A 72,089-nucleotide genomic window follows, 5' to 3' on the forward strand; every position below is an offset into this window, starting at 1 on the left:
CAGCCTCAAATAATTCCCCAGTGTTCCTTTGACAAGGACACCAGAGGCTAGCACAGCATTACTGTAAAAATCTCCCCAATGCCACATGTAGAAAGAAAATAATGTCTCTTCCTACTTGCCACATCCCTGGTTATATAGTCAAGGATTCCATTATTTGCTTACACAATAGAATTAGACTGGAAATTAATTTTTGCTGTCCAGGCCACTGTTGACTCTTAATTTCTTTTCAGTCACTGCTTTCTACAACACAACCCCCCATCTCTGCAGATGCGACCTGCTCACTGTAACTCTACTAATGCCTGTATTAAAACACACTGTAGCTGAATGGGATGAATTTACCAAATAACATAAGTCTTATGACAACCCCAGCCTGAAGCTAATTCCTCATTTAGCCACTCTTTCTCTCTTTATAGCGCATAAGTTTTGCTTTTTCATTGCTGAAAATACTAATACATCTGTTTGTTTTTTCCTCTATATTAGGATCCTTTACCCTCTCCTGCCAGCTTTCCTGAGCAACTTCACCCTTCAGAGCTGCCATTCAGTGGATCCCACCTACAGGTTTCCTGAATAAACTGGTCTGTTCCCCTAAAGCCCGGGTCTGTAGCCTGCTGCTCTCCTTCCTCAGCCCCCACAGGATCACAAACTCCACTCCTCAGTCGCTACAGGCCAGGTTTTGGTAACCAAGCCATGGATTACTATATCCCCCAGTTCTTCCTTGTTAGTGAAAAACAGATCCAGCTGCGAATCACCCCAGTTGGCCCAGCCAGTATCAAGAAGTTATCCTTGATACCTTCCAGAAATCTCCTTGACTGCTTGCATTCTGATGTGCTGTGCTTGTAGCAGACATCAGGCAGGCTGAAATTCCCCCAAAACTCAGGGTCTGTGATCAAGAGACTTCCTTGTTCCTAGTAAAAATTCTCAGCAGCAGGTTGGCTGGCCAGTTGGCAAAGACACTCTTGTTGCACCTTGTCAGGTGAATCTTGTCTCTCCCCAGAGAGATACAAGATATGACTAGTATCTTTTCTTAGACAGGGCTAGTTACCATACTGATCTATAAGTATGCATTACAGTCAAGCTGTAAGTGTTTTCAGAGCTCTGTCTCCTCAAATGTACACAAACACACACACAATCCTGTTCTACCCACCCTGTTTTTCCTTAGCTGGTCAAATACCTGGCATACTTAATTTGTAAATAATTCCAATTACAATCACCCCAAGGGGCTTCATGATGGCAATTAAGTGTTAATTTCCAATTCTCTTACTCATTTCCTCATAATGTACCTCATTTTAATGGTCAATAGTATAGAAAGTGTTTCTGTATTTCCCCTCATTCTATGCAGCATGAGCTCAGTTTGCTCATGACACAGCACCTCAGTTTACATGGCAGATCAGTCCCTCTATATGTTACTAATTTAGCATCTTCCCAGCTGCTCTGCTTAGTCTCCACCATGATTAGCTCACATCTGTCAGATACAGGCCAGCATAGCCATACACCCCCCACACCTTTTGAAATGTGGTCCAATACTCCGCAGTATCTATTTTTCCTTTGGAACTACAGACTGAAAGAGCGCTTCACACCAAGTTTCCTTTGCCTTCTTTCTCTAATTTATGGACAGGAAGAAAGTTCCAAGGCAATCTCTGTCTTTCCATTTGAGTGCTTTTCAAGATTCCTGCAGTTTTCTATGGCCTGTACAGTTCCACTTGATGCCACATTAATTGGTTACAAACTGAATTGTCTCCCAGATAACCTTATAAGCTTCTGCAATAGTGCAAATGCTTTTTGGTTTTGCTTTGGGGAGACAGGATGCTGTCGTATTTTCCTCACATTGTTTTTTGAAGACTTTGTCCACTCTGGATTACACAGGAGTATCTCTGTGGCATGTCTGATTAATCCTGTAAGGAATTGCATTGCAGATGTATCTTGCAGCGGTTGTATTTCAGTAGATGAACTGCTGGATATCTGAAGGTTTGACACTTCTAGCCAGCCAAGTACCCATTCCTGCTTTTTTGTGCACAAATGGCCAATCCACTTCTTTTTTTTCTGTTCTTTCTATGCTGTCCTCCCCCATGGTTTCTGTGGCAACATTTTCTGAATGTAGATATCCAAGAGGCATTCATTTTCTCCAATACTATACTTCTGAAATATACACTTTAAGACCACAGAGATTACATTAAAAAATTGCTTGAGGATTTTTCAGGTTGCAATAGGGATCAGTTATAAGACTTTCTAAAGTCATGCTCTTTATGTTTCAGCTGAAGGCAAATTTACTATGTTTATTAATTTAGTTGCTAAAGAATGTTTACTTCTTAAGATCATAGAAAGTATCATCATTTAGTGTTATAGATATTAAAGTATCTTTTTTACAGTGAAAGGATGCATTTATGGTCAAGGCTTTATGTGCAGTGACATTATTCTTAATGCATCTTGATGTGCTAGCCGTTTCCCATATATGAAGAAAAGACAAGGTGGGACGTAAGTTAGCTTTATGCTTGTTAAGTTTTTTTTTGCTTGTTTAAAAAATTTTATTTTTTTAAACAAGCATAAAAACAATAAACCCCTGAGTGCCGCAGACTCGGCAAAACCATCTGTAGTCAGAGGTAGGTGATACAGACACTAACATACCTGTAACCCTGCCTACTCTTCAATTTCTAAAGACAACCTCTTTGGTTTTATGCTTGTTTAAAAAAATAAAAAGGTACCAGGACCCTGAGTGAGTCCTCCAGATTTCTGATACACATGCAGATGCACAAGCACATCTGGATGATTCACCTAATTCCCAAGCAAACACCTCAAGTAGTTGATACCAACAGCTACTGTACAGATCAGCTTTATTTTCCAAGATGCCTAAGGCTGGGGCATGCAAATCCCAGGCGCACAGAAACCGAGGAGTTGGGTCACCCAGTGACAAAGCAAGAAAAAGAGGAATTCACAGGCGGCCGCCTCTCCACGCACCCCACTTCCCAGGAGGGACCCCGAGGAACAGCTTTGGCACAACGGCCGCTCCGCCGTGAGCAGTCACACTGACGCTAGGCTGGCATTACAGCGATTCAGTTGATAGGAGGTTAAAGTTTTCTTGGTTGCGTTCTGTAACTTGCTTTTACTGTTTAGCTGTGAGCCAGGCCTGCTCACCCTCCGCCCGGCTCCAGGCCGCGAGGGCGCGCCTCCCCTGGGAGCGGCTCAGCACTTGCACTGAAGAAACAGCCGCCACCCCCCCCGCGCCCCGCCCGTCAGATTGCGGCTCTAGGACCACGCAGAGAAGAAAAAAACCAGGCTGCCCCAGCGGCCAGGCGCAGCCCCCGCCATCCCGGGGCGCGACGGCCCGGCGGAAGGGGGAGAAGCCCCGCCCCCTCCAACGGCCCTGCGCGCGCTCCCGGCCCGCCCCCGCGCGCCGCGCATGCCCGTTTGGCGGCCGCCGGCGCCGCGCGAGAGGGCGGGGGGGCGGAGCCAGGCGCGGAGAGGAGCCGGGCGGGGGGCGGGGCGCGAGGCGGCCCCGAGGCTGAGGGGCGGGGGGAGGGGGGGCCGGCCGGTGACCCGGCGGCGCTAGGGCCCGGCGGGAGGCGGGGCCGGGCGCGGCCGGGGCGGGCGCGCGGGGTGCTGGCCGCGCGCGCGGGGTCGAGGGCAGCGAGCGTCTGCGGTGCCGGCTGTGAGCCGCGCGCCCGGCCGTCGGGGCCGTCGGGGCCGTCGGGGCCGCGGGCGCCCCGCGGCGGGCGGGGGCGGCGGGCGCTGCCCCCGTCTCCTGCCTTCCCTTCCCTTCCCCTCCCCTCCCCTCCTGCTCCCGCCCGGCCCAGCCCGGCTCCGCTCGGCTCGGCGCTGTGATTGGGCGGAAGATGGCGCTGGGCGGATGGAAATCCTAATGACAGTCTCCAAAATCGCCTCCATCTGTACCATGGTGAGCGAGGGGCCGGGGCCGGGGCCGGGCCGGGGCGGCCCTCTGCCGGCTGCCGGGCGGCGGGGCCGGGGCCCTGGGGAGGCGTGCGAGGGGCGGGCTGCGGGGGAGGCCGGGTGTGCGCGGCGCCGCGGCGGGGGGCGGCGGGGAGGCGCCCCTGGCTCGCGGCGGGGGCGCTGCCGTGGGTGGGGATCGGAAGCGGAGCGGGGTTAATCGGCTTTGGGAGGCTTTCCGCGGTGCGGGCGCGGGCGGGTTTGGTTGGGCCGGGGGCGGGGGGTCCCGGTGAGCGGGGGGGGAGCCGCGGGGTCGCTGCGGGCCGGCGGCTGGAGCGCGCTGCCGCCCGTCGGGGCCGCTCACAGCGGGCACCCTGTGCCCGGGGTCGCGTCTCGGGGAGCGCCCTCCTCCTCCCGGTGCGGTTTGTGAGTGCCCCCGGCTCTCCGAGGAGTGCACCGACGGCGGGGCCGTGGCTGTGTCGCTCGCCGGCGGCCGGGTGCTCTCCCGGTGACCCGGGGAGGTGTTTGCATCCCGCGGGATCCGCTCCGCCGGGCGCGCCACGCGCGGGCGTGCGCGTCCGACTTGTTCGCATCGATCCAGGTCCCGACGGGAGATTCCGCCAGCGATTGCTGTTCCATTACTCTGTCCCGATACGTGACAGCTATAAGTAGATGCACCGATGTGATAAAGCTCTCCCGTTTTTTTTTTTAAAGCGGGGTGGGGAGCTCGGTGGGGTCACTGGTGGTGGGGGGCGGCGCGAAATTTCAGGAAGATCACCCTGGGTCAGTAGAAGTTACTACTTGTCGGGGAAGAGATGCGTCGGTGGTTCATAGCTGAAGATCTCACATCAGTGCTCTTTTCTACGTATTCCATGGCCAAATGAATATTCTGGTTCCCAAATGTATTTCCACAGGGAAAGAGAAGAGATGCTTAAGGGGGAAAATGCACCCTGTCCGTTAGTTTGTTGTTGTGCTGAATTGGGATGATACTGGCTCATAACACCAAACACTGGCAAATGCTTACATTTTACATTATTGGAAACTGATTTATCATTTTCATAAACCTTGCTGCAAAGATGCTTTAACATCTCAAACAGACATTTCGGAGGTGGCCCATGAGAATTTTGAGTGCATGTCTGTCAGCCCATGGGGTGAGATTGCTTGGGTGGTGGTTCATCAGCGGAGGGACTGGTTTTTGCCATACAGGAGATCACATCTTTTCCTTTGGACTTGGAGAGGCTGGCTTCTTGAATTCATGAGCTGTGTACCGACATCCTCATATGGCCAAGCGTTGCAGGACATATGTACTTCAGGAGCCTGCATTCTGTGAGTAGTTAGATTTTAGGTGATACTGGTGAGGAGTCGGTGTGATTGATCCTTGAGCTAGGACAATCTTGTTCTATTGCAATTCTAGCAAACATCTTGACCACTAGTCTTTGTGTCAACATAAATTCAGTGCTGGCCTCTTGATTGAGGTCCAGTATGGGACCTCACTTTTCTGTTTCTGGACAGCATAGAAGTTGCAGGTCTGGACTGTCCAAGCAGCTCGTTTAAGATTATGCTGTATGTATGTTTATTAGAAATGACTTTGTCATTGATATTTAGGTCAATCCTGAAACATTTTTTTCAACTAAAAATCTTCTTATGATTAACTGAAGTGTCTATATCCATGAGGCTGAAATTCTAATGGCAATTAGGTATTATCTGTCCAATCATAATCATGTGCACTGAGGTGGATAAACTCCAGGGATAAGGTTTTTCCTGTGCCTTTCTGGTACATGAGCTTTAATAATGGGACAGCTAGTGTAGGATACCTGCTGTAGAAGTTTTTTCCACACTTAATATATAAGATTGTGCTTAAAAATATTTCAGTAAAGATACTGTGAAAGAAGCACTTGGTATTTACTGTGGAGTTGTTTCGGACAATGCAGTTATGGTCAGGCAGATCTTTTTAATTTTGACAAGAGTCATATACTCACGTTTAAGCATATATTTGCAAAACCAAAAAGGAATATAATTGCTGAGTAATACTGTTTTGGGTTTTTTTTTTTTCTAGCAATTCTTCTTTGTGTCAAACCATTGCTTGATAAACTGCCAGACAACTTCCTAAAAATTCTTAAAAAGTTTTTCTTGCCTTTCCCAGTGCCTCTTACAATACCTCTTTTTGTGTGTGGTTAGTACAAAACCAGTTACGGGCAGTTTTTGTCAAGAGACAGCTTGTGCCTACACAAACCTAACATGCACATACACTTACAGTCTGTAACAGAGCGGTCTGGAACTGTGTTGAAGACGCTCGTCCATAGCAGTTGTGTGTTTCATGATTTACTTTTTTGTATCCAAATTAAAGTTTCGCTTCTACTGACTTGCATTTTATGTATTTTATCCTTGTTGTTCAAGCTCTGAATGTTAGACAGAAATACATTATGTTTTACAGTACTTGCAGGTTGTGTGGGTACATTGACGAGTGATAGCCAGTATTTTTAGTTTGTTAGCCATCATGCCTTTTGAGATGATCTTGAAAGAGCACTTTTTTTTTTTTTTTTTTTTTACAAAGGGTTGGTTCTTTTGTGTGCTTCATTAGTTCATTGATCTGTACTTCAGTGTTCATACCAGTGATGGCAGAGCTCTTCGTGTAGCATTGTCTCCTAGTATTGTATGCACTTTGAGCTTCCTTGGACTATTTTGCTCTACATCACCACTCCCATGGTTCCTTGGCCTGTAGTAACTCTTAATTATAAGGCTGGAGACTGTGGAAAAGCAGTGGCAAACATCTTTGCCTTTGAGTGGTTTAGCCACTGTTCCTGTTGCAAAGTGGATGAGATTAAAAGTGTGATTGATTTTTTTTTTTTAATGTCTTTGCAGTAAAAGTAGAACTTGGCCTTTTACCCTCATCCATGTGTTAAACTGCAGTCAGAGTCTTACCTGACTGAATTATATGGGGGTTTTACGCGTGGCTAAGCAGTGGTGAAGTAACCCATGCTAACTGCAGTGAAGATGTGCCCCAGCCTACTCACCGTACAAGAGATTGAATCTGGTACTTCTGACTTTTGCTTCTCTTGTCTAGAATTCAGCAGACACTTGCCAGCAGTTGAAAGGTGTCAAGTCTTAGAGCAGCTGAAGCAAGAAAGATAGAAATTACCTTTGAAGCTTAAAAACTACAAAGATGTCGATCTCAGACATACAGAAGGAAGTCGTAATGGTAGTAGTACTTGTTTTTCAGTGTTTCTTCTAGAAACTGGTTGATTATGTTAGCACAACCTGAAAAAGTTTAATGGAATTTAAAAATTATGCTAATCTAGAAGTTGTAGCATTAGATGTGAAAAACTTTCCTTCACATTTCGGGTATTTTGTCTACGTGTTCTGTTCTTTATCTGCCAGTTTAGAATTTTATATACAGGGTCAGTGTCACTGAATGTCTTCAGTCATCAATTCAGACCCCCCAGACTGACACAAAAAATGGTATTTTGTAGCTAGATGTTGATTGTATGATTTAACAGTGTGTTCTGCATGAGCAGTCTTCATATCATACAATCCACATTTTTGTTTTGTTTTTGAAAGACTTGTGGAGTTACGCTGAAGGGCTGGCTGTTGTCCTTTTCCTGCCTGTCTCCTGTCTAAGGGTACCGTCACCAGTACCCTTTTGCTCATTTCAGTCACATTTGACAAGGATGAAGAAGTCTCAGGGGTACTTCAGTTCAAACAAGCACGTGGGGAAAAAAGGCAGCTTGGAGGAAACAGACCCTTGAAGTGCCCAGCGGAGGGAAGGCTGCAGCGCACCTCGCTCAGATGTCGTAGCAGAGAGGCTTTATAAAAACACTTAATTGCAAAAGGAAGATTTTGTAAAACTGTGAGCTAGGTGTAGATATATGGTCTTCATTACTGCTTAAGGAATTATTTGTTTACAACAGGGTTTTCAAACCTGATTGTGAAATCTGCCCTTTATGTAAATTGATGTTTGCCAGAGTCAGCCGACAGCCAGAAATGGCTGTGATGTACTCATGCCTGTTCCTTCTAATTGCACTGTCTCCTCTGAAGCACCAATTATAATACTTAAACACTAATTGATGATCAGGTTAACAGATTCCACAGGAAAGTGTACAGAAGACTCATGCCGGAGGAGGTGAGAATTGAGAATTACAGCAAGGAAAGAAAAGTTGTGGAAAAACATAACTTTAACATGAGGAGGTGATAGAAAGGAAGGCAGAGGAGGAGAGCACTAATGTAACGCAGAGAAAATAGCAGTGTTAGGGTATTGCTGTATCCAGCTGTCTGACGTGCTTGGGTAGCAGGGTTGGCAAGAAGGAACATGTGCTGTGTCTCAGCCATGGCATTTCACTCTGGCGTCATGACCTGAGTCCACCTTGATCAGTGGACGGGAGTGTTCAGGCACATGTTCTGTTGTGGTGATTCTGTTGCAAGCGCATTGCATTTTGGAGTATCTGTTAGACAGCTGGGGTAAGAACTTGAACCACAATACGGAGGTTCACTCATCTGTTGGAGCTCTTATCAGGAGAATGTTGGAGCTCTTATCGGGAGAATATTTCATTATAAACGTGACACTAAGATTCAAGCATGATCATGGCATTTGTCGTCATCATTTTTATAGATGTAACATGCTGCAGTAGGGTAATAAAAAGAGGAGTATGTACATTAGCTCTTTAAAATACTGGGTTTGTGACACTACTTAGTATACTAATGAATTTAGACAAATTTGTTTTAAATCAAAATATTAACATGACTTAATCTAAAACAAATCTCAAATATGAGACGCAAAGAAAAAAATTCTGAAGTTGTGTAGCTTTAAAGCAATATTTATACCAGCACAGAGAATTATTTAGTTGGAATACTGCTTAGTTGGATAAATTAAATTATATAAATGTTCCTTTTTCCTTTTACGTGTATGTATAGATATATTCACCTTGCAAGTTGTAAGCACAAAGACACCATGAAATACAAACTTGGGCTCTAGTCTGGCTGATGAAATTTTTAGCTGCGTCAGTGAGAATAGCTTTTACTAGACAAAGCTTGAATATTTAGGTTAGTCATTTTTATAGTCTTTGTATTTACTTTTTAATCTCCTGAAGCAACTAATTTGTATTAAAACATCTACGAATGATTCTTTAAAAATGTGGTGAAAGTATGTCTGTCCATTAATTGGTATAGTCTACTTCTTTCTTTTTCAAATTTATTGAAGGAAAGAGGTGTGTAAAAGCCCTGTATAGGAGGTAACATTTGTTTTGATAGCTTAGGAAGTTTGCTAAAGTGAAATGCTTTTAGCAAATGGTCTATTTCAATAAAGTCTAGCTGATCTGGCAACTGAGGGAAAAAAAAACCCCTCTAGATCTTTTGGTAGTGTAGAACCAGAGTGGTGTATTAACATAAGTAGACCAGAACTGGAAAACATTTTAACCATTTTTCATAAACACAAACTCTTTTTATAATTCCATTAAAATGGGAAATTGTAAAAGCAGCATACTTGTTTTTATGGGACGGGAATGATGTGGGTTAAAAAAGCATATGAAACATACCACAGTGTACAGTTTATCAACAAAGCAGTTGAGCAAATGTGTTCTTCCCCCCCGCCACATTTTGGGTGATTAATGTCATACATATAATATATAATGCTTATATCTATCTGCACTTGTTAGGCAGTGAAAGATTTCTAAGGTCACCATCAGATTCTCTTTTAAATACGTCACAGACTTCCTATCTTGTCTGCTAGTGTAATTCGACCTTTAACTGAAAGTCTTTGAAGGTAATAGTTTTTATCTTTTAGGACCCCACTTAATAAATATCATTATGAGACGTGTTGCACCAACGCTATTGAAAATCCATCAGATCAGAGAAAACTAAAAGGCACCTGATATCATAAACAGTATTACCCCAGGAGTTTTCTGGAATTATACAGTATAAATACAACTGATCTTATTGGCGGTATTATAGTTTTAAACAATATGATTTCATTCTGTATTAGGGGTAGTAAACAAAGTCCATTTCAAGTCTGGCAGCAATTGGGGTAGAACTGTAGAAGCATCATTACATCTTGTCATGTTTTAAAGGTCTATTCCATGAAAGAGCCAAGCCCAGAGATCTAATTCTCCAAGTCTCATCTTCATATGTGAAAGTAATTTATCTTTTAATCCAGTATTCAAAACAGAAGGAAGTAAGACTATATTTAATTGCTGTGAAGGAAAATACGTTGTGTATGCTTCATGGGGCTCAGCAGGATGGGTTTGGTAGACATACCAAATGTGAAGAGAAGATAATTTTGTGCTATGCTATCATTTTCCTTGCCCAGGCAGAGATGGTTTTTTTTGTACTTGATAAAAATTCTTTTGTCTTAGCTCCACATGATTAGAATATACTGGACTATGTCTGAAATGAATTAAGAAAATAACACTTATTTGTAAATATTTTAAAAACGTGAACTGAAACTACCCAAATATTTCATAGTTAGTGTATTACTAACGTGTGTTCTTTTGCAAATAAATGAACAGTGAAGATTACTGAATCCCACTCAGCATATTTCATTTCTGCTTCCTGGGCTAGAAACAGTATCAAAATAATTGCATTTCCATTTTGATTGCAGTTGAAACAACAGATATAAACTGATTTAATGTAGCTATTCTGTTTGTTCTTAATACAGATTCAGATAAATACACAGGAAAGTATGAATTCACATATTCTGATAAAACATAACTGAAAGAGTAACTTTATGTAATTCTTCTTTAACAGAAGATTCCATCAGTCTTTTTAGTTAATACGGTGCATTAATTAGCGTATGCTGTGAAAATCTGTATACTTTCACTAGTGACACAAACAAGAAAGAGTCTTTTAATATATGGTGCAAAAAAAAAAGCACTAGTAAATGAATGCCTCTATACTGAGATTTATTTTTTTGAATTACAATTTTACATTTCTAATATTTTATTCTTGTTTAGGAAAACATTGCTATTCCTGGTTACTGAGTTTCCCTTTTACTTGTAATGTTTTTCTGTCACTTAGGAAGAGTAAAAGTTCTGGGTTTTGGGTTGGGTTTTTTTTTGTTGTTGTTCACTTACCTATAGCTAAGGTCATTTTGAAGAAATTGGTCTTACATATACCTATGCAACAGGGTTTAGTTATGTGAGTCACCTTTTAGCTTTATTATTCCTTGCTTCTTGAGGGAGGTGGAGGGCATTGTAGGAGAGGATCTAGTATAATGTCTGTGAGAAATGGATCTTCAGAATTTTGACAACAAATGTAAGTTTTGAGATAAGAAATTTCTTTTAAAGGTGAAATTTTTGGATTTACTCAGGAAATTTACAATTCAATAAAGCTGATAAACTACTTAAAAGATGACCTGCCAAGTTATGAACTGCTATTTATTCTAGAAAGGGGTAGATCAACCCCACTGTCCCACCCCAGTAAAGCACCAGTGTAATCTTCAGAGCACGTTAGGCTGGTTATGAATCAAGTCTTTGCAAAAGAAATGCTGCCTCCTAGGCTGAATAATAACCAGGTAGGACACTTAAACTGCAATTGTTTGCCTGCTTGCTGCCTTGTTTTTAGACAGTATTTTTAATACAGGGGGGCGCTTTTTTTTGCCCTTTAGACAAGTGCTGGGTGCATTTTCGTTAGTGTTTTAGGCAACGTAAGGTGTGTGGAATTCTGAAGTTCTGCCAGGAATTCCAGTTTACCATCCTTTGGTTTGCATCTTGGGATGGTCTTAGAGTGCACAAATTAGATTCCTTTTGGAGGAAACTAAATCAAACAACGTGGTCCAGCTGCAGCTGGGTGTTCAGTCGCAGAGACAGCCTAGAGCTAATCTGGCAAAAACCGTCTGAAACCCAACGTGTGTGTGCCAGAACATAAGCACCAAGTATGCTTTACAGATTGGCTTTAGTTAGCTTATCCATATGTTAGCTGTTAGTGTGTCTCAGGAGTACTAGTTCAACGTGTAGCACCACGATAGTGTGACCTCTAAGGCAGTGAGAAAAGGCAATAATAGAAGTGGAAATGACATTTAACAATATTATTGCTTTAGCAAGTGAAAAACTAAACAAACAAATGTCTGCACTTTATGTTGGTGGGGTTTTTTACCTTTTCTATTGAAATGTACAGTATCAGGGTTTTTTTAGTTTATTTTAGAACTTTGGGAGAGTATATTTGTAAAACTTAAATCAAGAAAATTCAACTGCACTTAATTAAAAGATACTACACTTCCCTGCTGTGTTTTCTGGGCTTTGATTCCATAAACTGAAATAACACTCATTTTGTTAAGGTTAAATGTGTTAATTTATAGAAACCTCAAGCTCTTTTGAAAATTAAAATTGAGAAATTTAATTAAGGGCCTTCCATGGTAAACACAGATCCTTATCCCTTCATTAAGAAATTAGCATCTAAGGGGATTTTTATAAATCCATAGTATAGCCTTTAACTTGGTGGGAGAGATAAGCAGTAAATGTTGCACTGATTTGAACATGGTTAAACTAAGTTTACTCATGATTTCTCTCCTATCAGTTTGAAGTTAAACACAGGGTGAAGTGTACAGTAGTTCAGCTTTACACCAAACTTCCACTGTGTTTGAGAACACTCTTTGTAAATTGATACTTTAACATTGTTTCCAGGATCAATTTCTATAACAAATAAAAGCTAGGCAAATCTTGTTTTCACGTTGTGTTCCTGTATATACACCTTAGTTGCAGACTTTCCCACTTTGTATAACTATGACAAATACGTGTTCTGTATACCTGTGTAAGTACTCTGTGCTGGAAGGAGGATAATGTAAGGCAGTGTTTGGGGATGTAGAGGTTTTATACTAATATGATGCAACAACTGGTAAATGCTGGTACTGTTGCAATATTGGCTTTTTTGGACTTCTGTTGTGTCTCTGTTCCTTCCCACTTCTGGGTAAAGACCTTGCGTGCTTCCAGTCAGAAGGGTAGTGGGTGTACTAACTGAAGCTGACAGTGTTCCTTTCCCCTGCACAATGTCAAAACCGAGTTGCTGCGTGGGGGCTGAGCACCTATTGTATGGGTTGTGCAGTGAGCCCCCCCAAAGAGGGGTTCATCTGGGGGTCTTCCCGCATCCCAGTTAAGTGGCAGAGGAAGTAATTCTATACTCTGCAGTGTGCATCACAGGCTGAAATCTCCCAAGTCCATCTTGGCTGATGGAAAAGAGGTGGACTCCACTTCTGCCTTGAACCTCTGCTGTCCTCCTGTCCAAAAGCTGATATGATACCGTACTAGTTGGTGGTGCCACAGTGTTCCCATCTGCATCTGTATTTGTATAATGAAGAAGTCAGCTGGGACTGATAATGTGTACTGTCATAACAAATGGAAATGTTTTGCAGTGAGGGATAGTTAGGTTTTGAAATAGCTTTTATGAGTCAGATGTGAACTTGCATTTTAGGGTACTCTTTCGTGCCCCTGCTGCGTACTGTGTTTTCCCTCTGCAACCAACTCGCTGTGCACAATATAAATGTTTACTTTGTGGGGAGGAATAACATCCTGTATGAGAGACAAAAAAGATTGCTGCAGAGGGAAGTCTAAGTAGCTTGAAGGTTTTTATATTGGTGTAAAACATCCTTGCTGTTTTAAAACATCCATAAACAATTGCATTCAAACATAGGTAATGCTGTGCTCTGAAACCATGTGGAAGTCTAAACCTTGAATGAAACAGCCTTGAATAATCAGAAAACAATAACAATACTGGAATATCCGTAGCATGTCTGTCTTATTGCCAAGTCAGGATCTTTGTTGTGCTAGAAAACAAAATACAGTGTTCACATCCATACAAAACAGAAACATCAAAGTTCATACCATAATACTCTTCCTTCCAAAGACAGGACACTGAGCAGCTACTCAACCCTAGCGTTAAAAAGAGAAAAGAATTTCCTAGAAGCCTGCTCTTGAATTTATTTTTAAAGAAGTAGAGATTTTAATAACAGGATAAAAATGCCTCCACAGTTCTGTTGGGTTTTTTTTTTCCTAGGGTTTTTTTTTTTGTAAGTATCCACCTTTCCAGAGCTGGTGGACATATTTCAGTAAGGCTGCTAAACTAAATATTCAGAAGTTGTGGAGTGCTTGAATCTTAAACGAGGTTTTATACCTTTTTTCCTTACCACCAACATCACTATTTGAGAACAGCTTCTAAAGTAGTAAGCCCTGCAGCCAAGTCCCCAGTAAAGGAGAGGCCTTATACTGGATAGTTGCAGGGGATATGACTGATGAAAAAGCAGCTGGGCTGTGTTGCGAGTGGAACAGAGCTGTACTGTCTCAAGTGTAGTTACGGTATCTTTTGCTCTATTCGAGTTAAAGTTGTCACCTCCTCATGGGCCTTTGACCGTGTGTTTCCAGTTTCAGAACTACTAAGCTAGATTGTGTAACCACTCAAGTTCTCACTAACTCAAGTTTTGCAGTACCACAATCACGTCATGTCAGATACCACATAATAGAGTTCCATTTTAATTTTATACATTTTGATACAGTCCTAATTTTAAATTGGTACCCCCTCCCCCATCTGTAATTAATCTGTGAAATCCTGCATGCTGTTTTTAATGCAGGTAGTGATTTTGAATTAATTTTATTGTTATAATATCCAGGGCTATTTGCTACATCTTTAGTGTAAAGAACTAACTTGTTGGGAAGGAGTTGCATCTGTTTTTAAGATTCTTTGCTGTATACTATATACAATTTTAGCTTCACTTTGACCTGACTTTAGACTGGAATATTCATGCTCATGTATTAGTTTGATAGAGGATATATAAATATCAGTGATGTTGTATGCAACAAAAGGAATTTAGAGTTGGATACATTTGCTTTTCTCTAAAAGCAGTGTAAGAACTCATTAGAAAGTGGGTTTTATTTGTTCTCTCAGTTTTCCAAAGTAGAGTTTTTTCTGTCTCTAAATAAAAAAAATCCACGTTTCATTTGAAAGCCAGTGCTTATTGCACCAGTTCAGTCAACAGCCACTGGTTGGAACCACAGTAAACAAAAGTTTCCTTCTCTGACTTGCTTTTTGAGGATCAGACTCAACAGATACTGCTGGGCAAAGGCTGCAGCATTTGTAATGCACAACAAAACTGACTGTTCTATGTTGTCTTTAAATTTTACAAAGTTCAAGGTATTTAGCAAAGTACTCTGAACATTTTACATTTTCATTGTATGCAGAACAGACCAGTCTTTTTGCTTCCTGTGAGCAATCTGCATTTCTTAACTTTTTCTGGAATGTACTCTACAGTATGAAAATTACACTTCTTAAGAGGAGCTCTCCATTTGGCCTTGTATCACTTGCTTTGCAATACTATATTGTCATAGAATCATAGAATGGTTTGGGTTGGCAGGGCTCTTAAAGATCATCTAGTTCCAACCCCCCTGCCATGGGCAATTTAATGCATTTATTAATAATACAATTGTTATTAAAGAAGGCCCACTCTGAAAATAAGAAATACAGAACAGCAAAACAGCACAATTGCATGAAAATACATTAAAATTACCTAACTTGAAGATGTTTTTTGAAGAGAACATATTTGGAAACATATCTCTAAGGGATCTTGGATTATACTGAAATCATTTTCTTGTGGTGGAAGAGTGTTAGATTCTTTATTATAGGTATGTAAGCATTAAGTTATAGCACAGAAGACTTGTTGTCTCCTTTAAGACCTGTGTGAAATGGTTTTGTGAACAGCCTAAACATCCTGAGAGTACAAATCGACAGAGAGGTCAAAGGACTGATTTTTTTTTTTTCTACACTCACACCTAATATCCTGCCAACAAGCTTCTCTTTGCTTTAAGCAACAGACTGACTAAACAAGTTTGGTTAATTTGCTATGTATGATTGTTGAGCTGCGTCACAAACTCCACTTTCTATACCACCACCCCAGGGTACACACAGGAAGGTGTTTTATCTGTTTTCAGTATTTAGTCAATAACTGTTTAGTTATTTTTGTTTTCATCTCTTGTGACTGAGAGAGCTTCAGTGTAAGTAAGTTTAGGAAACCAGAAGTTTTGTGGTTTGAGATCTGATGATGCTGGTTTGGTGTTAGCAAGGTATATAGTTGTGACCAGTTTTTCTGGGTTGGTTTTTTTTTTTTTGGTAGGTTGGTTGGTTTTTGGTCGTTTATCTTTGGCAAAATACTTCACCTTTTTTTTTTTTTTTCCCTCAACTAGTTAAATTCACTCTGTACATAGTTGCAATGCTAATATTTTTTTTACTGCTTTTGATTTTTCTAGGGCGCCAATGCCTCAGCTTTGGAGAAAGAGATTGGTCCGGAACAATTTCCAGTCAATGAGCACTATTTTGGTTTGGTTAATGTAAGTTTCAGTCCCTAACTTCATTACTTTGAAATGCCACAAGTGGATTTGTTAAATTACAGAACAATGACTGAGTGAATAATTAGAACACGGAAAGATATAGTCATCAAATATACACAGTTATTGAAATGTGTTTCAATATTCAGTGTATTTGTTGAAATATACTACTGAAATAACTGTTAAATTGGACTCTGTACTTACTACTTTATTTCATTTTCTAATTGTAGGGTATTTTTAAAATTACACTCTTGCTATTAAAATGTATGTCTTAAAAAAACCTGTTTAAAATATGCAGCTTGTAGTTCATAATATGCCAATCTAAGTGAGTAAATACAGTAAAAGGAAAAAATCTGAGAGAGGCTGTTGATGACATGAAGTGTTCACATCTGCTGTTTGTATTAAGATTTAAAAAAAATACTGAACCCAAAGGGGAAAGCAGTGGTGGAAAAAACATACTGAATTGTTTGATTCAATCATTAGTTTTAAGGAATAATTTAAATTTATATTTCTGGCATTACCAGTGAAAAGTATGTCTTGTTAGAAATTGAATTAATCTGAAATGAAATACTAAACTGGGGCTTCAGAATGTATGTGTTTAAACTAAATTGATTTAACAAGGGCTATCATCTCGCTTTTCTTAATGAAAATGAGTTCTAATGCTGTCCTGCTATGATAACATAGGTCTCTACCTCTAGGGTCTTAGCACTGGGACATGGTGTGAGAGTCTGCAATCCAAGTACACACTGCAGTCAGTGAACACTCTTACTGATAAGCTGATTTACTTGCATCTCAAATGCCATGACTTAAATTGGTGATTTTTTTCCTTTCTCATGAAAATTGAAATACCTTCAAAATGAGGTGTTGTTTCTCTGAAAAGAGGAAATACACTAGTTTAACTGTTAATCCTTGTTAGTTTGGTAGCAGAGCTTAAGCTTTCCATCAATGCTAGTCTTGTCTTTTCTAAAATCTGTTATTCTATTGATAGATAATCTGGCTTCCTAATGTCTTGTCCAAGTCCAGATAGGATTTAAGACTTAACAGTAAAGTTGTATTATATGCCTCATCTTGAAATTTTACATATTTTGTACACTTGAGGAAAGGTTCAGTAAAGGGCAATCTTCCTAATATGTAATGAATTATCAAGAAATTCTGTTTCTGTAGTCCAGAGGGAGTAGGAAATTTCAGGGGAGATCTTTCTTTAAGTCAGTGCCCTCAACCATACACATAAGAGGCGGGCAGCTAAGATACCTCAGAGTGCTCTTAACTTTCTGTGCAATATAGGAATGTTGCATATTTTAGCTTTAAACAATGAAAGTTTTATGTGTAACAAATAGTAATGGGTTTCCATTACATCTATGGCACGCTGGTGCTGCGTTTTTCAGGTACAGTGGTTGGTTAAGGAAATTCAGCCACATTGTTGCTTGGACTGCTTTCACACCTGTTCTACAGATGGTGTTTACTAACACAGTATATATGCCATGAATGTGTATTATTACAGAATTTAAATTATCAGGAAGAGGAAAGGTTGCTTCATTAACAAATTATGGCCAGTGGTCATTCAGAAAGAATGGCAGCTACTGATAATTAAAAGAAACGTTAGATAATTAGATAATAAATTGAGTACTATTAGATTGAGAAGTGATAGAATTCACAATTTTTGCCTTCATTGATTTCTCAGATTGTTTTATAGCAATCACAAGAAATGAATTTCTTAGAGGTTCATTCACATTTACTGCTAAACTTTTCTAATTTGTTTATAGATTTTGTTTGTCCTAACTTTGTCAAGAGTAAATGGAAAAAATGGAGATAATGTGGAAATCAATAGCTCTCTTCTAACTGTGTGATAGCTAGCCATTTGAGATGTCTGGAATGCAGGACAGGATTTTAAAGATGACAGTTCTGATACAGAGATGTTTGTGGTAAATGTAGTGTAAAAGAAGAGAAGGTAGAAGCACAGTCTTACCTCTGTTCCAGCTTTGTGGAAAGATCTAGGTTTTATTCAGAGGATGTGCTGAAAGAACAATTTGAGAGGTAAAAGGAGAAGTAAGAAAGGGCAATTATGGGACACACGTGGGAGACCAGATGTTTGATGGGATGTTTGAATCTGTCAGTGAAAGCTTTAAATGCAGAATTCAGCTTAGGCATTGAAAGGACAATGCCATTCACTAAATCACAGAATCAGGAAATGCTTGGGACACATGATAGGGTGGAAATGTTAATAGTATGTTGTCTCATGCTCATGGACAGTCGGGAACATCAAGTCTGTCTGTCATTATTCATTCTTTCCCTCTACAGTGCAGTAATGTGAACTATTCAAATGCATGTGCTTTGCAAGTTAAATCAATGATTTTATCCAGTGAGTATGAAGTAGTGAATGTTTGTCGTCTCGTAAGAGCTACTCTGGTAGCTCTTCAGCAGTTTCCTAGACTTCTAGAGAAGAAATTCTGGTTATTCAGTCTCTTGCAATGGATATGCGTGTTTGGAGAAATCCTGTTTACTGGTATGGCCCACTGCAACAAATAAAAAGTTGTCAGTGCTGCCAGTGCGTCAGAGTTGGGAGGAACCCTAGAGCTGCACAAAGACAGTGTTCCAAGTAGATCCAAGCTCTTGTAGATCTCTTGTTTGTGTTTGTAGATCTGTGGGGTTCAACAGCCAAGTTTCTTTCCAGTTGTATGTTGCATCTGAAGAGTAAACTATAAGGCTCTAAGCCTTAGTGAGTATGTGGTGGTTTTGTTGCAACTTTCCTGATTGTGTCTCTTTTTTTTCTTTTTTTTTTTGTAATTTTCACACTGGTTTGGGTGTTGTAACTTTGACTTAGGAATTAAAAAATAGAAAGGGGTGTGTGTGGGAAACAAAGTGTGCAGTATTTTTGTGAAAGGAAATAATCTGATTTCTCAGAATTTAGGAAAGAACAGTATGTACTGAAAAAAAAGAGAAAATGCGGTCTTTTACTTTTCTTAGATACATGCTTCTTAAGATGGTCCTCACAGAAATAAGGAGGCAAGCAAGAAACCAGTTGAGAACGTGGGTTAAAATAGCTCTGCTGTATATAACCTCTATTACCTTCCCCTGAATGAGACAGAGGAGTTTCGGTAACCCATACAGGCTGGCAGTTTAAGATACAAATTTACCGTGATGGTCTTTCTTAACAGTTCTCTGCCATTGTCCTGAGGCGGACTTCCCAAGCGCTGCGTTACGCTGTGCAGAGCTGGCGCACCGTACGGGTGCTGTGCTGAGGCAGTGCCACCCGCGCGGGAGGAGGCAGGTGCCTAGGGCTGAGCATCCAAGGAGCGGGAGTAGAAAGAAGTATAGGTGTTCAGTACCTGGTGGGAGGGTGGGGGGACTGGAGCAAGGTCTTTGGTGTTTTCTAAATGAAGGGTGTGCTTTTGCATTGGAGTCAAAGATGGGAAGTACAGTAGTGGTGGTGGTAAGGCCAGCATTTATTTCTGTAACAAATTCCCTATTTCTCAGTCTAGAAACCTCCCTCCCTTCTCCCCTTGTTCAGTACAGGTAGGATTATAATTTTTTAAAGGTTAGAAGCTTTTATTTTAAAACTATTTAAAATTTTGAAGGGATGAAGACTGATGTTTTAGACATAAAACAAATGTGAACTGAATTTTCTTCAGGAGTTTGTATTCAGTCTTCTGTTGCCTACTGTCTTTCTGAATTTGGGTGAAGAAGACCTTTTATGAACTTAAGTCTGCTTGCTTTTATTTCTTGCCCACTGGCGTATAGGTTAACATACATGCATATTAAATTAATCTGAATTTTATGCAGCTTTCTGAATTCCCTATTGCTTCATATTTTGGTCATCTCTCACTGATGTTTACCATTCTAATTAATTTATCATCAGACTGTTCCTTTTTAAAACTGGAATGTTGCAAAACTTCTAACTTGCTGCCTTTTCATCTTCTGACATTTGCTGTAGAAATTTTAGCACTTTTCCCACTTGATTTAATTTTAAGAACTTTCTTAACATTTTAATGTACTTCTCTTTTCATGGCTAGTTCTAATTATCAACTCATAAATAGTTAGCTTACAGTATTAAATGTTTTGACATAAACTTCTGTGTGATTTCATCTTCTTCCTTTAAGGAAAAAAGCCCTGGTTTTCCTCTTAAGTTCATTGACCTACTTGAGTGCAGATTTGGACCACAAAGAAGCTAATATAAGCATTTTCCCTAGCTTAAATGAATAAAAATAATGGGTGTTAATTTCCTCACTTTTTATTATGGAGATCTTAAGACTTCTTAATATCTTTTTTTTTAAATATACTTCTTACTCATTTTTTGAGTGGCAGGTATTTAGAAAGTAGTTCTTCATATTTCATTAATTTAAAACAAAGGAAAACAACTTATTTTTCAGTTTAGTGATTTAATTGCATGGTGCTCTTGTTTGTCATTGTCCCAATTGGGAGAGAGCAAAGAACAGTTACTTCCCTTTTATTCCCAAGAAGTAAAAGCTTTTAGTTCTTTTTTTCTGTTGAAAGAACCTGCTCTTAAAATATCTCCAAATATTGCTATGTAACAGTCTCCCCATCACAATATGCTTAGGATTTGCTACCCATATGTACTATCATCTTTAAATATAATGTAAATATGAACATTATTTTCACATTTTACACAACGCGTGTGGTAGGTATTTGCTTGAATCCACAGGCTGAGTGACTGCAGCTGAAAGGGTGGATTGCTTGCCGAGTGCCTTGTAAAGATTTTTCTCACCCTTTCAGTGTTAGATAATAGATTTCACTGGAGGAGGGCAGCATAAAGTGAGAGTGGCTCTATCCACCAACAGCTCATGGTACCTTCACACTGGTGATAGGGAGGTTTGAGGTGTTGGGGTGAGCTGGAGACAGTGTCAGTGATCACAGGACTCAAGTGCCTAAGAACTGGAAATGAGTCTGGGGAAGAGGGACACCTGGAGTATCCTGGTATGAGGGGAGTTGTGGATGCTTTTCTTGCTGACTCTGCTTGCCCCCTTTCCATTGAGTGGCTTGCCTCCTTCAAAACGCCCGTGTCCAAATTGTGCGTTCTTTTCCTTTCAGTCTTGATTTGAAGCTACCAACTGTGCTGTAGCTTTGCATCCTAGACAAGCCATGTTGCATTGTTTTAAGAAAAATCTGGCATGCCAATCCTCCTTCAGAATCCCCATGTCCAAACTGGGCATTCTTTTCCTTTCAGCCTTGATTTGAAACTACCAACTGTTGCTGTAGGTTTGAATTCTAAACAAGCCATGTTGCGGTGTTCTAAGAAAACTCCTGCATGCCAATCCTGTCACCCTAAAATGAGAACTGAGAACGTAGTAACAGGTTAAAGCAGCTATTTCTGACTTTGATCACACAACTAGTAAGATTTGCAGAATCCAATTTCTGAAGTGTCTGAGAAGCTCTGAATTTACAGCTGAATTTCTTTACAGTACAAGGTCATGCTGTGCCTGTTCTTCACTGCTGTGGCTCACTTGTGGTAGATGGGTATTTTAACCTGGGCATATTTTGGGAGCTGTGAAATTGGTAGTATTTGTTGAACATTTTGAGGTAAGTAAATGCAAAATATGGCTAATAAATGAAATTTACAAGTGAGACGATTATATAGTGTTGTTCAAATTTACCTGGGTTTTTCTTGCATTTATGTAGAGTGTACTTGTTAATCCTTTGTGAAACAGAAATATGCTTTACTATCACCTTAAAGTCAAGAAAAAATGACTTGCAGAAAATGTGCCCCTGCTTATGCATTCTCTTATACTTTGGATTTAATTTTACCCCTCTAAAGTAGTACAATGCAATCTAATAGACCTCTCTCTTATTTTATAGTTTGGGAATACATGCTACTGCAATTCAGTTCTTCAGGCACTTTATTTTTGTCGACCGTTTCGAGACAAAGTCTTAGCATACAAGAGTCAACCAAGAAAAAAAGAGAATCTCCTTACATGCTTAGCTGATCTCTTCCACAGTATAGCCACCCAGAAGAAAAAAGTTGGAGTAATACCTCCCAAGAAATTTATAACAAGATTACGAAAAGAAAACGGTAATTTTTTGTCTTTTGTTATGTAATAATGATAGCAATTATGATTTATTTTTGAAGCTGACATAATGGAATACCTACATATTTGTTACGCATGGGAAAGTGTCCTTGGTGCTGCAGTATAAAGAAGAGGTGACCCTAGAATAAGGGTAACCCTTGATCCGTTTTGAGAGAGAATCTTTGTCTCTCTCTTCCTGTAGAACTCGAGAGTATTGTCAGTGGCTGCTTATAAAATTGCTGGCTCATATTGCCTCTCTATGAATTGTATTTTTATAATCAAAAGTCACTGTAAGACTTTCGTTCTGTGTTTAAAAAAGCATTACTTTTCGAATGCAGAATCAGTCTCCCAAACTGAGTATGTGGAAAGGATGTTAAGACTTCCCTGCAAGAATCTAGCTTAAAACCTCACAAATTTTTAAATTAATCTAGAATTTATGCAATACTTAGCTTGACTTACTTTTTAAAGGATTAATGATGAATTTTAAAATCAGTAAGTAGTGTTTTGGCTGGTTTTTTGTTTGTTTCTTTAGTGTAATTGATATCCTAAATATCAGAAGCTTTCCAGACATTTTTAACGTTTTGTGTTTCTTACCTGCAGGGCTAGTTGGTCAAACTATTTTAGAAAATAATTAAATGTTAAAATATAAATGAAAACTTGCAGTCTTCTACTCAATTTGGATACACTATTATTAAAAAAATATATACATTTTTTCTAAAAATAACCGCTAGATTTAAACAAACAGTATGAGATACCATTTTTAACAGTGCTGCAAGACATATTCATACTGTTGTAATCTCTCCAAGACTATATATGCAGACTAAAAAAAAGTGCTTAAATGTTGTGATGACCATCTCTGTAGTAAAAACAAGAAATAAGATTTCATAATGACATTCCTAATTTGAAGTGACCCCTCCAGCAAATGCACACTGTGAGTTGTAATATTGTTGTTAAAAAAAGCTTTCAGGTAATGTAGTCTCTTACCTATGCAGAATAGAAGGCTGTCATTCAATTCTTTACATATACTTGAGTAAGTATGCTTGTATGTTTGATGCATTTACAGAAATAGTTCATTATGCCAAGAATGTTGACTAGCTATGAAAAATGTGGAGAATGGCTTAAATGGAAAGCAGAAAGTAAACCACAGGCGCCATAAAGTTCTTTCTAGAAAGTGTTCTTTTTAATCTTTAAATATGTCATGACTCTAACATTCTAAGTGGGAGAAGGCAATTGAAAAATCTTCATTAGAGAAATCAGGTGTGAAAGTTCAGCTCTTCTTGGCCCTTTGGGTCTCTCTTAATGGTGATACATACCTTTTCTGCAAATAAATGGCCAAATTGTCAGGCAGTGATTACATGGACATAATATATGCTATTAAGCGCTTACTGTAAAGGTGTATAATTTTGAACTTTAACAAAGAGTTAGTTAAAGAATCAGGTAGGTATGCAACACTGATCTAGATTCTGTTCCAGTCACTATCCAGCTATATCATGGTGATGACTGAGAACATAATCTTAATGTATTCCAGGCTGCAGTGCTGCTATTCCATCTTTATTTTCAGTGTCTTAATATAACATATATGTATTAATGAACTTAAAGCATAGATGGCTGGGAAGCAGCTGCTGGCTTGAAATCAGCCGAAGGGATACCATTATGTTTGCTTAAATCGTAATCATAAAATGAACAATGTGTAGCTTTCATTCTGTTGTACTTGACGCTAATTTACTGACTGGGCACATAGCCCTGGGAGGGCTGTGATGCAGTGCTGTGAAGAACCTCTGAAGTGTTTTATCTCATGAGACTTGTAGCCCTTGTTCTGCCTTGATTTACCTGATTAAATAAAGACATTACAGTTGGCTAGATTCAGAGCTGAACTTACTCTTCTCAAAACTAGCGTGTAGTTCATGATACTTGGTTCATACTCTTGGCTGACCTATTGAAATACTTAACCTCTCCCAGTGATCTAAATGAGCATAAATTTTTCTCTACTTTGCTCTTAACTCAGGAATGGATTTTTTTTTTCTATTTGAAGTTTAGTCTTGGATGCCATCAAGTGAATAATAGTAAAGCTTCCATTTAGTCTCTGTATGCACTTCAAAACTTAAACTTCACTCAGTATCTTTTTCATTCATCTTTTCAGTCCTGGGAGCTATCCCTCCACTGAAGGCCAGTCTTGTAGTATATTCTTGAACTGCAAGCGAATTGCAGGTTATAATCAATTGAAGTAATTGCACACTAGAAGACTTGTATAATGTTAGCCAGTGATACAGGATGGTTTGGAAATTGGCGGGTAAATATCCTTGTAACAATTCCTGGTCATATAAACATAAAAAAACATAAAAAAGAGTAACTTGTAAGAAAGAGTTCAACTTCGTGATTTAATTTGTATCATTGCTATACAATGCAAGTATGTGCCAGTGAAACTTACTCCCCTTCCACTGAATTAATCCTAAAATTATCATGCTTAGAAATGTTGACAAACTGAGAACATGAAGCAGAAAGGATAGTGAATCCATTACTGTCTAGCCAACAAGTCCACCAGTTGTAAAGGTGCCACATATACCAATCTCCAGAAACAGTATTTCAGCTCTTGAAAGACAAAGGGGCCTTAAAGATCACCTAGTCCCACCCCCCTGCCATGGGCAGGGACACCTCCCACCAGACCAGGCTGCTCACAGCCCCATCCAGCCTGGCCTTGAGCACTGCCAGGGATGGGGCAGCCACAGCTGCTCTGGGCAACCTGTGCCAGTGCCTCACCGCCCTCACAGGGAAGAATTTCTTCCTAATGTCTAACCTAAATCTGCCCTCTTTCAGTTTAAAGCCATTCCCCCTTGTCCTGTCACTACATGCCCTTGCAAAAAGTCCCTCTCCAGCTTTCCTGTAGGCTCCTTTAGGTGCTGGAAGGCTGCTCTAAGGTGTCCCTGGAGCCTTCTCTTCTCCAGGCTGAACCACCCCAACTCTCTCAGCCTGCCTTCACAGGAGAGGTGCTCCAGCCCTCTGAGCGTCTTCGTGGCCCTGCTCTGGAGCCACTCCAACAGGTCCATGTCTGTCTTCTGTTGGGGGCCCCAGAGCTGAACACAGCGCTCCAGGTGGGTCTCATGAGAGCGGAGCAGTGGGGGAGAATCCCCTCGCTCGACCTGCTGGCCACGCTGCTTTTGATGCAGCCCAGGGTGCGGTTGACTTTCTGGACTGTGAGTGCACATTGATGGCTCATGTTGACCTTCTTGTCCACCAACACTCCCAAGCCTTTCTCCTCAGGGCTGCCGTCAGTCCATTCCCCACTCAGCCTGTACTGGTGATTGGGATCGCCCTGACCCATGTGCAGGACCTCGCACCTGGCCTTGTTGAACTTCATGAGGTTCACACTGGCCCACCCCTCAGGCCTGTCAAGGTCGCTCTGGATGGCATCCCTTCCTTCCAGCGTGTTGGCTGCGCCACACAGCTCGGTGTCGCCGGCAAAGTTGCTGAGGGTGTGCTCAGTCGCACTGTCTGTGTTGCCAGCAAAGATGTTAAACAGCGCTGGTCCCAATGCCGACCCCTGAGGAGCGCCACTCATCATCACTGGTCTCCACTCGGACATCGAGCTGTCGGCTGCAACTCTTTGAGCACAACCATCCAGCCAATTCCTTATCCATGGGGTGGTCCATCCATAAAATCCACATCTCTTCAATTTAGAGAGAAGGATGTCAGGCAAGACACTGTCAGATGCTTTGCACAAGTCTGAGTAGATGATGTCACTTGCTCTTCCCTTACCCACCAATGCTGTACATCTGTCTTAAAAAGCCACCAGATTTGTCAGGCATTGTAGAGGACTGAAGGCAGTGGGTTGATTAGCATTGATAATACACAGCTGTGGCCTTGCAGCAGAGGCAGTGGGTTGATTGACATGGATGATGTGCACCTGTAGCTCGTTCTGCTAAGTGGTTAAATAGCACTGAGGGGAGGGGAGGGGAGGTAAGGGGGGTTGGGTAGAGGAGAAGCAGTGTGGTCTGACCTCTGAAGGAGATACAGCAGGGACAGTAGAATCTGACCAATGGTAAAGCCTTCTTACAGCCTACTAGTTTGATTGTGCTGCAACATTTGGTGCCCCGTGTGAGGCTGACTGAGTTGGACTCCGGCTACAACAAGGCATGATTTGTCCTTGGTGAAGCTGTGATGGCTGTCACCAATCACCTCCTTATTTTCCATGTGCCTTAGCACAGTTTCCAGGAGGACCTGCTCCATAATTTTGCTGGGCACCAAGGTGGGACTGACTGGTTTGTAGTTCCCTGGGTCGTCTTTTTTCCCCTTTTTAAAATTGAGGGTTATATTTCCCCTTTTCTAGTCCATGGGAACTTCAGCGGACTGTCACAACTTCTCAGATGTGAGGGATAGTGTTTTAGCTACTTCATCTGCCACTTCTTTTGGGACCTGTGGATACATCTCATCAGTTCCCATGGAGTTGTGTGCCTTCAGGTTCCTTAGATGATCTCAAACCTGATCTTCTCCTGTGATTCTGATCAGCTGAGAGCTTTTCGTAAGCTGATGCCCTCCTGTCCTTCCCCCCCTATGTTTTTGGCTTAGTTTATAAAGTACACATTTTGAGTTGATGTTGTCAGGAATGATTCAGGATGTGAAATAAAGACTGGTTTTGAAATTTGACTTCTTTTAAAAACATTTCTGTAGTATAGCACTAACCAATTAATTGAAATTCTGTTGTTTTATCTTGTAGAGCTTTTTGATAATTACATGCAACAGGATGCACATGAGTTCTTAAACTATCTATTAAATACAATTGCGGATATCTTGCAAGAGGAAAGAAAACAAGAGAAACAAAATGGTCGCTTACCTAATGGCAACATCGACAATGAAAATAACAGCCCACCAGACCCAACCTGGGTTCATGAAATCTTTCAGGGAACATTAACTAATGAAACCAGATGTCTTACATGTGAAACTGTAAGTCTGTATATACTTCATAAAACTAATTCTTCCACGTTTCAGAACCTCTGTTTCATGATTAATTTCTTTCAACAAACTAACATGCTAGATCAGTTTTTCTTTAGAAATTTTAATGTTCCTATGAACATTTGCTTTTTTTGGTGGTGGTTGTTAGTTAGAAAATTTCAGCAGCTGATGTGTGAAATGTAGGGAAAGGCTTTTGGTCAATATTAGAAAAACGCCCAACTGAATTTTTGTCAGTGTGATCATAATCAACTTCATAATTTGGGTTGGAAAATTCTAAATTTATGTATTCCTAAGAGCAATGAAGCCTGCTACTTTGGGATGTTGACTTCTCAAATTTAATGTCTTGATAACTTAATGTCATGCTTAGTGATATGTTCCTTGAATAAGTATTCTGAATCAGTTACCACCAATTTCTAGTTTGTAAATTTAAAGCCACTGAAATCAAGGTACTGTGGTTGGCTCTTGGCATCGAGACGTAGACTGGGGTTCTCAAAGAACATCTTAGTGTGCAGAAAAAGTAATCCTTTCCTAAAAGTCTGTCCACCGGAATTCTTCTAATACTAGACCCTAAGAAATAAACTCCTTCTTTGAGTAAATGATACTAAAATTTTCTTTGAGAATAGCTCTACAATAAGAGAAAGCATATATTTCAGAAAAAGCTTACAGCCGGATTTTGCCAGCTTGAGAAAGAGAAAAAGCAGCACAATTTGAAAATTACAGTAATTCTGTCATGGTCTATGCCTTAGATATTGTAAAAAGCTAAATGACTGGGTTTTGTTCAACTCTTCATACCTATTTTCCTTAATTAGGTAATGCACATATTTCAGCATGGCATTGGAAAGGAGGAATTAATCAGATTAAATCTATGTAATCCACATGTAATTTTCTCCATTTTCTAGAAATACTCCGTCTTTTATTTTAAAGAAAATAGCTTCCTAATGTTGTATGTAAACTGCAGGCATCAGTAGATCATGGAATTTTGAGTAATCTAGGTGCTGATGTCTAGCTACGGTATGTTCTTTCCTGGTAGATTTCCCCTCCCTAATAAGTATTTTGTGGAAACTGTCAATTGCTTCTCTTTTAGTTCTTGAAGTGATATTTTTTTCTTCTTGAAAATGAGTTTAGCTTAGTTTCTTAACATGACAGACATCATTATCTTTCCTCACTATGGCTTAGTGAATTACTGCTGTCAGGATTTTGATCTAGGTACAGTCCTTAATACAATTTTAAAATGCTGACATGCTCTTTACAGCGTATTTTATTAGTTATCAGGCCTATCACAATTCTTGAGAGTTCCACTAATATTGCTCAGTTCTGTTTTTCTTTTAGCCATTGCTGAACAAGGTACACCATGTCTGTTTGCCCCTATGCCTCCTTGGAGAGTTGAATTTTATATTCAGTCTTCTAATACACATTGATTTTAGTATATTAGGGCCTTTGTTTTCCAGGTCCTAATAATCTGCAAACTATTTTATCAGCTTCTGTCTATCCGATATATCAGCTTGTGTCTAATTAAAACACAGTGTTCTGAAAATAAGCACTTAGAAACACATTTAGGCACATTAAATAAGTAATATTACTGTGAATAATGCCTTGCTTTCAAATGCAGTCAGCATATATGATTGTTTTAATGTTTATTGCAAGCTGTTGGCATTTAGAGTCTTTGTTTAAAGATATAACTTGAAATGTCAGGAGTACTTTGATATAACTCATGTAGAAGACGACAGCAATAGTGGATGGATTTGTGCTTCTTAATGATAAGACAATAACCTTAGTATATTTTTAATTAAAATTTGGAATTTAATACATACTTAAATGTAAAGCATAATATATCTTTGGTCTCAGTGAGAATGATTATCTTCTAACTGGCCAAACCTACTCAATGTTCCTAAAATCAGCATGGCAAGATTTTATTCTAGTTTCATTTGTCCTTATAGAGAAGAGCTTCTTTCCAGGACACATGTCACATTAGCCATGTATTTAAGATAAAAGATAAACTGAGCATAAAATTTTAGTCAGTTAAAGTATGGGCATATATGGGATATAAGGAACATAGATATTAATTCTTTAACAAAGATTTGTGTCATGGATCAAACCACACTATAAACCAAATAAGTATCAAAACAGATTATAAGTTGTCTTTACGTGCTTTTAATGTGATTTATTGTTGTGATGCTTTCCCCCATCCTTGATAGAGGCAGTAGTTTTGTGGCTAATTGATAACAATTATCTAGAAGTTCATTGGTTGTACAGGTTTCTCTCACAATTTAAGGAAAGAATAACAGTAAACCAGAAAATAATGTAATTGACTTCATTAAGATTAAATTTGAAACAGCTAAATGTGGGCAGTACTTCTACAGAGAAAAATAGGAAATTGTAATGTTTTTCTCCAGCTGGTGGTCTTGCTCTTGTGTTCAAATGCCTCTACTAGACATAAAATGCTTTGGGTCAATTCTACTGTGGACTGGAGAAGGCAATAAGGAAAATCTCAGTGGTCTTTTTTACAGGACTATTATAGAAGCATTAAATATACCCTACTGTTGTTTGGTTGGGTTTTTCTCTCTCTCTTTTTTTTTTTTTTTGTTTGTTTTTGGAAACCAAGATAAATTATGCCCTCTGTTTCAGCTTCATTTAAAATTAGGTTCTGTCTTAGCACGCATGGGAGCCTACAGCTGCAAAAGCTCTTTTGTCAGTGAGCTGGTTCACATTGCTAGTGAAATTCCAAACTGAAAAAGAAATACAGATTCCATGAGTGTTAGCCTTCTGAGTTTTCTGTCCTGCATGGCATTGCTCATCAGAGCACAGCTGAGCTGTTTTGAGTGCAGACTACGTCCTTCATGTGAGAACAACATACTATCCCCTTTAGCCAGAGTACTGAAACACCCAAATTCTTCACTATTATTCAGATGCTCCTGTTAGGAGCACTCAGGTGGCTTTTTGAATGCAACAGGGCTTGATTCTGCAAGTGATGAGGTTTTCTGACTGTGTCCACCTTCTTTTCAGTTTATAGATGGTTGAAATATATAGCTTTGTTGACTTTAGTCTAATGAACTTAGTGATGTTTATTTGAAATGGAACCTCTACAGAAGGGCAGGGTCAGGCTGGTTAGCGTGGAGGCTGGCATTTTTATTCTTTTTTTTTTTTCATTAAAACTGCGTGAGTTTATGTTGGGGAAAAAAGTACTGCTCAAATATTGATGTTCAAACCAATCTTAAAAATGAAGAACAGCAATTTCTAAATAATCAACATGGATGGAAAAAATCCACTTGGCTATTATTTCAGTACAGCCTTTAGTGGTTCCTGATGATCCTAAGTACACAGTGGACTGGCTAACCTGAGGGGGGTTCTTTAGGGCAGTATTACCAGTTTTATCACTAAGAATGGAAGAATTCCTTTTGTGAACTTTTGGGTTCAGTACCAATGTCTTTTGAACCAAGCACAACATAATCCTTTCCTTTTCTTCATCTCCTCCCCACCTTTGGAGCTTTCGCGTGGGATAAAGCTGCCTGTGAAATCTTTATTGTTTCATGGAATTTTCTTTGATTAGACCAAGAAAGGAAAAATTATCTAATTGCATGTCTGAGTAACACTGATCACATGACCCCTTAATTCCAGCTGTCCTAGCTGAAGACAGCAGCAGAGTATTTTCCAGAATTGATTTTTTTTTTTTCCTGAGCCATTCTTAATCCCTAGGGTGAGATGATTTCCACCAGCATTCTTAGTGTTATGAACTCAAGTTTGGTAATTCCAAAAGTGGTTTGCAGTGGGATATTTTGAAGAATAGTCCACACAACTAAACCATAGTGCATCCCTGAAGACAGGAAACGTGCAGCCCACTGAAGATGCAGGTGGCTTTTATTTTCCCACCCTAAAAATATATTGGAAATTTTCCATATATGTTCTGTGATCTCTTTAAAAGTATAAATGTTATGCTTCAGTATCTAAATAATATAGGAGATGTGATGTATACTGGCATAGCTGACTTTTTTGTATATTACACTTATTCTTGGAAAGATTTAGGTACAGAAGGGTGGGAGGAATCCTTGCCTAGTCCTCTCACAGGTATTAACAGAAGCTTTTAAGTTAATTTCATTAGTTTTGGGGTTTGCCCTATGGTATTAATTCTCAAAAATAGTTGTCTTGACCACCTATGTTTTTCTTTTTATTCTCCATTTATGCTGCCTTTAGGAGCTGTGTGTTTCTCATCTCTTGATAATCAGAGAACAACTTTCTAAATTTATTTTTATTCTGAACTGAAAAGGGAACATAAATCTCATGTTTTGAAGGTCAACTTTTATCAGTTGTCCTGTAGCTGCCTGCTTTCAATCAAGAAACTGCAACCAGGCATCTTTTCTAAAAGCATTTACTTTTGTACCTAGGAGTCATAAAAGGCAGAGGACATCCTCATGAGTGGCATTGAGTATCTTTAGATACAGAGAAGAAACACTAGCAGACAAAAGTTAAAGTTGCAGATTGCTGTTTCCTAAACCTTTTAATAACGTAGTTGATTTTCAGGGCAGCTGTGGATTTTGTCCATCACCATTTTTCAGGATTTGTGGTGGAATGTATTCTCTGCTTCTTGGAATTTCTTCTTTACTTTGTAAGGAATGGCTGTGCACTGTTCTGCCTCTATCAAAAGAAGTTGCAAGCTGTCATTTACCAGCAGATTTGCTATCTGCTGCTCATTGAAAGTATGAATCTAGCCAGGAAGAGGCTTCAAAATATTTGTGCTGTTTTGTTAGGGACACTATGATATGCAAATACATAGCTTTCCATTGGAAGGAATCATAGGGGAAGAACAGAGGTGAGAGCACTAAAAAGAAGAATCCCAGTGATTGTATTCTTCTGAAAAGAGTGAGGTGCAGAAGGAACTTGGTATTAATATTGTTGAGCTGAAATGACAGCATAATGACAGCTGGCGTTATATACCCTCACAGACACATACATACTTCCCTCTTCCTGAACAAAATCAGAAACAGAGATCTAGCCAATCTCTGAAACAGAAAGGCCACTTATAACAATTTTAAACAGCTGTTATAAGGTACAAGATGCATTCTGTCAGTAGGAAAATGGTACTGAAGAACAGAGTTAAGTTAGTATAACTTCTTTTAACTATAATCTATTGTGTTTTTTTCATGCAGATAAGCAGCAAAGATGAAGACTTCTTAGACCTTTCAGTTGATGTGGAGCAGAATACTTCAATTACTCATTGTTTAAGGTGGACACAAAAATCTGAATTTTCATGATTTGTCTTTTGTCTTTTACCTAGAAAGCAGGAAGCAAAACTAAAAGCTCACGGGCTTAGCAAATTCTAGCTTATGTAGACCTAAGAGTATAAAATTATGTTTATATTGTACCTGTTTATATTTCAGACAAGAAACTAGTATCTATAGCTTTTTTTTTTTTTTATTCAGGGGTTTCAGCAATACAGAAACTCTGTGCAGTGAATACAAATATTACTGTGAAGAATGTCGCAGTAAGCAGGAAGCACATAAAAGGTATATCAGACTTGGGGGAAAAAAATAACCCATGTATTTAATGAAATTACTGTTGTATTTCCTTGTACGTGCGTGTATGAGGCAGGAGGAGAATGTTCTTTTTCCCTTAAGTTTTTTCACTCTTCGTCCACTTGAGAGTAACTTGGTGGCATTCCTCTAGCTTGAATTCAATGAGCCTAATTCCATGAGTAATGAGAATCCATATAAAGCATTTTGGGACTCCTTTGATCATTATTTGTTTCACGAATGAGAAAAAGAATTGTCTTAAGACCAAAACTAAGTTAAAAAGACAAGTTAAACCAAACTTCCAGTGACTAACCAAAGATTATGGGCAATGTTGAAAAGTCACTGATTTCATGTGACTCTTTAAACTTTGTTGTGACTTGGTAATATATCAGTTTGATTGCACTTTTTTCCTGATTCAGTCAGACTGAGGCCTGTAACTTTTTTGTTAACTGAGTTTCTGGTTTTTTTTTTTATTTAAAATTTTATAATTTTTATTTAAATTTATTTAAATCTAAATTAAAAAATAGATCTATTAAAAAATGTACACTTAGTTGTGCTAAACTTCTGCTTGACAGTGCTCCTGAAAAGCATCAGAAGCTCTGTGCAATCCTGAAATTCTTTTTGTTTAAAAACAATTCTTGTCTGCCTAATAAGTCTTGTAGTCTTCTTTGAAAAACCTCTGATTTTGTGTACTGTGTGTTATTTATGATCCGAGAAAGTATTTGGTTGAAGGGATGGGAACGCTCACATGCTCTACTGGTTATACCACTGATTTGGTTTACCATAGGTTCAGCGCATGGCTTTTGGCATATCTCATCTGCAAAATTTGCCTTCACGCGTTGCCTAAGCCTACTAATCAGTGTGTGTTAGAGGGTGGTGAAGCCAGGTCTGTCCTGTTGTTCTCTGTTGCCTTAGCTCTTTTTCTGTGTGGGAGGTAATTGATCCCTGACCAATATAAGCTGTGTTGACATAAACCTGTGCTGTAGGCACTGCCATACTGGCAAAACACGGCTTTTATTGTTTCTGTTTTGCTTTTCATGTGGGGCTTAAGTTCAGTTTCACTAGTCATAATTTTCTTCCATCTCTACAACGTGGAGCTTATCTGCCGTAGTGTCTACTCAACTAGCAAAGGTGGGGTACTGTTCATCACCAATGAAAGAGCTCCTATTATCAAACACAGTTGCATTATAAGAAAAGGACTTCATTTTGAAAAAAGAAAGAGCAGAAATTGTATCCGTATCTCAGAAATATAATAAAAATGTAACTCTCACTAAAAATAGTTGCTTCTGTCATCTTTCTGCCCTTCTGCTTTTTTCATTTCCTAGCTCCCTTGCAGGCCACGGAAAAAATTTGAGTCTAGCTGGGTTTCCTACAGGTTACCATCAAAGTTTAATGAGAAAAAGGGAAGGAAGATGAGTATTTTCAAGGATTTTATCCCCAGCCCCCAATCTTTTGAAAAAGGATTGTCTTGCACAAACATGTCCTGACCTTCTGAAGATATGGTGGTTGGTAGATCATGTCTGAAACCTGGGCTGTATGGTTGAAACTTTTGAGATATCTTTCAGGGCTGAAGGCAGTTTGAAAAATTCAGCAGAGTGCTGATCTGACGCAATTAGCTGTGCCAAGAAGCAGAGTGCTCTGGCTTGGTTGCTCTGTTCATATGGGCAAATTTATTACCTGGAGAGTGGAAGTCTCCCTGCTGCCAGACCAGCGGTGGGTGGCTGGGAGAGGATTTGTAGGTGCTGATGTGAGGTCTCAGTACCTGAAACTAGGGAAAGGTGCCAGCGAGCGCTTAGTAAAACTAGATTGTAAATTTCTGGCTTTGACTGCCATAAAATAACACTGGCAACATTTGTATAAAGTCACTGTGCTAGGGCACAGTATTATCTTGTTTTGATAGGATGAGGTAAGGTGGGCTATTTGTATCCCTTGGTAATGTTGACGGAATGGCTTGATACCAAAACTTGGAGTAACACATATGTAACAAAGTGGTGTAACAGCTTATTTTAAAAAGCTTGTTTGGCTTGGCTGGTTTTACTGAGAAATTCAGCTGAAACAGGATCCCTGGAACAACTTTGTTGCAATATGTCCACTGTACACCAAGTGGGATCTAGATTTTGCTTTTGGGACCTCAGGAAAGCTTATGGGTAGGTATGTTTAAAAATTGAATTCTGTGCTATGCAGTCATTATGTCTAAACTATTATGTGGGTTCATAATGGCTGTTCATATTATGTATTATAGCTTTCTATTTTAAATACATTCACAGTTCTCTCAATTGTTAAAACCCACTTTTAGTTTAGCTATGCAGGATATATTTTTTAAACAGCTGACTGTCGGATCTTTTAATGCTTGCAAAAAATTTTAAAGACTTCAATAAGACAGGTTTCCCATCTGTTGGTATCAACTGAATGTTTTGGATGGATGTTGGAAATACTGTTGGGTTTGTGGTTTGTTTTCTTTTCCCCCCCCAGGATGAAAGTAAAAAAGCTGCCAATGATTCTAGCTCTCCATTTGAAGAGATTTAAATACATGGATCAGCTGCATCGATACACAAAACTCTCTTATAGAGTAGTTTTTCCTTTAGAGCTTCGTTTATTTAACACCTCAGGAGATGCCACCAATCCTGACAGAATGTATGACCTTGTTGCTGTGGTAGTTCATTGTGGAAGGTAATAACTCTTATTTTACACAACAGATTTTTTTGTGTAACTATGTTTAAAAAACAAAGCAATGCACTCAGTATCACATTACTCTAATAGCATGAAAGACCTCTTAAAAGTTTCTTAGGAAAGAATGCGTTGTGGGGAGATGCTACCAATCCTGACAGACCACAAGGCTTTGTTGCTGTGACAGTTCATTGTGAAGAGCGATTACAGTATATTTCACATCACAGATCTTTGTATGAACTATATTTAAAAAAAATGACAGAACACGCAATATCATACAATTCTAATAAGATTTAATGAGTATTTTTAAACAAACTTTAAAAAAAGTTCCTTAGGAATGAAAGCATTATAGAACAGATTCCTCTATAAAGAATTTCCTTTAAGGTGTTTCTTTTTATGGCTTGAGCAACGTTTTCTGAAATATATACATATATTATGAGTTTTGTTGATTACTTCATTTCCTTGTTTTCAAAACATGACTGTTAGATTTGTTTGGTTTTGCTGTATTCAGCAAGTGTTTTTGTGGCTTCAGGTCTTAAAATCAGGGCTGCTCCTCAAACTGCTTATTGAGTAGATAGAAGTTGAAAACGGTGATTTAATACCTGGAATCACAGAATAATTTTCCTTGTGAGGTCAGCTACTTGAAGTTCAAGGCAGGGCTAACTTGGACATTAGATTAGGTTGTACTAGGCTCGGTTTCATGGCTAGGAATGCTGATTTCACTGCCTCTTTGGGCAATTTGTTCCAGTCCATCAGCATTCTCACATTGATATTTTTTTTTTCCTATATCCAGTTAGAATTTCGTGACCACTGCCTCTTGTCCTTTCACTGTGCGTTTCTGAGAATAGCATGGCTTTGATTTCTTTATAACTCTTCTTTTTGGGTAGTGGAAGACAGCAGTGGGATTCCTTGTTCAGTCTTCTCCAGGCTGAATAAAGCCAGCTCCCTCAGCCTCTCTTCGTCCATCTGGTGCTGTAGCCCTCTGACAAATGTAGTGACCTGCCACTGGGCTTCCTCCAGTTTATCAGTCTCTCCCTTAAGCTGGCAAGGTCATGTCTGGAATCCCGTGTCCAGTTATGGATCCCAGAACGCACAGTGGCAGGGATTATCACTTTACTGCTGGCTTTCCTCTTACAGTCCGGTCCAGCATGCTCCCAGCCCTGTCACCAAAATGATGCTCTGCTAGCTGACAGCTGATCTGGTGGACCTGCTGGGGCCACCCAGCCAGCTGGTTTGCAGCTGGTGCAGTTGGGTGGAGTTAGTCTGGCACAAGACTTTGCCTTTGTACTCAAACTTCATGAGGTTCTTATCAGCCTTTTCTTCCAGCTTTCTGATGTCCCTCCAAATGGCAGACCTGCCCTGTAGTTGGCCATTTACTTGCCTTTTGTCCCACCCACGCACCCGTTCTTCCCCAGATAGACCTAGGATTGCATTAGAGTTAATGACTAGATCTCAAGTTGGGCAGGTTGGAAAATAAGCCTCACTCAAGCTGTAGCCTTGGGAACTTACCACTCTGAGAGCCACGGCAGGAGAGGAACCCTGCTTTCATTGAGTTATGTGGGTGGTACACAGATCTGTCCCTTGCAGGTGGCAACCTTCCTTCCCTGGTCTAGACAGAAAGATTGTACTAGTGCTGTTAGCTGGTTAAGGCACCTCCAGAACTGCTTTAACTAGTTGTCTGCTTTTGGTTTTAAGGTTCAGCTATTTCAGAAAGTGTGTTATTTCCTTACTTGAAATCTGTTGAGAAATACAATGTTTTTAAAGTTGGGGGTTTTTTTTTTGTGTCGTCATTGTGGAGAAATTTCTCATCTGCCATAAACTGAAGATCTGTGCATTATAACAGGTTTAGTTTAATTGGGAGCCCTTCTCATTGCTGTGAGGATTCTTGAGACTTCTAAATTGTCAATTTAATTCCATTTTTATTTACAGTGGACCAAATAGATTCCTGATTGAGACTGTATAGATGAACAGCAGTTCTACAGCTTTTCCTTGCTGAAGATCAGAAATAGTTTGGGATCTGTTTTGTCCCTATGAAACACCAGAATGTTTTCTTGACTTCACTTCTCTGTCTCTCTCTTTTAAAAATTTCATTTATATTTTCAGTGCCTGTGCTGCTTGTTCCTCATTGGAAATTATAATCCTTTTTTTAGCACAACATTAAATGTAGAGATAAGTAAGACGCTATTATGAAGCTGATATAAGTGGAGGGGGAAAAAAGAAAAACATTCAAACAAAAATTGTAGTAGTAGCCATTTTAATTACTGTTAAGTATTGCTTTTCTACAAGAAAAAAAAATTAATGGCATAGATTTCCACATATGTGTGTACTATCTCTGTTCTTTTCTGATTTTATTTTACAGTGGCCCTAACAGAGGACATTATATTGCAATAGTGAAGAGTCATGATTTTTGGTTGCTTTTTGATGATGATATTGTTGAGGTAAGCCTTATGTAACCCTGGACTTTTTTTTTCATATTGACCACAGTGCGTGGACCCCCTTTGTATATATAAATACTTAAAAGTAAAAGGACTGGTATGCTAATGAAAAGAGGGCTCAACTCCAGTCTAAATAAGCAGTAACTGTGAGTGCAGAGCTGTGTCATACAATTTGACTGTACAATACTTTGAATTGCATTTTGGTTTTATACTTCTGGAAAGAATCTTCTCTGTTTATGGCCACTGTCTTTCACCTTTGTTAAATTAGCCATTCCTGCGGCCAGAAGACATGGCAAATAAAGATACAGATAAATTGATTTTACTGCAGTTCTTTTCTGAGGGCAATTTGTTCCTATTTTCTAGGAGCTTATGATTTAATGGAGTGGGTCAGTCTAGTAGTCTGTTTTATTAAGTATTCTGAATTGTTTCAGATTAAGGTATAACATATCAAAACAGACAAACTTCAGATTTTTGAGATTTCACCCTAAAATTTAAAAGTTAATCCCTGAAACAGGAGCCATTTGCTTCTGGTCGTGTTCTTGCTAATATTAGCCTTACTTCCAGAAATTATTCTTACTGAAAAATAAAAATGTTTCTAACTAATTTCTTGGAACAGCAGAATTCCCTTTACCAGTTTTGACTTGGTCATCTTTCTGTTTCATCAGTTATCTTTTGTTGCTTATTGAAAGATCAGAAACTGCTGGTGTCCCTGTAGTAAATCATCTCACATTTTTTGCTTGTTCTGTCATCTCCTTTCTTTTTCCCCTTGTCTATGCTTACGTGTGAACAGAAGTATGATTGTTCTGTTGAAGTCCTTTCCTTGACTTTCTTTGAATTAATTGAATTTATAAAATAAATAGTTTACATGTTCCTTACAATATACAAGAACTGCTTAACTGAAAAGAAGAAAAATGAGTGAGACAAGTATTGGACTTACATTGTTAATTGGCAGGATGAGTCAAGGGCATTGAAGGGTTCTTCTCTGCAAGCCACATTATGGATGTTTTTTCACACAGGAAATTACAAACATGGAAATATACAGAGCTGTTGGGAAAGTAAAGGATTGCCTCAATCAAGATACACAGTAAATTGAAATGTCTTGATAGGGTCAAAAGTTTACTTTCCTCCAAGGAAAAGAGAGCAAGCTGTAGTAGATTTCATATAATTTCACAAACATCAGGTACAATCTTTCCAGTTTCAAAGCAGTAATACCTGGCAGTAATGTGTTGTGTGTATCGGGTTTTTTTAACACTTCTAAAGAGGAAGGAAAGAATCCTTTTATTCCTAAATCTAAACCATCTCGTTAACGTGTAGGCCTATGGATCTTCAATTTGGAATGGCTGGCTCCTTCCTGAGAGAGGTTTCATTCCAAATAATGGGACTGAGATTAAATAAAATCTGCCTAAGTAAAGGAAAAATTATCTTTCCACCTTTTTGTTGTTTGTAGCCTAATTGCCTTTGATTTAAAATGTGGCAAAAGAGCTCGCTTTCAGTTTCTTTTGTAGCCAAAAATAACAATGAAAATTAGACAATACTCTTTTCACCTTCTCAACAGAGTTTTTGTTTCTTTCCCCTGAAATCTTGGTTATAGGAGGCTTTCTAAGCTGAGAGGATCACAAGCAAATGTGTGACAAACACAGAAAAAGTTAGCCTTCATTCTCTTTCTTTTTCTTCTCTGGATGTGGTCAGCTTATGCAACTTAGAGTTAGAAACGATAGTTTGAAGTTACATTGTTCGTACTGATATAAAGTCTCCGTGGGTTATTGTTGTCTTTAAAACTTCTCTGTGTGAAATTTGCACAAGCAGGGCACATAAGTTCACACTCGCAGTAGGTTCACTTAATACCTAAAAAATTATATATAAAATATATAGAGCTACTACTCTCTGTGTGGGTGATGGCAGAGGAGAAACCAAAACATAGTAAGTTGAAGAATTATTTGGATTTTTTTGCTTTATGTAATATGTGAAAGTTACTTTTGTTTGAGGGTAGTTTTTAGAGTGGAATTTAATTGTCATGTATATGTTACACAAGATATTCTTACTTTAGATTTTTGGGTTTTTTACATACAGAAAATTGATGCACAAGCTATTGAAGAATTCTACGGGTTGACATCAGATATCTCAAAGAACTCTGAGTCTGGTTACATCCTCTTCTATCAGTCTCGGGATTGAGGCGGAACTGTAGTGAAGAGAGATTTTTACGTCTCGCATCTTCTCTATCTTGGAGTGGAGCAAGCACTGAAAAAAAGGAAAGCAGGGAGCTCCAGGGGCAGTAGCACAGTTTGCACACGACTAAGCGAAGAGTTTGGGATTCTTAAAACCTTTGTATCATTTTCATTTTATTTGCTCAGGTATCATGCTGACTACACATCTCCACTGCATCCCATAAGCAAAAAGAGATACCAGCCACTCTTGCAGGAGCTTTCCATTAGGTAATACTATCTGTGATCCTAATTCAAAGCCCATTAAGGTCACTGGAGAACCTTTCATGGACTTCAGTGGAATTTGAATCAGGTTCTAACTGCACTGCCAGATTGGTGCAATAAGAGCATTAGAAATCTGTATGTTATACAGACATTGTGTATAAAAGGTAAAGGACTGTTTGTGATCTTAGTTTCCTGTGCTGAAGTTTGAAAGAATGAGGTTAGGAGGGTTAACATGGAAGGAAGATCTATCTGGGCCCAACACAATTGCCTTCTTGATGGTAATAGTTAACTGAAGATATAACTGATGTCAGGGAGGCAAGTATGTTTTGCTTCTCTGAGGAAGCTTACGTTATTTATAATGTATGATCGGGAACAATCAGTCAAGATTATGGCTTTTAATCTCCGTATGGGGAAAGATTTGGTTTGTAATAGTTTTATTTTTATTTATAAATTATTGTAACTTAGGATCTTGTGTATTGTCCTTTATTCTAACAAGTATTGGAAATTTTATATACTAGTTTGAATTAAAACTAATTATGTTTAAATATTAAAGAAGAACCAATATAAATTCTAAAAACAAAGCCTACAATATCTGTAAAAAATTAATAACACAGAAGAGAGATTTCCTTCTTGAGGAACTGGTATCTAAGTGAGGTACTTAATTAAATTAGAATATCCTTTTTCCATTCATGGGTGAAAAAAGTGATCAAACTATTACATAGAAGACTTTAAGAATGCATATCATAAGAAAATGATGGTGCAGTGGTGGTATACTGGGTTTTAGAGTTCTTTAAGTTGTTAATGGTTCATACACTATGGAAATTAGAACAATTTGAATCAAAGTAAACCGTTTGCTGAATATTATTCCCTCTCCTAAAAATGGATTCATTCCTGTTCCCAGTGGCGTGGGTGACCATCTCAAAAACCACTCCAGGTCTGAAGTATAAATGAAGTCTGAGTACTAAGAAGAAATAGGTTTGGAATTTCATGAAACTGAAGATACCATATTCCTTTAAAAGTAATAGTACTGAAGTCTTGTAGAGTGAAAATTTCTGAAACTAGGCAGTTTACCTTGCTTTAGGTTTATGAAATAGCATTAAGAATTAAATCTTGACAAAACACCTGATCTGTAAGAAATGTGAACTATTGTGATTTGACATTCTTCCACTTATCAGTACGTTGTCTGACAGTAGCTGAATGTAAGTTCTGGAAGGTCATGGGATGTGCATTCCAGATTATGGCAATGAGGTCTTGGATGTCCTTGTCACTCCCTCTTCAGCTAGTGATTTTTCCATTACTGTTAAAACTTTTAAAAAGAATGTCTCCTGTCTGCTGCTACAACTGACTATTTACTTACCTGTATCTTTTAGCTCAGGAAATGACTTCACCTATTCACTCAGTTAAACAGATCTTTAACAGGGTCACTAAATAAATTGGGCTATTTAGCAACTGTCATGCTGTAACAAATTGCTTTTGTAAAATGCAAAGTTTCTAACACCTTGGTTTGGCTAGAATTCTTTTATAGAAAATATGTATAATGATTAAACTACCAGCATTGTAAAGTAAAGCTTAAATAATGTGGGAGGTGCCGAAAATATGATTGGATTTTTCTTAAAGGATTCAAATAATTTTAAAACCTTTTATCAGCTTTCAGTGGGAAAAGGGTTAAGGGGCTAATCAGGTGGATGATGGTGCATTTTTGAAGGATGAAGTCCTTTGCATACTAAAGGTACAGTATTGTAAAAGAACTGTCACAGTACTCTTTTTGCTAATTGAAAATTTTGGAATTTTTTTTTGGGGCATACTTAAAAGCTGTGGCTAATTGCTAAGTATTTTATACCCTAACAAAATCTAAAACATTTTTGTTGTTTCACTGGTTTAACTCCTGCTATGTATTTTTATAAGATACTGACTTTTATTTTGTATAGGGTTTTTGAGATGGTATTCCTAATTATATATTTCATTTCTCTTTTAGTGCAGCTGAAATAATTGTAGTTCTTAATTAAACTGATATCAGAAACTGCAACTTAAAAAAAAAATAAAAAGAGGCAGGGAAGTACAAAATATAACTGATTGGTATGTAAAACATTATGGGGTCTTTTCTTGGCTGTAATACAGTGGGGATTGTGGGAAAGTTGTCAGTTGTTGTAAATGGTGGAAATTATTTGCTGTGTAACTATGTAAATGTTAATTGGGACTACAGTCCCTTATTTTGTATATTGGAGCAAAAGACTTCTATTAAATAAAGTATGTTCTCTAAAGGTAAGTACTGTATCCTTTGTGGAGCCCAAATGGCCAGTGAGTTGCCTTTGTGCTTTTCCGTGTTTAGTGATACCTAAAAAGTATCTTGAATTTTCTGTGTTAACTGCCCTGAACCCTGGAGGGAGAAGAGTGTTTTAACTACACTGCATTATATATCTTACTAGATGGTTGTAGTTTGGTGGCAGCCATGGTTTTGGTCATGTACTTCTCTAGAATTAGTTTTTAAGTTGTTGGTTTCTGAGGTAGAGAAGGGAGTGTTTTGAAATACTGTTCTTTCTTGACTTCCTTTTCCTCAAAAAAAATATGTACCTTGCTATAAAATACGCATCTGAGTTACCTCAGGGATTTCTGGGATTGCTACCTTATGGGAGGGAGAATGGAAGGAAAGAAAAATAAAGAAAAATAGGACTACAGCTCTAACATATGAGAGAGACTGACCAAAGAATGAGAGTCCAGCATCAAAAGAAGAAGATGCAGCTGGTTACAATATCCATGTATGATTTGGCATCAAGTCCTTCTTCACTTGCAGTATATGCTACCGTTTGTAATGAATGAATATAGGGACTTAACAGTTTTACAAACAGGCCATACCCTGCCATATTTGTAGTTGTGACAATCACATCCTTAGCCTTTCATTGCGTGGAGATAGTGATTTTTAGGTGTTCAGGTATTTGTGTGAATGGTTAAATCAAATTGTGTTTTCAGAAGGTAGTCATCAATCAGATTGCACCTCACTGGGTGATGTTCAGATGTTAGCATGTAGGGATTTGATGCCACTTCAGATCTTCTGCCATACCCTTCAACATGGGTATAACACGAGATCCACAGAAGATCCGCATCCTTCTGGAGCGGCAGCTTGAAGCCAGACAGGACATCCTGGCTTGTTCCCTGTGTCTCTGTCTTGGTCTTTCTACAAGCACTATTGCATATGCACTATTTCGATCATATACGGACAAAAGTCTGTATTGCTTGGTTGCTTTTTTGTGGTGATGTTTGTGAAGTTTAAAACCTGAAGTATCAGGCCTCTAGTTACTTTCATAATTCCCTTATTAAAATCAAAGGAACTTAACCTTGTGCTATTTGGTCTCGTCTCTCAGCTGTAGGTTTGAGATGATTGTATACAGTCTTATTATTGAGCTCATGCTTGTAACTAAAAGAAATTTTGAAATGTGAAGTCTTCAGTCTTCAATTACCAGAATTTACTTAGCTTTGTTTCTTCTTTCCTTTTTCTCCAGAAATCTCCAGTTGCCCTTGCCAGAAAGACCTTAACTGTGTACAGTTAATACCATAAACAGATCCTCATAACTTTCTTCATAACTGTTCATTTCAAAATTAGTATTTACCCCTTAGCACACTGTGCCTCCACAATATGGGTTATAAAAGAACGGGGATGTATTCTCTCACAAAACTTTGTCTGTTTATCACATGAAGAGGAGGCATCTTTTTTTCTGTTTACTGCTGACTTTGTTCAATAACAGAATTCAGCTTGGGCTGAAAGACTGAGAGTGGGGACTTCCTAAAAGTGTTGGAAATGCATCAACAACTGAAGATGCCAAGAAGGGTTGGGTGGTGGTTGATTGGTTTGTTTTCATTTTGAGGTTTGTTTGGGGGGTTTTGTGATTTGGGGTAGGGGTGGGGTGGTGGTGGTTTTGTTTTAAGTTGCCTGAAGGCACTTATTTGAAACAGTGTTCATAGATTAAACCAGTAGTACATGTATCTCTACGGTTACCTTTATCTGTAAGAGGAGAAAATTTCATTTCAGTACATGTTAATAATCTGTGGGCTGCAGTGTTACATTGCAGATACTTTTGTGACTTTTTTCTAGAAGTTTAAATAATCCAGATACGGTTTGTTTGCTTTCAGACGGTGGCTTTACAGTGTAAGCTGTCCACTTTTCCCCCCACATTTGTCTGGGTTGATCTTAAGTTTGTGTCTTTAGAAATTGAGTCATCGTGTTCCCTCTTGATAATGCAGTATGCACATTTTATGGTTTCTGTCTTGTGAGGCTTCAGAGTCCTCTAACCTCTCACAGTGCAACATGGGATGTATGATGCATTAGTCTCTTTACATGCGAGCCTGCAAGTACACAATTGTTACTGAAATTAATATTCTACATAATCTGTATTCAGCAGCTTTCCTAGCGATTGTTATAAATGAACTATGCAAGTCTACTACCATGCAAACAAACACCAGCTTCGTCTTTGAAATACAGAGATCTCAGAAATCTGTTGTTTCCAGTTTTATTGATAAGAGTGTGGTGAGGCAGAAATAAACTTTCTTTGGTCTGTATTCAAACATGTCTGCAAAATTGTCTGCCTCTTGCTATATATATATGTATGAGTTAATTTTTAGGCTAACCTAAAAATCTGCTGTTATGGTTGATGAATCCTTTTGGGGGACCTTGTGTAAGAATGCGTTGGATATATAAGGAGGATTGTTTGCAGACATCAGCAGTTTCAAAGTGAACTGAGTAATATCTTCCAGTTTCTTCCCCATAGTAGAAATAAATTCTGTTCTTTCTTTCTCTCTAATGGCTTGTGATTGCTGCCTGTGTAAGAGTAAGGGCTCAGAAAAGAGCAAGGTACTTTCTACCTAGCTCTTTGTATAGAACTCATGTTGGCAGCATTAGGGAGCTTTAATTACAGAAGGATCATCAGTCGTGTCCTTGATCTGCATAGGTTATGTAATTCAGGAGAGAAAACACAGCAGGATCTGTCAGAGAATAGGGAGAAGTTGCTTTACAATCATTTACTAACACACTAGATACAAAAGCAGCATTTCCCAAGAAGATAAAATAATACATTTAATGCAGATTGCTGGTGTTTGGAGAATTTAGGGAGTGCTGAAACCATCCTGCTCTTCCAGGCTTTTGTTGCTTATTAAAGAGTCATGCCTTTGTGTGTGTATTTAATTAAGCTTATATTTGAAATTTCCATCTGCACACAGATTTGTTAGGTTGATATGATTGTACCAATGACTGCTCCTTCAGAAACAATTTATGCATATATGGGAATCAAATGGAATATAATCTTTTTATAGTCTGATCTTCAAAGCATTTTCAGCTATTCACTAGGATTAATTCTTGTATTTTCTGTTACTGATCTTAGAAAAAAAAAGTATCCCTAAATATTTTATTAGCATGCCATATTATTAAGTGATTCAATATCCTTGGATGCTTAAAAGTCTCGCTACTGTCAAGTATGGACTGTTCAGAATTTGAATGTCATCACATTGTAACGCAAGTTCATCTACATCAATTGCTTTGAGCTGTGATCATTGTGTTATTTCAACTCTGTTTCACTAAATGTTGCCTTACTGTAACGGCTGCTTTAATCAGCTCTCATGAGATGTGCTAACGACATTCAGCCAGTCACATACTTTCATGCGTGCACATTTATTTGTGTTTCTAGAAGCTGATTATCCTAATGTTATGTCACGTCAGTCGTCTTTCTGCATCTTTCATGTCAAGGAAGACTGCTGATACGCAGCTACAGGCAATCTTTGCTAAATTACTGAGTTGTATTTCAAAGATGGGATCAATGTTAAAGATTTTTGCACTGAAAATATCTGGAGCTCATTGTCTTCTGATCCTCATGCCTCTCTGGTGACAGTACTCTTCAGTATCAAAAATATGTTTTTGGAGTCATGGGATTGAACAAATACAAGCTTGTTGTACCCCTTTCTTCCTGTTTTAAGGAGACCCTGAAGGGCAATTCAGTGTTTCTCCCTAGCATTGTTGCAGAACCAGAAACATATTTGAAAGAGTAAGCATCTGGTTCTTTAGAAGATAACCCTTCAGATTATTTTTGAGTTGACTTGAGTTCAGTGTGGAGCCATGGCAATACTACACACAGATCTATTGGAGTGAGCAGCAGGTGATGTTAAGACCTGCTGGCAGCTAGATTTCAAGGAGTTATTGCTGTGTTTGCTAATCCTAATGTATTCTAGCAGGTACCAGATTTTGCAGAGCAGCCACCAGCAACCTTCAGTAAATATCGAGAAAAACTGCATTCAGCAGGGCTGTACTTGCTGTGTATGTGCAAGGCTGCAAGATTGGCCCCTGCACCTTTTCATTCCCTTTTTTTGATGAAATGGAGACCATTCTGATGATAAAATTTTGATATATATATAGGCTATGTATTCACTCACTCTTTTTTAAATAAAATTCTCGTAAGTTTTTCTTAATTGCAGAATATTAGGGGGAGGAACTACAGGTTGAGATCAAGAAGTATGTTCCACACATATATTGCAATACCGGTTAGCCTCTCTTTTTCTATATAGTGTATAGAAAAATTCATAATTCACCAGAGGAGAAATGAGACAAAAGTGACTTTGTTCCTAAGCTGTCTTTTGTCTGTCTTCATTATGGAATTGTGTGCAAGATAATAGATGTTTTGGGGGAAAAAATGTTTTTAAAGTAACATGGGCATTTAAAAAAATAGATCATAATTTTGTGCTTCAGTGAGTAATAGTAATTGTTACAAGAACATAAAACAGTGAAACACTGCTTTTGGCCAAATTTGGAAACTTTTTAAAATAATAGCATACTGCAAGTTTATCCATAAGGATTAGTGCGAGATGAAAAATAGCCCCAGAGCCTTGAAATCTTTGGCCATCTTACCAGGCTGAAGGAACAAAAGGAAAAAAAACAACCCAAGCTATTTGTGCAGGCTGATGGGGCAGTCTGTGTTATACAGATACCAGCTTGCCCTATGAGCCTGCATGCCCAAAAAGTGGCATCTCCTGGTGTTTATGTTGTATGTCAGGTGCATCTGCATACATCAGAAGACACAGCTGTTCATTCAGTGGAAGACTTCCATAGAGAATGTACCCCTGGTAACAGTTACAGCACATGGATATTTGTCTTTAAGTGCACAAATAATACCAACTTCAGTTTTGGCAATAGAGAAGGAGTAATGTGAAAACACAGCTGACGTGTTGCAGAAAAAGAGAAATCTTTGCTCTATGGGGATTCTGAATGCCCTTCTCCAGAATCCTTAATAATCCAGTCCTGCTTCAGTGTGTCCCTTCAAAAAAATCTGTGTGTTTCAAAGAGCTGCCACGAATCTTCGCCGGAGGCCTCTGGCCTGCCTGCCACTTACTCCGCTGTAGTCTGGCGTTGCAGCCACCTACATGAAGTGCACATGAATATCCTTTCTTACAAAACATTCCTTGCAAAATTAGAGGTTAAGACTGGGTAGAAGGCTACACAGGCTAGTTGCCTGCTCTTCCACTTGTGTGCAATAGGTAGATACAGTAGCTTATAGGACTTAATGTGTATCCTTGGTGGTTTTTATATTAAGTCATCCTTGTTCTAACTTGCTTTGTTTCGTGATTTCTAACTGAGGGGCATTTAGCATCTGTTCATGAAGATTATCTTATTAAACCACGGTCTGACTCCCATTTCCATTGCTGGCAGGGCATGGATAGAAAGAATTTCCTGATGTTTTGTGGCTATTTACCCAAGTATGAAGAGCAGCACTGCCTTTTCTGTTTAGTTTGCTCAAGGGCTGGGTAAGGTTGTAGGTGCCAGCATGCAGGAAGATTACAAAATTCCAATTAATCATTAAATTTAATAGGATTTATGTATTTTAAATACCTTTGTTCATAAGGATCACGGATAGTGTAGTGCAAAAGCCATAGTAATTCCTACAGAAGGAAGGAGGGCTGAAAGTTTGTTGTCTTGAGTATCTGAGAGAACAAACCTTTCAAGTGTTTCGTCAGAGCATATGGACCCTCAAAAAGCAACATCTGTCCTCGAGCATTGTCTTAGAGATGCTGATTCATTGCAGCTGACTTACCTTTTCTGGTGAAATGAAAAGTAATGAAGCATTTTTCCCATTCTGTAAGCAAGGTCTACATGAATTTTGAGACTGTATTGAATTGAAAATTAGTTTGATGCTTTGTGATTAATAATTTACTGGAATACTTTTTATAGATTCTTAAGTTGGGTGAATTAAAATTCAAAGTCTCCTTGTATCAATGCTGGTTTCCCATTGTTGCTGTTATTTTTTTAATTATAGTAAGGAAGATGTGGAGATTAGAAGTCAGCTGTCACATTAGCATTCCATTTATTTGGCAGATTGCTCTGCTGTGGATGTCTAGAGAATTATATGTAAATCACTGACTCTTGCTAATGGCCAACTTGAGGGTTTTTTCCACAAATCTGTCAGTTCTTGAATGTTTCTCCTAAAGCATGAGAAGGAATTAAAAAACATTTTGACATATTCGTGCAAATGTAAGCTGAGTGTAGACATGCAAATGCTTAAACTGCAGTATCTAAATATGGATGTTTTCAAACTGCTACTTATACTGGAAAACAGGCTATGAATTTAAAAACAAAAACTTTTGAAATGCCAGTGCTTGAAGCCAATAATCTCAACATGATTTAAAATTCTGCTTGTCTTCTGAATATTTTTTTCAGTGTTAATAGTAGAAGTCCCCTGAAATAAAAAGGAGCTACATAATCTCAGTATCTTTGTAAAGGTCGTTATAATGTAGATTATAATACAGAGTTGGAAGCCTAACTTTTTACACAGGCTTGACAGTTTTGGCCTGACATGAATACAAGTTTTCAGTAGCTTCACATAAGGCAAAGAACTCGTCTCATGGATGGTGATGAAGATCTACAGTTCCATATAATTGAAAAGAATTTTTTGCATTATTAAATGCTAATTTTCTTCAAATCACTGGAGCTAGTAATAGAAATGGTCAAAGCATTAGGAATGTTCTTAAGTTTGGCATAGCAGCATAGCATATTCAAACCTGTGTGAGCACAGATTTATGTTTATGGATGATTAATGCTATTCATACAAAAATACTAACATCGACAGCAAGAGCTTTTCACATACTGGGTGTGAGAGAGAAGTTCTGTCGTCTTTAAATAGTCTTTTGAAAGCAGTCTTTGCTCATAACTTTATTATACTCGGTTAATTGTACAAATCTTTCACCAGACTTTAATCTAGTCTCCTTCAGATGCTGTTTGGGGCTGCAGAAAACATTCACAATAAATTTGGATGCTTTTATAAATTCTAATGAATGAGTTTCAAACTAAAACTGAGTTGAAGAATGCAGCCAGACAAAATTATGATTAGTTCATTCACAGTTCACTAATAGCTCTCTTATTACATATAGAATTTTAAATCTTCAAAACTGAATTAATAATACTTCTAGAAATGTGCTTATTCTGTTTTCTTATAGTTGACCTTAGGTTTTTTGGTTTTGATAAGTATACATGCTATTTGAGAAGAAAAGCCCCCTTCTATGACATGTAATAAACTAAATTACGAAGTTATATAAATATATACATGTAATTCTGTGAAACTGTGTGTGTCTTTCATAAAATACTGAAATAAACATTGACGATGATGTTGATTAATGGAAGTGCAATTCTGAGCTGCGGAACAGCCAGCTGACTGAAGGGTTTGATTTTGGGGGTTTGTAAATCATGCTTTGGTTGCCAGGTGTAAATATTGGCCTTTCCCTAATGCCTCTCTTGTGCTTTTTTCAAAGAGCCCTGAGAATAAAACCTAAATCTGCTGTTCTCGTTGCTGGATGAGAACTGGCATGCAAAGAAGAATAGCGCCACCGTACATAAGGCACGTACTCCGTGTCATACAAACTGGATTATCTGAAGAACAAGGCAAACTGAAACCCTATGGCTGTGGAACAGATTTATCCAAAATCATGATTTCGTGAAAAGGCAATTGAAGGTTCACCCTAGGATTAACCTTCAGCGGTTCCCAAGTGATGCCGACTGAAGCGAGCGAGTATTCCGACTGGGATGCCCTCTTACCTGGGCTTCAGGCACAGCTCTGGCTGCCTTGGGGAGGGGGAATGTTACATTCTGCCACAGAATTCAAACACTCGTTAAACCAGTCCTCCCAAGGCAAGGCCACATACAGTATGTGCTAATTACTTGATTGTCATCGGGAATTTCACTGATGAGTAATGGTGTATTAGGGATTTTTCGTTGTAGAGTGCCGTTGTGAGGAAATGTAATTGCATTTGTGTTGGTGACACACACTTTTAAAAGCAGGGCTGCAAGGGCAGCTTTGTGAGAAAAGGGAAACTAGTTCTGTTGAAACATGTTTTTCTTCACATGTCAAAAATGAAATCCAGCAATTTGCTTGGGCAAACAATGGGATTGCAGGAGGGAGCTTTGAAGGAGTTCCAGCTTGAGCATGCAGTGGGCCACCTACCAAGCAGCACTCGTCACAGTAAACATAACAAACACCCTGGTGCTCGGAGCCCTGTGCTCAGTGAGGTGCTGCCTCAGTAATATCCAGTAAGATGCTGGCTCGGATCCATTGCGCTGCTCCTGGTCTTCAGAGTGCCAACGGAATCGCCTTGACTTTCTCAAATCTCATCCTTCTCTTGCTGATTAGGGTTGACAGAACAATCACCAAACCATCAAGGGTCAGGGTAAAATCCACTAATGGGGTACGGCACTTTCTGAAGAGGGTCAGCCCCTATTGTATTTGTGCAATTGTGTCTTCAAAACTACAACCAGGTGGGAATTTTGCAGCAAAGATGATTTTGTTAGAAATAAATGATTTGTGAAAACTGAAACATTTTGTGGGAATGTAATTCACCAGTTTGTGGTGAAACAGCTGCTGAGCGAAGAGAACAATCCAGTTGCTTGCCTGCCAGCTCATCAGACAGGTTTATGGGGAGCCCAGTTTTTAGGACCCAAGTGTAACTTTGCTATGTGAACCCTTCAGTGGCAGGAGACCGCATCTGGTGGAGCCTTTAGCCCACTGAGATATGGAGTAGTCATCAGGGCTGAAGACAACATAAATATCTCGAGGCTGCTGTGATTGTTGAAGTTCCCTACAAGCTACAGTGGCTTCAGCCTAAGGATTTGGGTGTTGCTGCGTATGCACTAGGAGGCTGGGTTAAGGTTGCCTTCCTCCCATTTCTGCCCTTTGCATGCTTGTCTTCGCAAACCTGATAATACTCTCTAGGGTTGGTTTGTAGCTTTCTGGATTTTAATGAAAGGCAACAGGAAGAAGCAGAGGTGTATTTTTGTGCTGATAATTTATCAGTATCTAGAAGGACTGGAAACTTTGGGTTTTGGCATTTGAGCTCAGAGAGCAAGAGATAGGGTGATTGTCTTCTGAACAGTTTGGTATGAAAGGAAATGAGTCATATGAGATAGCAAGTAGGCTTCTCAGAGAATTTTTGAAGAAAACAGGTGATCTTGGAGTGAGCTTCTGGCTCCCCAGGCTGGAGGAGATTGTTACTCATTTAACCCTCTGTTGTCTCGTGTCTGCCCATGGCAAGTTTTTTTAATTACTTTCCCATGCTATCCTCTTGTTTGCTTTTGACTCTGGAGAATTAAACAGTGCGTTAGTGAAAGAGCAGGAACTATTCCCTTCCAAAAGCTGTGTTCAGACATTGCCTGTGGTCAAACCAGGTTGCTGAGGGCTTTCTCCACCTGGGTCTTGAAAATGCCCAAGGCAGAGATTTTAGTCTCTCTGGGCAACCTGCGCCACTGCTTGACTGTCCTTGCTGTGGAAGTTTCTCCTTGCGAGTCTGAACTTCTCTTTCTCCAATTTATGATGATTCTCTCTCATCCTCCCACCATGTACCACAGAGAATAGCCTGGCTTCCATTTTCCATGTTTTAAAACCAAAGAACTATTATTACTTAACATGACCTTTTGTATATCACAAAGCTATAAATTTCATCCAGCTGCTCCTGTGGGACATCCCTAAGTGGCACATGACTCTTCATTTAGGGTGCCTCTTGCTGGCGTTTCTAAACTAGGCTACTTGTTGGAACTCAAGACCTTTCTCTCCTGTGGCCTTCACACTTCTCATGTGACCTCCTATATGGTCAATCTGAACCACTAGTTTCCTCCTTTCCCATCTGACTAGTCTCTCCTTCCTCTTGTTTGCCTTGACCTCGCTCTCCCTGACTCTGTCCCCAATTTCTCTATGCATGTGAGTCTCATTTTTTGTATGACCTGCTCTCCATCTCCAAAATCTTCCTGTACCTTAGGGCAGGTGTTGGCACCCACATGATTCTGCTCTCTGTTCCTCTCTCTGTCTTCCTCAGCCTCAACTCGCAGCACAACTCATCCCACCAACTCCAGTCCTGCTCTCCTTTTGCTCTCTCTCCCTCCTCCCGTGGGGTTGATCTGAGACTTGTTCCCCTTGCATTCAGGCCAGCAGTACTTGGTCTCTCTCTGCCCAGGCTCAGCAGCAGGATGTTTCTGCTGCAGATTCAAGTCTAACCCCCAACTCCAGCATTTGGCTTGTGACTCGTGAGTTCCACCTTTGACAGCTGCAGATTCACAGACGCAGGGTAGTCCATGTAACACGGGGTTACCCTTCGCCAGGGCCTGAGCAGTGCTGCCTGCCAGAGGGGACATTAGCACTTAGTCTGTTTTCAGCCTGGAAACCCTCTTCCCTGTACAGTGTTTTTGTTGTGCTATACAAAAGCTACAAGCTTTAGTTTCAATACTTCCTACCTGTCAGTGGCCTGCTCCTCATCTGTATCTATACTCTGGCTTGAACAGCTGTGTCAGCTTAGTTTTCCTGAACAAAGTCACAATACCTTTTCCTTCATCTCCATTTATGCGTAGTATGGGTGCTGTGCTTAAAATTTAGTAATTTTCAAACTGAAAGCATTGGCAAGATGACTTCACTTCATTATCTCCTTCCTAAGCAAAATTATCCTTGAAACTCACCTGTAAAATCATCTGATGTGCTATGTCTGCTTCTAATAACAGCATAATTTTTCTCATTTTCTAATTTTAAATTTGCGCTGCTCATATCCATTTATATCTCCTAGTGAGTTGCTCTATTATCCTGAAGTTGTAGGGGGGACATATGCAGCATGAGTCTGTTTACAGTGGAGCTGGGGCCCTGTATGCTGTGGAAGGTCAATCATAGCAATCATTATCTATGGAGGGTATTAGACACTCAAATAGAAGGCATTAATTACTGTTGAGGTCAGGTTTATACTTGTATACCCTGTGGCTGTGATGGAAACTACATTTTTTATTTTGTGATTAAATTATTTCAGTATTATTTCCAATTCCTTTAGGGTTTTTTCCTCCTGTGGTGGTGGTGGTGAGATTTTCATCTGTCATGGGATTCCTCATTCTTGGCTCCATGTAATGCATTCCCGTTGTAATGTTCTGTCCTGCATAGTGGGCACATTGGGGTTTCCTGCTGCTGTGATTAAACCATAGCAGTGGAGGCCGGGGGCATTGGGGAGGGTCCTGGGGAGGCAGCGGTGGGACACAGCAGTCCAGCCACCCTGCTGTGTCCCCCAGTATCAGGGTAGGGTGGCTTGCCCAGACAGCATCACCTGTGAAACCCAGCAAATGCCAGGTAAGGCCAGAAGGAAAAGCTGCAATAAACCACAGTGTGTTACGACAGCTTTTCTGTATACAGCTGTCTTACCGCGTCTGGGTTTAACAGCAGATCTGTCTCACCTCTGCTGCAATAACAAACTGAGCTTGCCAGAGGACTGCTTTCTGCCTACCGAGGGGAGTGCAACCAGCGCCGAGAATTTCTGTTGTTGACAAGCAATGAGCAGATACAGGATGGACCCCCGAAAAGTCATGCCTTTGTGCTTCTGATCCATCTAAACAACACTTCAGTCCAACCCACTGTTTCTCGATGAAGGGAGATGTTTTCCCAGCCGTTTGCTGAACAGAGGTTGCTCATGGGGTGCTGCTGTTCCTGCCTTAGGCAGCAGTTGCTTCTCCAGACCACTGCTACGGTGCTTCCTGGGATGGCGAACCACTGACCTGGGGGGCAGTCTCCCCAGCAGCCCCCACCTCCCTTTTCCTTGTCAAAATACCAGCTCTTTTCCCCCACCAGAGAGGTGAACAGCTTGGCAGCGACACAAAAGATCTCAGAAAGAAACTGTTGAGGAAGGGTTTTATAAACATTGCACTAATTCTTTACAAAAAGGCATGAGGCTGCAATCAGGAGTAATGAAAGGAGGTGCAGTTCCAGCATGCTGCTAATTAGGTACTAAAAGCCTGAGCACAGTCATCAGCACCTCTCCCTTCAGTGATAATTCAAAATGTGGTATTCCTCCCCTGACAAATCCCCCTTGATGAATAAATAAAGTGACATTCGGTTATAACCACCTAAAGTTATAGCAAAACCCATTCACTTTAAGCTGTCACACATCTAAGAACAGTCTCTGGCAAAGTCAAGAGGAGTCATTCCAATTACACTGAAACATGAAAATACATTGCTATTTTTTTTATAAACAGTTACTGAAAATTGCACTTATTTCCCCACAGCCGATGGCAGTAGCGCCGCTTCCTCGCTTGGCTGGGCTCCAGCCCCAGCCTGTGCTGTGTGCCTGCCATGGCTTGTTTGGGAAATCAGCTCCTGAGCTGTAATTTATCCCTCCAGCTGGTGCCTGTACAGCATTACTGTAGGGATGTGCTAATTACCTGGTATTAATTCAAGCAGGGACAAGCACATCACAGTTTCTAATTTGTAGGCAGGATGAAGATGTTAGACGTTGCTCCAACCTTTATCAGTGTTTTGGTTTGCTTTGGTTGTGCTGGTCAAAATGGATATTACCAGCTTAATTTTGATATTTGGATTTTGTTTCCTCTCTATCCCAGCTGAAAACAAATACCCAAATGATGGAAATTTCCTTCCAGTCAGAAAGCCTCCACACACCAATTTTTAATTTTAAAATTTCCTGTGAAGTGGATGTTATTTGGGGATTCACGTTTATACTTTATGGAATCATTTAAGTTGGAAAAGACCTTTAAGAGTATTGAGTCCAACCATTAACCCAGCACTGCCAAGTCACCCCCAATCCATATCTTTAAGCACCACCTCTACACGTCTTTTAAATACTTCCAGGGATGGTGCCTCAACCACCTCCCTGGGCAGCCTGTTCCAATGCTTGACAAACCTTTCCATTGAGATATTTTTCCTGATATCCGATCAAAACTGCCTGTGGCACAACTTGAGGCTGTTTCCTCTTGTCCTGTCCCTTTTTACCTGGGAGAAGAGACCGAGCCCACCTGCCTACCCCCTCCCTTCAGGCAGCTGCAGAGAGCGATAAGGTCTCCCCTCAGCCTCCTCCTCTCCAGGCTGAACACCCCCAGCTCCCTCAGCTGCTCCTCACAGGACTTGTGCCCCAGCCCCTTCCCCAGCCCCGCTGCCCTTCCCTGGACACGCTCCAGCCCCTCGACGTCCCTCCTGCAGCGAGGGGCCCGACACTGAACCCAGGGTTTGAGGTGCGGCCTCACCAGTGCCCAGTCCAGGGGGCGGTCACTGCCCTGGCCCTGCTGGCCACACTGTTTCTGACACCAGCCAGGACGCTGCTGGCCCCTTGGCCACCTGGGCACACTGGGGGCTCATGCCCAGCCGGCTGTCAGCCAGCACCCCCAGGCCCTTTCCCACCGGGCAGTTCCCAGCCCCCTGCCCCAGCCTGTAGCGCTGCCTGGGGCTGGTGTGACCCACGGGCAGGGCCCGGCCCTGAGCCTGGTTGAACCTCACACCGCTGGCCTCGGCCCATCGGCCCAGCCTGCCCAGACCCCTCTGCAGAGCCTCCTGCCCTCCAGCAGACCAACACTCCCACCCAGCTTGGTGTCATCTGCAAACTCACTGAGGGTGCACTCAATCCCCTCGTCCAGATCAGTGATAAAGATATTAAACAGAACTGATCCCAACACCAGGTCATGGGGAATGCCACTTGTGACCGGCTGCCAACTGGATATAACTCCACCACAATGCTCTGGGCTCGGCCATCCAGACAGTTTTACCCGGTGGAGAGTACGCCCATCCAAGCCATAAGCAGCCCGTTTCTCCAGGAGAATGCTGTGGGAGATGGAGTCAAAGCCTTAGCTAAAGTCTGGGTAGACAACAGCCACAGCCTTTCCTTCATTGACTAAGTGGCTTACCTTGTCACAGAAGGAGGTAAAGTTCATCAAGCAAGACCTGCCTTTCATAAATCCATGTTGGCTGAGCCCGATCGCCTGGTTGTCCATGTAATGCCACATGATGGCATTGAAGATAATCTGCTCTATAACCTTCCCCAGCACTGAGGTCAGGCTGAGAGGCCTGTAGTTCCCCGGATCCTCCTTCCTGCATTTCTTGTAAGTGGGCATCACATTTGCTAATTTCCAGTCAACTGGGACCTACCTGGTTACCTGGGGCTGCTGATTGATGATGGAGAGTGGCTCTGTGAGCACATCCACCAGCTCCCTCAGCACCCTTGGGTGGATCCTACCCAACCCCATAGACTTGTGTGTGTCTAAGTGGTCTAGCAGGACACTGACCATTTCCCCTTGGCTTGTGGGGGCTTCATTCTGCTCACCATCCCTGTCTTCCAGCTCAAGAGGAAACCTGAACGCTGTGGTTTTAACAAGCCATAATGCAAAGGGTGCAGACAGTCCATATTTATTGCTGAGACCTTGAAGGAAGGGAAAGCAGCTGCTTCTGTTTAGCATTTCCTTTTTTCTAGATCACACTCATCTTCTGTGTTTCCAAAGGGAAAGTACACACACCAAATACCAGGCTGTGCAGGGATGAATACTGAAGCCATCCAGCACATGAGGTCTGTCTCTGAGGCATCAGGGATGCTCAGGAGGCTTCTCGTCCTCTGACCCTTCCTGCCAGCCAGCAGCTCCCCAGGGGCCTGGAGTGACAGCCTGCCCAGCTAGTTGAGTGTCCCAGCCTGGGGGAGACCTAACCATGAACAATAGGGACAGGATTCATCCTTGATCCCCAATGGATCAAGAATCTCTAAATGATGGAAACTCTGATGGTTGGCATTGTTGTTCTTGGTAACAGGTTGGATTAACTGTGAGGTCTAAGGGGGCTGTGGCTGTTCAGCATCCTGGTGTGTGGCTCCCTGGTGTGCTACTGGGAGCTCAGGACCCCCCTTCTCTCTTCCCTGCTGCTGCCAGCCATGTCCTGGGGGAGAAGTACATTTCTCAAAGCTTTGAAGGCTGGGAAACCAGACATAAAGGTGTTTATCTCTTCCTCTGACATTTACAATGGAAGCAAGAACAAAATCCACATGAGCAATGTCAGAGAGGTTGGCAGGAGGTGCTGGACCTGAGAGTTTGGCAAGCCAAGCACTTGGACTACTTTTGCTTCTGAGAGGCCCAGGGTTTGGGGTCTCAGCCCCTGGTGACATGTTGGGGTGCCAGCTGCTGCTACATGGGTTCCTCTCCTCCCCCTCTGTGCCCAGCAATGACTCCTCTCTGCGGGGTGGCTTTCCTCACCTGAGAGACTGTCCAGTGGAAAAGCTTTCCCTGATTTTTTTGCCTCACCCGCGGTCTTCCCTCCATGCTGTTTCTCCAGCAACTTTTGAACCAAACCTGGGCAAGGCACAGGAGTCTCAAAGGTTATCAAGTTTCTCCATGCTTCGTGTTTGCTGGTGAACAGGTAAAGGAGAAGACCCAAAATACTTTTGCCACTATCTGTTTATTTTAAAGTTTTCATAATTTTCATTTTTCTTGAGGTGTTGAGGAGTGAAAACCACCTCTGAGAGCTGAAGATGGAAAAACCAGCTCCCTGCCAAGTGTCAGTGACTTTGCCCCAAACCTCAGGGATGTCTGCTTAACATCACCCCCTTCCCAAGCTCTTCAAACAGTTCAGGTTTTTATTACAGCACTTCCTCTGTACAGAGGGGACTATGCATTTTTTTAGGCTGAATCTCATTTTATTTCCATCACAGTTTTTATTTTTCATTAAAAAAAGTTCTTCCTCCAAAGTTCTATCAAAAATCAGTGCTCATTTTTGCTGATTATTTATAGTCCTTCACTGCATTTATGCCGCGTCTTTTCTGAGAAACTTCCATCAGGGAGCCTCAAACCTCTGCACAGGGGGGCTGGTCAGAGGTGGGGCAGGGTTAAATAATGGCAGGATGTTTTGATTCCAGGTATGATATGAAAATATTAACCCTGATACCAGTGCTAGGGCCTTAGTTCTGGTCAATCTGCCTTGCAATGCTTGGCTGGGGTGTAGCTGTCTTAGGAACATCCTAAACTAGGGCATACTCTTGGTATAAGCAAATACTCCAGGAGTTTGCAGTTGACTTGACCCCTGAGCCTTCTGTGTGGATGTTGTTGGAATTAAGGCCAGCACTCACAGGCAAGTGCGGTACCTTGGCTGGGACCAGCCCACCTGCCTTGTGCTGTGACTCTGCACAAAGCCCAGAGCCGGCTCCACTTCCCACCCGGCTGTGCTGAGCAGCCATCTGAACCTGCCGACTGTTTGCATTTCTTTAGGTGCTCCCCTAAACACTTAAATTGCGCTTCCTGCTTTGAGACTAGACGTATGTATCTAAGTCCCCCAGATACTTTAGCTATCATCAAAGGCAGAAAGAACTTGAGTAGGCAGTGACTTATTTTTAGAGCTGATGATAAATCCATGGAGAGGGGTTTGTGGCTGCGCCCATGAATAGCTTTCCACTTAGTATGAATTATTCACCTACTCTGCCACAGTTTGCTTGTCTGGAGTAGGCAGTGACTTGGACTTCCAGTCATAAATCCTCACCCGCTGTGTCAGAGGTTCCAGCATGGTTTACACCGGCCAGCTTGGGGACAGGCCTGTGTCAGCCCTCAAGTATGTCTGACTAAAGGCAAGGGAAAGACAAGCGGTCTGTGGGTGCGCTGCTATCGGTGGGGAGGAGGGGGCTCGGTGCAGCAGAGGCTGGGGACCAGGGCTCTGCATCCCTCCCCAAGCAGCTGAGGATTGAGTGGTGGTGTTAGCAAAATGGACTGCCCCCACTTCTTTAACTCTGGAAAATGTAACCTGCTCTTCTGCCAAAAAATTCCAGAAAATAAATGACTGCAGGGAAGTGCCAGGGAGAGGAGGAGAAGTTCTCCAGGCAACAATATCATGGTCTCCCTAGTAGACAGGCATGCTAGCATCATGATAGCTCAGGTCCATGTGGTTAACCAGTCCCTTAGTTAATTGATTGATGTTTTAAAAATTGCTAGAATATAAAGACAGATGATTCTGTCATTCAAGGTAGAACTACTAGAAAGAAAGCAAAAAAAGGCCTCTGGGCTATGATGAGCAGTGAGTATGTGGGTATCACGGGCAGTGTGGAACACATAGCAGCTGCCAGCCATGTTTTCCTGCGGTAGTTAAGGCCTCTGTGAGAATCAGGTTGTACTGAAAATGCTAAAAGCTGCTTGCAAGCAGTTCTAACAGTGATACTGAAACTTGAGCAGAGATATGCTTGATTTGGAATGACATGACAAGTCCCTGGGGATAGGCGTGAAGAGGAACTCCACCTCAAAGTGCTCCTACCCCATGCCCCACAGCCTTGCCAGGGTTTTTTTTTGCAGGGAGCAGTATTAAAGATAACCGTTGCCTTTCTTCCAGATTTGTTTCTACCCAGATCTTTAACATATAAACTATATAAAGAGACCAGGAACAGGATCCCTGTGCCTATGGCTGAGAGGACACCACCAGCTGGGTATGATATTTCCCCTTTCTTGGTTTCCAGCTGTGAGCTGGGTTATTTGTTGCACCATGCCCCGGTTCAGCAGGAGGGGTGCTGGGGCCACATGCTCAGCTGGCCTCCCATCCCCTGGCCACGCCTCAGTGTGAGCACCAAGCCAGGCATGGCCATGGGCATTGCCTTGCAGGCTGGAGACAGGAGTCTGGAAAAGAGGTGGCAGGTTTGGGTCACTTGCTCTCTGCAGCATTTTCTGCTGGCTTGCTCGATGCATGTCCCTGCTCGGAGGGCAGGACTTTGGGTCTGAGCATCTTTTGTCTGCTCTGTCTATGCTACCGTGGATTGTATTTTGTTCCAGTGGGGAAAGAGAGATAAGGACAGATGCTGAAGGGCTGCACTGCCAGTGCCTCACTCACAAGATCTTTCTGTGAATTATTCCCACCTCGCATAAAGCGTCTTTGTTTCAAATGTATTATGTGAGAGATGTAATGAAAGAGCGCGAGGTGCCCAGACGTGGTGATGATTGCCTGCAGGGGATAGCAGAAGGTGCTGCCTGCAGCCGTGGGAGCCCTGAAGAGCTCGATGCTGGGTAGGCTGGGGCTGGCCATGGGTGGGCATCTGTTAGGCATCTCCCTACAGCTCTGCAGAGCCCCAGCTGCCCATGGCTCAGTAGCCAGGCTCTCATCTGAATGGAAGTGTTCACGTCCCCTGGCAGACAGGGCATAGGTAACATGCCCTTCCAGAGTGTCAGCCAGAATTTCCCCAAAGGCTAGGTTAGCTAAAGCAGCGCATTTATTTTAAGGCACAGACAAGTAAAAGATTCAGCAAGACCAACAGGAAGGTTTTCAAAACCTTTTTTTCAAAATCCAAATCTGTAGCAGGCAAAGTTATTACATTGCAATGCTCACATTGGGCTGTTTTGTTTAGTAGGTCAGATTGAGTACAAATGTAACTTCATTTGTCCCTCTTCTGCCTGCTGTCCTCAGATATAGGCCAACTTCCCTTTAGATACAGTCGAATGGTAAAAGATCTGATTTCCAAATCTGTACCTGTTACCTGTACCGCCTGCTGCCTTCAGCAAAGGTCAGGAGCTCCTGGTGTGCTGAAGAATCAGAGCCCCGGTACATCACACACAGCCTTTTCTCTGTAGGTCTGCAAGCCCCTGAAATCAGTTGTCATGTGAGATCCCTATGGAGCAAAGTGTTCATCTGATTCAGAGAGTGCTTCAAGGTTGTCCTCTGTTCTCTGCTCTTCTTGTTCTGACACACTACAGCATGTGAAGGGTGAAGGAGTGCTCCTCTGTGTGTGGCTGCTTGGAAGGGGGGTGTGAAGGGAAGGAGAAGCTGGCTCTGCTGGTGTGGGTGCCATGAGAGCTGATGGCTACAGGTACTTGTGGGCCTCTGTGGTTATTTTTGGTGGGGACTGCAGAATAACGTGTAGAAACAACATGTAGACACTAGGGCCTGTCAGCTCAGTCCAAGCAGTCTCTGGGCGTTCCCTGAGTCACCCCGCTTGTGTCTCCTCCAAGAAAGGCTCTTGCTTTTGGGAGGCTGGAGAGGCCCTGGGAGCTCTTCTACTTGGGAAAAACAGCAATGGGAAAGAGGAGAAGCACCTTAAAGTGGGACAACAGAAGTGGAATATCCTGCTACATCTCAACCAGAGGATTGATTGCACAGCAGTGGGAGGACAGTATTCACGCTAGCTCTCTGCAGCCCACCTCAGCATCCCCCACCTCTCTAGGGGGATGACTTTGGAGAGACTGTCTCAGAGAACAGGGTATTTGCTTCTTCAAAATCTGGAGGTAAGTGTGAAGGCTTTTATGAAACCCTCTGACATTACCATCTCCACGTGGGGAGTATAGGACAGCACAGCAAGAGTGGGCTGATAACTCTTGCTACAGAAATCTACTGGAGGGCCAAGGGTCAAGACCTGCAGGATGCCAGAGGGGTGGGAAAACGTTCATGCCCTGACTTTCAGAGAGGGTGGGGGCACTGGCAAGCCAGAGCTTTTGCCAGCTCCCTGTCAGCATGAAGCCTCTCGCCGTAAGGCTCTTGCTAAGAAGCAGTGCCTGCTCCACCTGAAAAGCAACGTGCTCCTGTCTGCCTCCCTTTCCTCCCATCAGCTCACATGAGATCCTGACCTGCCTGCTGGGATGGCATTAGTGCAGCTATAAATAGAGTAGCAGTATTATTTATTTCAATTAACAGTTTTCCAATTAGAATAATGAACCCAGGAGTCACACATTTCACAGAAAGGTCCTTAAACATGTTTTTTCCATTCCTAATGCTGTTGGCTGAGTCACAGGAACCTGGGATCCAAGCACTGAAGTGCCCTGGGCTTGCTGCCTTCCCTGTCCTACCATGGCAGCTTTCTAGCTCCCAGCTAAGACAGTATGTCAGTGCCATCAGCACTGGAACAGCTGTGAGGAAAAGCCCTCTTCAGCAATATCAGTATTTTTTTGTGCAATCTGTAATGTTCAGGATAGCATCCACTCAGGTCCTGGGCTGAAAATGCAAGTGAAAGTTCATAGAATCATGGAATGGTTTGGATTAGAAGGGATCTTTGAAGATCACCTACTCCATGACAGGCCATGGGCAGGGACACCTCCCACCAGACCAGGCTGCTCACAGCCCCATCCAGCCTGGCCTTGAGCACTGCTAGGGATGGGGCAGCCACAGCTGCTCTGGGCAACCTGTGCCAGTGCCTCACTGCCCTCATCATATCAAATTTCTTCCTTATGTCCAGTATATACAAAAATCTCCTTCAGTTTAAAGTCATTCCCCCTTGTCCTGTCACTACAGGCCCTGGTATAAAGTTGTGTGTCCCCTCATCTTCAGCTGTATGTGGGTATCCTGTGCACACACCAAAGTCAGTCCCTGTCTGTGGTTCAGATGGGGAAGGACCAGGAGGGGGTGGCTGGGAGTTTGGCAGCTCCTACCAGCACCCCGCCATGGGCACTCATCTGAGGCTGGTCCGCAGGAAAGCTGCTGGGGTGTCAGGAATATGCCTTGTGCCTACAGTCGTGGTGAGAACCTGCATCTTATTGCTTTTCTCCTTAACAAATTGTATGTAGGTGGAACCAATTATATGTAATGTACTTCAGCTTCCTAAATGCAAAGCATAGGAGGCTAAAATGTGCCCCAGATTGACGTCAGCAGTATTTCAAACGTGTGGCTGAAGGCAGCATCCCTTTGATATCTGTCTATTAGTATTTATTTTGCTGATGTCATGGGTAGCTTTTTCTTCCACTCGTCTAGTTTCTTTAAACTGTATTTTAAGTAATGATTTCCACCAGCAGAATGAAAAAGAGTTAGCAAAGACTGGAGGAGGGGCGTGTAGCTGTTCCAAGTATATGATGCTGTAGAAAATATTCCTTTGAGCTTCCTGGGTCCAGAAATAAGCCCAGAGTCACATTTTTTGGAGGTGTGAAGTACATCACACACAAGACTTTGAACTTTGCCTGTGTCTCCTGGCTGTTGGGGATCCAGGTAACAGTTTTGCTTTCATAAGCAGATCTGTTCAAGAAGAAATGGTTTCTCAGCAGCTTCAGAAATGCCAGAGCTGGCTCAGAGATGCGCAGGCAAATCCATTTCTGTTGCGGGCAGCAGGCAGGCAGAGGGGAGGGAGGAGTGTGGGTGCGATGATGGGGATATTTGAGGGGGTTGAGGATGGGGAATAGCCTTCAGTGAGCAGTCACTGAGCTTTCCAGGGGCCCTTGATAGGGCACATCACTCTTCACCCCACACCACCTCCTCACTCACCCCCCTTGGGGAAGGGAAACCCTCACATTAGGCTCTCCCAGGTCCTGGGAGCCAGAGTCACCCTTCTGCCCATGCTGCTGACTCCCATTGCCCCACCAAATCAGCCCACAGGGAGAAGGTAAGGGATGCACAAGCGGTTGAGGAATGCAGCCTCCACACAGGAGCCTTCCCACAGGTAAACAGACACAGCTCATGTGAGGGGGTGAGATGCAACCTGTCAGCAGCTCTACAACCTTCAGCAAACAAACGAGCGAGCCTGGGATTGCATGGCAGGCTATTGGAAGATGCACACTTCTTGCTTGTATGGAAAATACTATTAATTCAGACAAAGAAAGAGATTTATTTATGAGATACTGGGCTTATTTAGCACACTTAGTAACCAGCCACCTCTTTTGCACCAGTCAAGATTTACTGTCATTTCAGGCAGCTCCCAGTGCCCATTGCTACAGATGTTCTGACTGCATGGGGGAAAAGATGGAGAAAAAGAGCAAAACGGTTTGTCTGTCTTCAGAAAAGGCCACACATTCAGCAGCTGTTGACAACCTTTAGTCATACATTTCATGTGCTAACATAACATTCATAGTAACGCTTCATGCTGTGGATTTGGTATAAGCACTAGTTCTACATATGCTGCTTCTTCAGAAAACTCATATCCACCAACTAATAAAGTGTAATTAGAAATTGGGGCCTTTAATGATGTTATTTTAAATAGATTATTCTCTATGGATGTTAACAATGTCAGTCTGTTCTCTATATCGTTTTCTTGAATGCTCTAGCAAGTACTTCTGCCCTCCTGATGAAGCCACTGCTCGAGGAGTTGAGAAATGAGGAGTGAACCTGAGCACACAGGCAATTAGTTGAAAGCACATCTTATCCCTTCAAAAGCTGGTCCTATGAAAGGGCACTCAGCCTGCCACACTCAGGCCTTATAGGAAACACCCTAAGAGATCATTTGGGAAAACCATTATGTACCAAACCCACTCAGGTAAACGGACATCCAGGTTCCTGAGAAGCCAGCAGCCATCACCTGCAGAGCTGTCTATTGCCAACAGCTCCGGGCAGCTGCTGTTGCTCTCCGTGCCCCTCATTCCTTCTCAGCATCCCACAGCCATCATGCACCACTGTACCCAGCGCCTCTGTCCATCTCACCCCCCCAGCACTATTTTTTCCAGCACTACCTGCCTCTGAATTCAACCACTTCACCCATCCTCCTGCCCAGTCCCCAGGGCTGTGCTCTAATCCCTGCTTGAAGCCCTGCTTAGCGCTGGGAGAGCTCTCTCCTGCAGCACAGCAGCAGCTGGGAGTGAGTCATGGGTGGCCGGGAAGAAGCTGCTGGCTCAGCGCCCAAGCCCAGCTGTGCAGGATGGAGGCTGGAGCTGTGAGTGGATGTGGGGGGGTGAAACTGTGCAGAAGGATGCGTCTGAACATAGCAAACTCGGAGAAGAAGATGGGGGCTACTGAGACCTCTCTGCCAAAGCTGTGTGGGGCTCAAAAGCAGTATGAGTACTCTGGACATGCCACTCACATCGGCCAGCAGCCTCAGGGATGCACACGTTTCTCCAGAAGCAGTTCCTCTGAAGCCATTAATGCTTAAAACCGCGGTAGTTCCCCTTATTTCATGCTTGCAAATGGAGCGGAGCAGTTTTGGCTCAATCTATTCCAAGTCCACCTGAATCTAATGCTTACCCTGGAAAAGTCAGCACAGAGTTGAAGCTGATAAATTTAGACACAAATAAAACCTTCACTGCAAGAAATGTCTATAGAGTGGAGAAAGCCCCAGCCTTGCCTAGAAGGACTGTCCTGAGCTGGGGAGCATCACTCCTTAAATCAATAGGAGAAAGATAAGTAGACTGCACTGATGCAGATCGAGCAATGCCACTCTGCCCTGTCTCCCTGGGGAAGTCACTAGCCATGCTGCGCTTCATCTTGAAGAAGCATCCAGACATAGGCTTGCCCTAGGTTTATTTTCTTTCTATTGTTTCTTTCTCAGTCCCATCCAGAAAATGTACCTCACCCGACTGACGAACCGCCACAAACCACATCATGTTTGATGTTAAATGCAGGCAGATCGTTCCCTTGGCCACCCTTCAGTCATTATTACACATGAAAACCAGCAAAAGATAAAGCAGTAATGAGCAAGGCAGCATCAAAAGCAGTGGAGCAGGGATGCTGTGGCAGGGACTGTGCCATGAGAGCCTCATTAGTCAGAGGGACAGTCATGCTGGGGTGACTCAGCTTGGGAAAATGCGCTTTTTTTGATGACTTAATAAAAGGTTGTTTAATTGTTTTTTTTATTCCAATAATTGCTATTACTGACTCATTGCTACTGGATGTTAAGGACAAAGGGAGCATGATGATGGAACTACCTTATGTAGCAGACCTGTAGCTATCACTTCAAAGTATGCTCCATGTGGTGCCACCTGTAGATTAGGCTCTCATTTATGCCATCCCTGTGATTTTGGTGGCTTTACAATTTTGCCAAGTAGGCACCATTTGAGCTGAGTTTTCCCATGCGGGTGGTCTGCCTTGAGCTTGTTATTAGTAATAGGATTGTGGTGTTTCAACTGTTTCTGAGACCTAATTTAGGCAGAAAAATTTTGCAGATGACTGTTCTGTACTTCACAGGACATAACAGTAGAAGTTCTGGGTCAGAACACCACCACAAATCATCAATGCTTTTGAAATTCATCAGCTTCTGCTTTCTCAGATCTCACGTGTTCCCCAGAGACTTCTCCGAATTCAGCATCTCTGCGGATGCTGTGTGCCAGCACTGACCCTGCTCTGCCCTGGCACGTCCCTGGTGCGCTGCCCATCCTGCACACAGGCCATCTCTAGGGGACAATGACCCGTGCTTCATCCACAGGTCAACATCAGAGCAGGACTTCCTCAGCAGTAGTTTATTTCAGCTCCTGGATGCCATGGACCAGAGACCAGAAAGCCTCTCAACCCTCTGCTTTTGATACTTGTCTTTGATACTTCGATACTTGGCACAGAGAAGCAAGGAGGGAAAGGAAGTGTCTTTGAATGCCAGACAGAAATAAGTTCATCCAAGGATAAAAAGTAGGGGGGGGAAGAGGAAGAGGGCAGTAGGAGACAGACAGACTGGAGACAGCAGGGGCAAAAGGGGTCAGGCTAGCTTGGAGGGGATAAGCAGATGAGGAACAGCCTGTAACCAGTACAGCACACTCCTTTCTTGAAACCTGGAACAGGACCCAGCTGGCTGGCAAGTCTTCACATTCCTCTGCAACAAGCAACATCTCCACCATCAGCTGGTGGAAACGGTGTGGGGTTAGCAGTTGGGACACAGGCACTCTGGCACATGGACATCCCCCGTGGGTTCTGCAGCAGCTTGTTGGCTACAAAACCATACAGTCAGCTGCCACATCCCTGATCAAAGCTTGTGTGAGGTCCCTGGGGTTAAGCAGAGGAGAATTACTGCTGGTACGTGCTCTGGAGAGGGAGGGAAGGAAGGAAGGAAGGGAGGATGGAGGGGGCTGGACACGCTGCTGTCCTACAAACCCTCCGCAACGACAGACAAGTCATCGTTGAGAACACTGGCAGCACCTTGGAAATGTCACCACCCATGCGACCTCCTCTCCATTCCTCAGAGAGTAGGAACAATCCTTTCACATTTTATTTCTCATTTGAGTAACCTCATGCTTTAATCAGCAAACCCAAATGGCTCCAGGAGCAGAGGGCTACAGCAGGTCCCCTGCTGCCACAGCTGACAAACTCCTCATCCTTTCCATAAGTCATCAAGGGAGAAAACTTGGGTCTGATCTTCCTGCTCATCCAGGAAGACTCTGTTCCAGACTCTCACTTTTCACAGCACTCTTCAAATTCTGATTGCCGGCCTCAACTTATTCGAGTTTAAGTCCATTTGTTCTCAGGCTTTTCAAAGCCAGGGATATATCACGTACTATGTGAAGGGCAATCTCTATGCTAATAGGCAATTCCCCAAAGAAGCACCAACCTGCGAGTCAGAGTATGATTGATTTTTTTTATTGCTCATTCTCCTATTGCCTATATTTGTAACACTGAATGTTTGTAGAGATATTACTGTATGTTAGCTAAAGTTATTGCACCAGACTGAGCTCAAACAACAGCAGTGTGCTGCCAATATTGGAAGTCCAAACTGACTGAGAGTTATGAGTCTACTAATTTTGTTCTTGTTTTGCTTAAACTTAAGCCCAAATCATCCCAAAGAGGACAAGAAATACTTGCGAGAGCTGCAAAATTAAAACTTATGTTGTATATCCACAGAGCTTTCTGGAAGATGGATTAGACAGTGAATTTGTTTTATTTGCTATATAAAATGTAACTAAATAAAGCTATAAGAATGTATAAATAAAGCTATAAGAATAATTCAGCACTGGCAGAAAGATTATAACATCTACAGGTCTTCTTTCAATAAGACTTTAAAATTTTCAGGAAAACACTCCCAGTTCCTGAGAATGAAAAATGGGGCTCTCAAGTACTCCCAGTTGCAGTTGTGCTGGTCTGATTTTGTGCCAGTGCAGCCCAGATGGGAACACGGGAACATATGTCCGGGGTAACAGGAGAGTATCTCAACACTTACACACATACCATCACCCTGGCACTTTGTTTTGCCAAAGAAACATCATGGAGTATAATGTAGTTTTTGGGGAACAGCTCTACCAACAGTGAGCAGTGGGCACTTGCCTCCTCCCCATGCCCTAGGAAGTCCCACTTCAAAAATTCCAGCTCTTGCCCTCCCTGCAGCTTTCCTGTACCCACCTACCCTTGGCAGCAGCTTTGCTTTTGAGAAACATTTTCTGCCCTCCCCTTTTGGTCACATTTTCCTTCTTCCTCTTTTCTGTCTTACTCACCCTTCTCCCTTTCCACAAAAGCTGGCACTTGCTTTCCCTCCCCTTCACTGTCAAATCAGCTAGCGTGCACGTATGTGTGTGCCCGTGCCCATGTTCCCTTGGTCCAGTACACAGTTATTTGCACACCCTCCCACTCAAGCACCCTTGCTGTCCCTGACCCTATTGCTCAGTCTTACAGGCTTGTCTCTTCTCACCCATCCTCTTCCCTCCAGCATCATCTAAATAAATCATCTCCATCAACTCTTCAATTTCTATTCCTTCACCCTGCTTCAGGACACCTCCATGCCAGTGCCTTGCACCGTGCTGGCTGGGAGTCCAAGAGGATGCACAGACTTCTGCAGACATCCCATGCCCGACACTGACCTCCTTGGGCCAATGGGACCATCCAGCTCACGTGGACCTCAGGTCCATCATGGCATTGGTCTCCACAGGACAGTTCTGCTTGCAGCGGGCCCATTCCCAGTGTGCCCTGCATATTCCTCATGCATCAGGCTATGGCACAGACCAGCTTCCAACACAGACACCAAGTTGCTTGTAAGCATCACGTTGAGGACACCCAGGTGTCCCACAGCACCTCAGCTGCTCTGTGTGCCCTTCAGGTGACCACAGTCACCTCCCACCCCACCACTCAGCTGGAGAAACAGCCGCCCCACCCCCCCACCCCCCCTCCAAAAAGCCCTGTACCCCGCTCCTTAACAGCTGAGGCTCTGCTTTAACTGCAGATAAAGGCGATGCAAGAGATGTGTAACCATCCTTGGCTGGGGGGGTGTCCCACACACACACCCCCCCACCCACCCCCCCCGCAGGGGAGCGAGCTGCGGTGCCACAGCGCCACCTGGTGGAACAGGGCGGCTCCGCATGCCGCCCCCCCGCAACCGCCTCGCTGCGGGAGCGGGCAGCACCCCGGCCCCGGTGTGTCCCCCGGCCCCAGTGTGTGTCCTCTGGCCCCGGTGTGTGTCCCCCGGCCCCAAAGGGCGGTCGAAGCCCCTCCGGGCACGTTTTGTGGGCTGTCGTAGCTTAACCCCGGGGGGCAGCTGAGCCTCGTATAGTTGCTTGCTCAATCCGCCCCCCAAGGGGGATGTGGGGGGGGCATGGAAGGATAAAAAGTGAGAAAACTCATGGGTTGAGATAAAGACAGTTTAATAATTAACCAGTTTTAAAACCCCAAGCAAACAAACGAACGAACAAACAAAAACCTAACAAAGAAAGAGGAAAACCAAACCGAAGAAAAACCAGTGATGCAAAAGAAAAGCATGACTCGTCACCAGCCGATGCTCAGCCAGTCATCCAGCATTGGCAGCCCCCCATCAACCTCCACCCACCCCACACCCCCACACGCTCATTTTTATTGCTGAGAACAATGTCATATGGTATGAAATACCCCTTTGGCCAGTTGGGGTCAGCTGTCCCAGCTGTGTCCCCTCCCAATGTCTTGTACCCCCCAGCCCACTTGCTGGTGGGGCAGAGTGAAGAGCAGAAAAAGCCTTGATGCTGTGTGAGGTCTCCTCAGTAAAAATTAGAACATCCCCATGTTATCAACACTGTTTTCAGCACAAATCCAAGACATGACACCGTACAAGTTGCTATGAAGGAATTTAGCTCTATCCCAGCCAAACCCTGTCCGTTCTCCTGCAGATAAATAGAGGACTTGAGATCCAGTAACATGCAGCCCCAAGAACACTTTCAATGTCATCACTAACACCCCGTGCTGTGACAGTGGGCAGCGTGACATACAGGCTTGTGCCATACGGATTGATCTTAAACCACAGCAGTTTGGCAGCTCTGCCCGTCAACCAGGAGAGAAATGTGACTCAGCCTTGGGTCCACACTGGTGCCATTGCTTCTCAGGGGGAGGTCTGGAGCTGTGAAATCCAGTCCCCATTGCTGTTCCAGCTGTTACCAACACCTTCCATCCCTCAAGCCTGAAAAGGGTTGGAAACCTTGAAAAAGCTTGAAAAGCAATGTCTTTGCTTACAGAACATGCACAGTGTTTCCTTCAGTACAGGTGACTCAGAGAAAGTTAGCAAGGCGTTAGCAAGAACCCAGCCAAAAGGCCTCTCTGGTGCAGATGAAGTTCCTCCAACAGAAAATTTGGCCAAAGCCGTGTCCTGCACAATCCCAAGGCATGCTTCTTGGAGAGCAGTGAGAGTCCCACCTCCTCTGCTTCCAGTCTTGCCATCTGTATGCAGCACATTTGCACACAGAGGCAAATTAAACTCACTGCTGCCAGAGCTATTGCAGATCTCCTGCTCCCTTGCTTACATGGGGATGCTCCCCTCCTCCCGTTACCATCAGAAACAGCCATGGATTTTCCTTGAGGTTTTATAAAACTCTCGCTCTCTGTCCCATGGGACGTCAGGCCAGTCGGATGGAGGGACAAGCTCGGGACACGGGGAGGGACTCACAGATCGTGGATTATAACCTTGTCCTGCCACACCTGTACATCACCCCCATTTTTTCTCCCTGCAACATGTTAAGAACAAGGGAGCCCTTTTTTTCTGCAGCCTAATGAGGTTCCCAGGAAAAAAACCCGACAACGCCCTAGGCTTTGGAGGCATGGTCTGAAGCTCTACAGGTGAGACCTAAAAATTTTCTGGAGAACTGGGCTTGCAGGCTCTCCTTTAAGCTGCAGGTGTGCAGCCTGCGTGCAGGCAGCGCGTGCCACCTCCCCAGGGCCAGCAGACCCTGCCACTCTGCCGCCCCTGCCTGCCACACATATAAATGTGCCACTGGAAAAGTTATGAGCTTTTTATTGTCACTTGTGGAGCGAGATATTGAACCATCGAAGTGCTTATTCATTTCTGGTTATCTGATTGTCGTAATGTTTCTGAACTGCCAGTTGAAGGCAAGAGATAAACCCCAGCCAGCCTCAGACTGAAAGGCGCCGTTGACGTAGCTAGGCTTTTTTTCATCAGGAGATGGTATATTATTTATTGACCCACACAGGGTCACCTGGAAATACTTCATGCAGGGAATCAAAAGGGAAGAGTAAATAATGAAATCAAAGGCCTGCAGGACCTCCTTTTGCCTGTGGGACAGTTTTTCTCTGTTTGTGTGGCTGTGGTGGACCCTGCTTCATGGCTGGTGGCTCTGGTTCTCAGAAGGAAGAGAAACTCCTGTGTCCTCTGTCATTCCAAGAGGAATAAATGCAGCATGGAGCAAAGCAGGCAGCTGTGTTAGTTATTTCTCAAAGAATTCCTTTTCCCTGTTTCCAAAACCTGTCTTTAACACCAGCTTGGAGATGGTAAGCCGGGATTTAGGGGCTAAACTGCTGAAGCTACTTGAAGGAGTGAACAGCAGGGATCTCACTGGGGATGGTGGGGGGACCTAGCATCGCTGCTGAAGGACATCAGGCAAGAGGGGGGCTCGCTGTTCTCTAGATTTCCCAGGCTTGCTCTCTAAAACCTAATCCAAATGCACCCCTGAGAAACAACATTTGCATTGTGAAATGAAAAAGAAGTCTTTTCTGAGGCTCAGGGGAGTTGTGTGTGTGCAGAGAGTTCAGAGATAACAATTTTCTGAACAAATGTTTGTTGTTAGCCTTTCAGCACATAATTTCAATGAAAGACAGGAGTGACATCCATCTGCTAAAGGGAATATTTACCTCTTCCATTCTGCATCTTGCTT

The 72,089-nt window shown here is 41.8% G+C and overlaps 1 protein-coding gene across 2 annotated transcripts; it reads left to right on the top strand.

Annotated features, from left to right (window-relative positions):
• The first annotated feature begins 3,565 nt into the window (after positions 1–3,565).
• Positions 3,566–42,437, top strand: USP12 (ubiquitin specific peptidase 12). Of its 2 annotated transcripts, none has more exons than XM_055802034.1 (9): positions 3,566–3,889; positions 16,095–16,175; positions 21,984–22,197; positions 26,904–27,130; positions 32,281–32,357; positions 32,554–32,637; positions 35,116–35,313; positions 37,670–37,748; positions 39,816–42,437. In XM_055802034.1, exons 1-9 carry the CDS (start codon positions 3,842–3,844, stop codon positions 39,915–39,917), a joined length of 1,110 nt encoding a protein of 369 aa, XP_055658009.1. In that variant the 5' UTR covers positions 3,566–3,841; the 3' UTR covers positions 39,918–42,437. The 2 variants fall into 2 exon arrangements, with proteins under 2 accessions (XP_055658009.1, XP_027637349.1); XM_027781548.2 differs by lacking the exon at positions 3,566–3,889 and adding an exon at positions 4,680–5,205.
• Positions 42,438–72,089: the final 29,652 nt, after the last annotated feature.

The sequence above is a fragment of the Falco peregrinus genome, chromosome 4 (assembly GCF_023634155.1).
Source record: "Falco peregrinus isolate bFalPer1 chromosome 4, bFalPer1.pri, whole genome shotgun sequence".
In the NCBI taxonomy this organism is placed as follows: Eukaryota; Metazoa; Chordata; class Aves; order Falconiformes; family Falconidae; genus Falco; species Falco peregrinus.

What these genes read in the sequence shown, in the direction of transcription:
- USP12 (XM_055802034.1), top strand. Translation starts at nt 3,842, where the DNA reads ATGGAAATCCTAATGACAGTCTCCAAAATCGCCTCCATCTGTACCATG. An exon ending in AAGATTACGAAAAGAAAACG is followed by an intron (nt 22,198 to 26,903) that starts GTAATTTTTTGT and finishes TTTATCTTGTAG; the next exon opens with AGCTTTTTGATAATTACATG. An exon ending in TCAATTACTCATTGTTTAAG is followed by an intron (nt 32,358 to 32,553) that starts GTGGACACAAAA and finishes TTTTTTATTCAG; the next exon opens with GGGTTTCAGCAATACAGAAA.